The following is a 72,089-nucleotide window of genomic DNA, read 5'->3' as shown; positions in this document are numbered from 1 at the left end:
TGACTATTGCGCATGCTATCTTCACATGCACGAATAAAATGTGCGACCCTATAATCATCTTGTCCCGTGAAATTTCGAACATAGTCGCCGCGCTGCATGATATTAATAACATTATCAGCTTTAGGTGTGGTGGTAGTAGTACTGGTGTGAGGGTTAGAGGACGCCATTGTAGTGTTAGTATTAAGCAAGTTAGTATTCTTACTCCTAACAGAAGGCTGGGTTAATAAGGTTGTTACCGATTTAGCAACAGACACACTATCACCTGTAACAGGGGTAACTGCTTTAGTATACTTAGGTGAGGTACTATAGTGATTACCACACCGTAGGGTACGACGGTTTAAGTCGTCAAATGATTCGTCTATAACTTTCATACTATTTCCTACCGAATCATTTAACTGTGTTCCATACTCAAAATCTATGTCGGTCTGGGCTTGATCATCGATGAGTTGGTTATCAGCAAACAGTTGCGCTAGGCGTTCGATTTCATCTACATTAGACATGGGAAACTTAGAAATTATCTATTAGCCCCCTTGGGTCAATGAATACTTAACAGTAAGTAGATCACTTGCCTCTCAATTACAAGACAAATGAATATGAATTGTAGTTAATTAATAAACTATCAATAAGAAGACAGACACTTACAAACCACTGTAAATTATGGGATTTCAAATCATTAATCTTACATTCGACACTTTATCATTGAAATAATCCTATCCGACGAACCTATCGGTGTGAAGATATCTCTCGAACGTGTTCATGTGTGTAGAATTATGTAATTTAAATACCTATTTATACAGAGTAGTACGTCTGTATAGAAAATGTGATCTGTCAAGACGAGTCCTGAGTCGAGTGGGTGGAGTGTGGGCGGGGCCTCTTCCTAGGATGCGTGCGCTGCTGCTGGTTTCCTTGGCAAGGAAGACGCTTCTGCTTTGGTGAAAGACGAGTCCACTTGAACTAGGTGAGTTCCTCCTCCCGCGATCAGAAAACTGCTGATGATTGGTTATCACACTGGTCGTTGCTGGGTCGCTGGCGAAACTGCCGTGTGCCAAGTCTTCACAGTCCACGTATATATGGAGATCTGTATGATGACACCGGAACTTCGTAATTCGCGCTGATGACACAACAATACTGCTCAGCTGTTAGTGAAATACCAATTGTTAGGCCAGGCTATGAAACTTGTCTTCAACACTGCAACACTGTAATGTCTAGGGAATGCTGAGTGGAGTCTATCTCAACCGGCTCAATCTGGATATGTACCAACAGGCTGTAATATATGTATATTACGAATTCTGCACGTATTTGTATGTGACAGAGATAAGGAGCGCTCACTACATATCGTCTCAATACGGGATATAGTTTTAAACACTCGGATTATGTAACGCGTCACTGCTGTGTGGTTTCTTGTTTTTCACAAAACACAGACGGATGATACGACTACCAGTTTGAAGAATCCGTACACACCGCTTGCCACCTATATGAATCGGCTGCTTGTCCAATTAACCAGTCCGTTCACCCATATTTATATTTGGGTTTTAAGTAACGAAACCCAAACGGTAGTTCCTTTGTTTTATTATAAAAGGTTGTATATATAATTCCTGAGTGTATATCAACCGTAAGTCTCACTGTCTAGGAGTGAATGAGAAGGGGACGGCGTTTATGTATAATAAACGTTAGGTCACGTCCTTACGATATGAGTTGAGGTGAGCTACTGAAGCTTAAGGGCATCTCAGTGCGTGCTTACAGAAATGCTGAGCTATGGGTCTCGGCCTCTTGGGTGAGTTGCCCGCTAACGTGTCCGTCTCATGTCTTACTCATAGACAGTGGAAAGTTACAGGGTGGTGAATCTGAATATAATATCAGATGTATTGACCCATTTATATAATACGTTCTGTTGATGAGACAGGGGCCTATTACATCATCATCTTTTCCCGTAATATGAACTCCATTAATTTACAGATTACACTAGTTAGACTGACTGGCCTGTAGTTTCCTGGTTCACTTTTACTTCCCTTCTTATAGATAGCTGTGGTATATGCAATACGCCAGTCCTCGGGTATATTTCCTTCTTGAAAAGAGCTTTCAAACAAGATCCTCAGGTGCTGAAGTAGTTCCTCCATCATCTCCTTAATGACTCTTGGATGTAACCCATCTGGACCGGGAGACTTATGTCTTTTCAATTTTTGAATCACCTTTCTTATTTTGCCCTCGGTTATCTCCAGGTTTTCAAGAGCTGGCACGTCTTTCTTGTTGGCTGTTGGTATCCCCCTATCTGGTTCCTTGATAAAAACTCGTGAGAATTGCTCTGAGAGTACATCTGCCTTTTCTTGATCATTCACAGTCTTCTGTACTTTTTCCTCATCCTTGTAAAGATCTGCAATTCTAGCTTTTGTTCTTGTTTTTGTCTGTACATACTTCCAGAACACTTTTGGATTTGCCTTAACATTTTTCGTAATCTCTTGTTCTTTGCGTTTCAAGATGTTTCTAGTTTCCCATCTGACCTGGTTATTTAATCTCCTGTATTCCTTTTCAGTTTCCAGATGCATCTCCCTTGTGCATGCTCTTTCATTGAACTTCGTTTTCATTATTTTCAGTCTCTCCCACAGTCTCTGTTCTTTCTTCACTTTAGCCCAGAGCTTCCTGTTCATAGGTAATTTTTCATTTGTTCTTTTTCTGCTAACCCTCAGTCCTCTGATTATCTTCTTAGGGACACACTCGTCAATGACTGCCTGGAATTTTCCTTTGAACTTATTCCACTTACTTTCAATATCTGGTTCCAATGATAAGTATTGGATCCAGTCCATCGTAAGCCATTGCTTCATCAGTAGGTAATCTGCTTTTTCATACATGTACACTTGTTTTTTACTTTTGTCTTCCATCTCCTGTATGTCACAATGGAAATAAATACAGGCATGGTCACTCTTTCCCAACGGACTCTCCAGCTTGATATCTTCTACTATAGATTCTTCGTTACTGAACAACAGGTCAAGGGTATTGCCTGTGCTGTCTCCTCTTATCCTGGTGATTTCCTCAATATGTTGAGTGAGAAAGTAGTCCCGTACTTTCTCGATGAACATGGTGCCAACATCATTCAGTCCCATTACAGAAGTATAATTACTCCAATTTATTTGTGGAAGATTAAAATCACCTACAATTATTTTATAAAGCACATTTTTATCAATGACTTCCTGCATAAGTTGAAGCAAATTAATATTATTGCTTCCATCACTATTAGGGGTTCTGTAAATGGAGGTAAATAATAAATTACCACTACTACATGGCACTTCTATACAGCAATATTCACAAAACTTAGTATCAAGTTCAACACTGTAAAATTTGGTTCCTTTCCTAATATACAGTATATTAACATACCTCTCCCTTCCTTATTAAGGAGATTTTGCTCTATAATGTCATAACCTTCTAGGTTATATTCAGTTGTAATCCGTTCATATCTATAGTGTTTTGGCTTTACCTCCTGTAGGGCTATTACTTGCGGAGTCTTTTCCATCTCCTTCAACTGTGCATTTAACTCTATCAACTTGTCTGGACTCAACACATCCACATTACTAAACATAATAAGAAATTTACCTTCATTAACGTTGTCTTCTTGTTTTTTCCTATTTTTAATCAGTTTCCTTGCACTATTTACACTACTGGTATGTACATGTTTCTCCTCTTTGAGCCTCACTACTTCTCTTGGACCCCTATTTTGACGACTCTTCGCCTCCACGGAGGACCCACCACTCTGTCTCCCCTTCCCGGAGTCCATTAAGTTTTTTGCCTCCTGCCATAAAACAGCTTTATTTTCTCTCTCCCTTTTAGTTAAGTCATTGGCTATTCTTATGTTTTGGAATTTCATATTACCTTGCAGGTGCCTGATGTTTCTAAATAGTTTGGCCTTTATATCTGCAGTAGATAACTTGACTAGCATAGGTCTAGCTTTTCCCTGGATAAATTTACCCAGCCTAATCACTTTAAAAGACGAGCCTCAAAAATGGTTAGACGTGCGAATAAACTTGACTCAGGAATCCCGTGTGACATAACTTACTTTATCTAACAATAAACTAACCTCCGGGGCGGATTAAGTGTACTTGGGGTCTGATGCTAATTCTATTTGGAGGCCCTTTTGAATAAATATCATTGCATTTTTGTGAACACTATCCACATGCATGAGTATCATAATAGTGATCAAAGAAATTGGGTATAAAATGAAAATAAAACATAAAATAACTTTACCATTGTATTTTCCATTTGTTAAACTGAATAAAACCAATTTGACTACAGAGTTAAAGGTAAACCATTCCATACCTTAAATTAATCCAACCTAGTCTACTAATAAACTAACCTATTTTAATCTTGAGATAACGTTAGACCTAACCTAACCTAACCTAACCTAAACTAAACTAACTCCATCTCAACTAATCTAATAAATGAATAAAACCAAACGACTGTATCAACAACGTCTCTCCATCATTATTTAAAACGTCGTGGACAAGGGCCGAAATCCTAAACCATTCTAGTGATTAGTTTCGGTTTCTATCGCTAATTTGTTTACAGTGCGGCTCTCAATGGTAAGAAATATGATCGTCGTCCATCCGGCAACCTGACCTGTCCAGACGGAATCAGTGTCGCCAACTTCGCGGTATAATCGTCAAATCTAGCATTTTTCAGGATCCCCTTCAGTATCTTTGTTTGGGATTCATATTAGTGATTATAGTCATTGTTTAAGATGCCTTTGCCTCAGCGCGTCCTACTTTTGTTTGGAATTGGTTGTAATGTGACGATGATGCATTTATTTAACCTAAAATACGTGTAAGTTTAACTAAAGCTCCGAAGAAGACGAAAAACTGGATTTGTACAGTTACTGCAGGTTAGGTCACATTAAAATTGGTTAGGTTATGTTATGTAATGATGGTGGGCAGTCTCTATAACTTACTTGCTGACACTAGTATATCGTGCCACACACACACACACACCACTGTCTCTCCTTCATCTCTTCCAGACGTCAGGATCCGCTTAACCTAACACACTTCCTACCAATACCTTCTAAGGCTTCCTGGCTCTTGAATCCTTTAACACATAAGTCCTTCCCGGGTAACTGATGACAAGAAGACCTGATTTACTTTCCCAATAATTGGTGATGCACAAACACGTCAAGATAGAACAGCTATTGAACTAATGGCATCGAAAGTACACACAGACAATAACCTTCTACAGATTACTTGAAGATTAAACCCCCAACATAGCGGGACCGTCTTTCACAGAAAACCTGAGATGCATCATTCTTTTTCATCTTGTAAAACAAGTATTTAATTATTAGCTTTCAATTAAGTTCCCTATAAACATCTTGTATCCGATAAGAGTTCAATATTAATATGTGAGTTAAACTTTGGGGTGTTTGTGGTCGTTTTCATTGTGTTTTCATTTTTAAATTGGTTAACAGAGAAATATAGGGCAGTAGAGGGAATGTGGACGACCCCCAATCCTCTTCTTTGTGCACCGTTTTCTCTGGACGCTGTGAGACAATGGTGTCAATTTTTACACTTGAACGAACTTGAGGAACGAACAGAAGTGACTCACCTTCACTGATCCACAAAACGAAGCCAAATAAAAAAGATCCAGTTTCTGTGGCTGATGCCTTAAAGCGAATCGCAGTGTTGTGACCAACAACGCTGGAGCAGATTCAGATACATTAAGGCTCGTGGCTAATTGTACTGCACACTGCTTCTCGTCCCACTCGTTTTATTCAGCAAGTAATTCAAGTTGTGCTTGGTATGCTTCCTGGGAGACCTTACCATCGAATTCCTGTGGTTTCTTCTTCACTGGTACTCTTGGAAAGTTCACCACTTCACTGTTTTGACGTAACATAAGGTCTGAACTCAGGTGCTCTGTAATTCAGCTCAGCACTTCCCTTTTCCACACGCTCATCGTATTTTCCAGAATTTTCAACACAATGCATTCCACTCGGAGCGTGCACAAACGATGTTTCACTCACACCATCACAATTATAGGGGTCACTAGATCTTGTCTCATACCTGCTGTTAGACTATTCTCCAGCACGGGCATCTCAAAAATTGTGACCCAGTCCCAGGTTGCTGATCTGACTTTCTGCCTCATTTACACACAATTGCAGGGTCTTAATTGTTTCTCTTACTTTGACAACACAACATACATATATTGTTTCTCACTTTTGATCTTTTTTTTTGTATGTCTTTATTATTATTATTATTTTATTATGATTATTATTATTATTATTATTATTATTATTATTATTATTATTATTATTATTATTATTATTGTTATCATTATTATTATTATTATTATTATTATTATTATTATTATTATTATTATTATTATTATTATTATTATTATTATTATTTTATTTTTTTTATTTTTTTTATTTTTTTTATTATTTTTTTTATTAATATGAATTATTATTATTATTATTATTATTATTATTATTATTATAATAATATTTTCGCCCCCCAGGCCCTGATGTGGGTCAGTGACCTGTGCCCTGGTGGGCTATCCCCAGTAAAAAAAAAAAACCTTTCCATCCTGCTACTGACTTTCTTTAGCTGTTGTTGTTGCTTCTGTTCTTCTCTCTGTTCCTGTTCTTCTCGTTGTTCTTGCCGTAGTTGTTTCTGTTCTTCTCGTACATGTAGATGTTCTCGCAACATTGTTTGTTGCTCCTTCTGTTCTTGTTGTTGTGAGTGTAGCTGTTCTTGCAACCTTGATTGTTGCAGTGTTATAATGTTATAATGTTTAACCTACCTACCGTTGTCTGACCGCCCGTACCTTACTTGTTCTCCTTAAAAAGGCGCACGCACACACACACACACACACACACACACACACACACACACACACACACACACACACACACACACACACACACACAAAATCTCATCCGTTTTGTGTCCTGTTAGGTGGATGAGACCTTTATCCTTCAGATGGCTGCGAGGAGACAGAAATAAAGGTCATTCTCTCTGGGACAAACTTTAATTAAGAATTTAAGGATGTCATCAGTGGTGGGCGAGTCCCCTGACACCCTGTTGGTGCTGGGTAACACTGGTGCCTTTAATACGTCTAATTCTCAAGCTCATAGTCTATGAGCTTGAGAATTAGACGTATTAAAGGCTGTGAATGTGTCTATGACATAGACACATTCACAGCAACATCCTACCCTGGCCGGCAAGGCTGTTTGTAACATGAAACTAATATTCACTTAAAGGGAAATGGAGACTGTTTCTAAGGCAGTTTTATTTAACTATATAGCACTGACGAACGCTGTGGAATACAGTTTTAATTAACTTGTATAAAGTAGTTTGCAATATTTATTCAAAATTCTATAAAGCCTAAAACAATATCATAAGTATTATACTGTATAGAGTTCATGCAATCATAATAATAAGAAAGTTCCTCTTAATATTAAACAAAATGATGTGTTTGTTTACTTTCAGAAGGTTTGAAACTTTTCCCATCAGAAATATTAGCCGATCCTGTTTTAGCGGGAAGCGACGTCAACAACAACAAGGTAAAACAGTTTATTTCAAGATGACACAATAATGGCTGGAAAAAGATTCTATCTAAAAAATAAATTAATATTCAAATGTTTCTTGCATATTTTAATTTATAATTCATATACGGTTAATAATAAACACTGCACTTAACTGGCATCTCATTACTGTAATATGAAAATGTGTTTTAGTAGAGGATGGGAATAAATTCACGTTGTTTTTACATGTTGTATTATGATGCTGCATTTTAATTGTTATTATTATTATTATTATTATTATTATTATTATTATTATTATTATTATTATTAGTTTCAAATTTATGAAAATTAACATGTCAATACAAAAATTCATGAACGCACTAATGAGTTTTCTTCAGTGATGTAGATACACAAACAGGTGTTTATTGTGGTGGGGGTGTAAGTGGGTTTGTGTTGGGGGTGTGGGTAGAGGGTGCGTGTCCCGGTGTGTAGTGGGGTGTGTAATAATTATTTAATTAATTTTGCGTCTTGCAGCGGCTAGTTTATTGTGCACCCCACACTCATCTTGTGAGCGGAAGCGCAAAAGTATTACAGTGTAGAGTTCACAAAGAGTCTGTATAACTAACCCCAGTGGTCAGGATATTATATCATTGCTACATAGTACGTATCTCAAATACATTGTTTGTTTAGTTCTGTACGTAGAGGGTGACTTTTTCTCAATTGCGTGAGTACAGCAGTGTGAAGCAATATGATAATGATGATGATGGAAAGAAGAGAGCCGTTTTCTCTGAAGATGGAAGAAGGTGTAGGAGGAAGGTAAAGTTAGGAAGTGGGAAATATAGTGGGAGATTTGATAGCAGGTGGACAATCCACCTTGCAATAAGTCTAGCCGCACACTTTGTTGTTCACATTTGCGTGAGAGGTATTCAAGCACATTGTGTGTTTGTTTCTATACATGGGAAATGGTATAGCTACTGGGCACAAAAAGTGGATACAATCTTAATACGTAAGTTATCTTGCCATTAGAGATAAGTTGTTGAATCAATTCACACACAGTGTGCTTGGACCTGTCCCTAAAAGGTTCTATTTTCACAGTCAAGGACGTAGTGTTGGAGTGTGTGGCCATATGTCTGGCCACACACTTTACATTTAGTTTTGTTTACATCTGCTTGGGGGATATACTGCCAGAGGTACTGTACTTATATCCTAACCTTAGTCTAGCGGTTACCGGTTACATCTTGTAATCTGGTGATCGTTTTGCTTGCTCCATATACATGTTTCACTTGATACATCTCATCATGGTAAACAAAGGATTGACTATTGCTGTTTGCTCTTGTCTGCTTGCTTTAACTTCATCAACAGGTTGTTTCCTAATTACAGTTTTAAGGGTTCTTTTTGACAGACCCAGATTGTATTTAACAGTGACTTTGTTAGACGCGATTTTGGCGAGGGCATCAACTGTCATGTTCTCTGAGGCCTATGTGAGAGGGGATCCACAGCAGTTTGTTATCTTGACACCCCGGTCAACAAGGTACGCATATTTGTGTCTGGCTTCAGATACAAGAGCGTGACAACCTAAGTTGAGGGTGTCAAGGAATAATAGTGTGGATAGAAAATCAGTGATGAGGAGACTGTCAGTGACAGTGTTTCAATAAATTTAATAGCTTTCAGTATGGCAATTAATTCAGTCTGTAGAGTGGATGCCCAGTTGTTAATTCTAACTCCTTACTCTTCTGTTTTACCGTCAGGTTGAGTCACAACAATAGCACTTCCAGCCCTCCCACAGGCGGTGTTAAGAAATCCATCAGTGTAGATGGTCTGTGTGATGTCATCAGTCTGTAAGGGTGTGTATGTGTTCAAGGGCTCTCAATTGGTGTGTGTGTGTGTGTGTGTGTGAGAGAGTGTGATCGCCTCGCCCTACAATTTTGACCGTAGCTACACACTGCTGATAACACCAATTTAATAAAAAAAATAAATACAAATGTTTGACTAAATTATATAGTATTAATTCACAAAATTTATGATAGTAATTATGTACCGTAAACCATACACACGTCACGCCGTAGTTGTCAGGAATACCACGTCCGACTTTTAGATATTGCATCGCTTGTGCACCTGTTGAATTAATGTATCTTTTATCAGTCATTTCCTCAATGTTAATGAATCAACCGAGTGCATATTAAACACTATATTCACTAACGTTCAAGGAGAAACAATCAACATCAATGCGGTAGTAAGTTAGCTGTTGGTAACTCCGTCAGGTAACGGCTCCAATTTACCGTCCTGAGTTACCACGACGTCAATGTTACCATAACAACGTCTCTCTGCTAAATGTAGCGAAGGGAAATTCGATTGCGCTTAAGTTATACTTTCGTTTTTGTGCTTAAAAGTTAGAATTCTCGAGTCGAGAGCATCAACTATATTACTCTATATCTCTAAATAATCTCCCTGTACAACACAAGTTCACACTGATTCAGCATGTACACTGACAATGCAGGTATACAATGTTACATGTACTGTACTGTATACATAGACTCGTACTGCCTACGTATACAATGTATACGTAGGCAGTAAGAGCATATAAAGTGTACATTGATTGTTGTCATACAAAGAGTGTATACAGATAGTGCAGATACACAAAAATAAACATTAAGACGATTCAACCAAATATAACCTAACCCATCTTTTTTTATACCTTGAATAAGTTAGAGTAAGTTCAGTTTTGTTAGTTTTTACTGGACTTAAATACAAAAATAACCCAAAATATATTTGCTGCTGTGTTTTATTTTTTTATAAAGTTATATAATTTCAATTACAGCAAACAAGTTTTGGTAAATTAGATTAAGATGGATCAGTTTTGCTGAGTTAACGTGATGTCCAATTGAAAAATATTCTGGTTAAAGAAGAACAAATACAGCGACTCAAATGTACAGAAATCACAGCAGAAAAATGCTTGCTGTAGCCAGAGCCTACCATCGCAGGCTGTGTAGAGAGGTGACAAACGTGATATTATGTATGGCTGTATTGATCTTTGAATCTATTATAAAAAACTCAGTAACTGTTTGTGTGGTCATTTTCAATACACAGCTGCAGTTTTGAAGATAGAGAGCTGAAATTTGCCAGTGAGTTGTATACTAGGAAACCATAATCTCTAGCCCACCTGGGTCGGTAATGGAGGTTAGAACAGTGTCCTTTCTGGACGGGGGCCCACTCTAACTATCACGAGGCAACACACGCACGAACACACACAGTCATAACTATATGAAAAATCGTGTTTAATTTAACTACATATTTCAAAAACCTTAAATTACATGTGGATCAGTCACACTCCTCATTTGACACACTTATAGTGTAATACTTTGACCATCCCACCTGGGCACATGGAGGCCCACGGTAACTCTCACGGGGCAACATACGCACGAACACACAAGTTATGATATGAACCCTTCCAGGCTTCACTATCATTATCATGTTATGTTCATCGTGCTCTGTATCTTGGTTACTAGTCATAGTATCAATACTTGACAGTGTTATTAGTATGATATTTTAACTTTTGCCCTACAGTTATTGTTGTAAATCATGGACAGGAAGGATACATAAATTGTAATATCAAGTGTATGGTTCGCTCAGAGCCACCCCAAGTCAGACAACGTGTCACATAAAGTTACAGTGTGTGTGTGTGTGTGTGTGTGTGTGTGTGTGTTCCGTAACATTAAGCTTCATCCTTAGTAGGTATGATGTTTCATAAAGAGGTTTCTCCCATTCGTCATTGTGAGCATCGTCCCAGAGCACATTGTTTCCATCAAAACCATGGTTCATCCTTATTTCCCTTCTTCCGTGTAACTATATCCATATGGCTAAGATGCTTGCTTTTCATTTCTTTATTTACCATACATGCACTTAGAGCATCAAGATTGTTTTGTAGGCATGACTATTGGTTAATTGAAACCCAAAAAATATTTTTCACATTTATTATGCATGAACATTGTAAATATATCTATGTGATTATTGTAGTATATAACATATATTTAATGTCTGGACAGATTCCCAAGAGTTATGCATATTAATGCATAGATTTTGTAAGCATATTTATGCGAAGTGACGTAAAACCGCATAGTAAAATACCTGGACAAATTCCCGAGAGTTAGGAAACGAAGTCTATGTGGCCCCAACGAGGTTACACCAGAGAGCTAACTCCCCCGCCACCCCTACAAGGCACCGTCGTGGGCGGAGATTTAATTCTTGACCACAGGTTAATACCGTGTCCAACCTCCATCTGCTGCTATAACTTCATGCAATCTGGTGGGCATGGAATCTACCAGATTGCTGCAGATGTTCGGCCTCCTCCTTATTCCCTCCCACACATTATGTGCGTGTCTCCTCACTGCCTCACTCGTTTTCTCCTCAACATCCCATTCAACAACCATATGCGCCCATAGATTTTCTATTGGATTACAATCGGCTCCTTTAGGGGGCCAGTCCAATAGAATAATCTGCGGGTGCGCCTCAAACCAACGCTTGACTGCCTGACTTGTATGTATTGGACTGCGGTCTTGCACCATACATATAGGCTGTGGGTCTGGGATGGCATATGAGTTGCTGGGAGGATGGTTAGCAGTCCTGTTGAACTGGCAGGTAGACAAAATAGAAAACTCACAGCCAAACTGTAAGAAAACCCATGGACAATGAGACATTAGTAAAATATACTAGGTCATTTTAGCGCGTGCACACACATTATATCCAGACCTATTGGTCCTTGCGAGGCTGTTTGGTTATGCTATGCTAACTAGTTTGCTAGGGTGAGGGAAAGTATATATATATATATATATATATATATATATATATATATATATATATATATATATATATATATATATATATATATATATAACTCTTCTCAACAAATGCAAGGATGTTGCCCCATGAGAGTTACTGTGGGCCTCCATGTGCCCAGGTGGGATGGTCAAAGTATTACACTATAAGTGTGTCAAATGAGGAGTGACTGATCCGCATGTAATTTAAGGTTTTTGAATTATGTAGTTAAATTAAACACGATTTTTCATATAGTTACGCGAATGATGGGAAATAAAAGATATAGCTGGGGTGTGGTGGAATCATCGTGGTCTGGCCACAAGGGCTGTAAACGTTGTGTGGATTCACTGGGTGGTTTGGAAGTGTTTATTTCCATTCATACTTTCGTAACTACAACCTATGGAAATTTTTTCTTCGTATTCTTATATAATGAAGATAATGCAGAGTATAAAATTCCATATACAAAATTTATATATAATATCATCTATACAGCCGTACTATGACTGTGTTGTTCGTGCGTGTGTTGCCTCGTGATAGTTAGAGTGGGCCCCCGTCCAGAAAGGACACTGTACTAACCTCCAGCACCGACCCAGGTGGGCTAGAGAATATGGTTTCCGAGTGTACATTTATTTTAGAAGTGTCAAGAAGGTAGAATTTTTGGGGGCTGTCCCATTGGTCTACCCCCCCCCCCTTCTCCACCCAAAAATGGAACCCCGTCATTAACATCTATTTTTCTGCTTTTGTTATCCCCAGCCACGGTTTTCAAGATGTAGATAAGTGTAATAATAATAATAATTAATAATAATGATAATAATAATGGTACAATAAATATAAGGCAGACATGAGCTGGATATATACAGTGCACTGTAAGAGATAACTGTATCGTCATCTTTATATCTCTCTGGTCGGTAGCCAGATAGGGCAGGTGAAGCACGCCGCCACACGGAAGATGTACTGTACACCACTTTCTGCTGTCTATTGGGACGATGCTTTCATATCTCAGATTTTTATAATTGATGACTAGTGTAAATACCAACCTTCTATACGCGCTTAGAACCTACCTCGATTAGAATCTAGCTGGACTAGAACTTAACTCGATTAACCCTGTCGAGGGCAATGTACTGTAGCCCTTAGCTAATTTATTCTAGCTAACGCAAAGCTGTTTTATTCTAGCTAATGCCAGATGATTTTATTCAGCTGAGAGAAACCCCCGCTTTCTGAAGGGTTAAATGACTTAAGCTGCTGAATCAGTAGTGGTACATTTTAAAATCGACATCAACATTTACAAAGAGAAATTTATATCTAAAGAACAATTCCTTATTCTAACTTTTGATACATATAGAAGCAAAAATACTTGTATAATCATTATTTTCGGTGAGCGAGGAGGTATTCATTGGTCTAGTCCAAGCAAGCTTCATAGTGAGTGATGTTGTCATCTAGCAAACACCAAATTAGCTTCTGACTAAAACTACAAAAATCTCAACATCAACTGATTATAGAAATTAAGTTTTATAGTAATTAAAGATGGGAGCAGTTCTCTTTACATAATTCACGTTGAAGTATATACAGTAGATGGTGACGTTAGTTGCCTGTTATGGGAAGATAAGTTATAAGCTACAACAAAGACTAGATTTTGTAATTTGATAGACAATGGCCACAGCTGACTATCTCTTGTATGTTATTATTATTCTTAGTATTAGTATTAGTAGTAAAGTAACAATAGTAGTACAGTACAGTATGGCCAGACTCACCTACAAGACACGCTAGAAAGACACTGAGATTAGTATAATTCTCGCCCAGTGTTTGCAGTAAGTCCTCAGTATCCCACTTTGGTTCTTATCTCCTCACTTGTACCCCTCCAAGCACTCCATGACCCCGTAAACCATACTTGACGTAGTGCTGAGAGACGGAGACGTGTGTACTTTTTTCAACCATGTAATTTAGCGTATGATAAGTTAGCGGATAGCGAGTAGGATGGCAACACTCCAGGTCACTCACTCTCAGTTACCGGCTGACTGTGACGGGAGAGGGTGAATCGTGGAGCTGTGCCGCTGTTGCTGTGAGTGTCGCTATTATTGTGACTTACAGGTATTTTTTAATTATGGAGTTTTGTGATTGATAGTTGGTGTAAAGAGAATAGGTAGATAGATATGGTATATATTCACTGAAAGCGTCATATGATTTGGCATTGGTTCATCATGTAAGTGTACATATAGGCAATTCAGGTATACAAACAATGTACATAGCGCAGGTATACAAACAATGTACATAGCGCAGGTATACAAACAATGTACTTAGACAGTGCAGGTATACAAACAATGTACACTTTCCAAAAACTCCTGGGTTTATCAAGAGGCAGATGGGGCGACAGGACTGTTGTTAGTGAGTGTACATAAACAGTGTAGGTATACAGACAATGCACATACTGTAGACTGCATAATGTGTTGTCTAATGGTAGACCCTGCTGCCATATGGCATCACAAAATTGTGAAAAAGTTCCAGGCTGCTGATCTGACTTTCTGCCTCATTTACACACAATTGCAGGGTTTCGTTTGTTTCTCTGACTTTGACAACACAACATAATACTGAATATCGTTTCTCACTCTTGATTTTTTTTATTTTTATTTATGGTTGTTATTATTGTTATTTTTATTATTATTATATTTGTATTTATTATTATTTGTATTTATTTTTATTAAATTAATTATTATTATTATTATTATTATTATTATTATTATTATTATTATTGTTATTGTTATTATTATTATTATTATTATTATTATTATTATTATTATTATTATTATTATTATAATATTTTCGCCCCCCCAGACCCCGATGAGGGTCAGTGACCTATACCCGGACGGGTATAGTGCAGGTAAACAAGCTACGTTGACTGCAGGTTAGGTCAGGTCAGGTCAGGTTATAGTTGTTGGATTTTTATAATAAAATTTTTAAGTTTTTATTCCTTGTTATTCACATCAAGCGCCTCGTCCTAATTGCAGGGTTTCAATTGTTTCTCTTACTATTGACAACACAACACGCTGTATATAGTTTCTCACTCTTGATTTATTTTTTCGTCTGTGTATTTATTTGTTAATTATTATTATTATTTTTATTTTTTTGGTTATACTTTTTTCAATTTTCATTAATTATCATAAATATTATTATTATTATTATTATTATTATTATTATTATTATTATTATTATTATTATTTTTGCCCCCAGGCCCTGATGTGGGTCAGTGACCTGTGCTCGGGTGGGCTAATCCCCGTTAAAAAAAAATAAAAAAATAACGTTTAGATTTGACTTCATATGTGTCTTGTGGGTGTTGCCGCCATGTATTTGTGCTTCTTTTGAAATGAACTGCCTGTGGTGTCATTCTGAACCTCTAAATATTTGTCAACAGGCCAATAGTTGCCATCTGAATTACTGTGTGTGTGTGTGTGTGTGTGTGTGTGTGTGTGTGTGTGTGTGTGTGTGTGTGTGTGTGTGTGTGTGTGTGTGTGTGTGTGTGTGTGCTTGCTTGGTCTTGAATCTCCAGCTATTGTAGTTCATAATCTCAAACATGAAAAGCCAGTCACACACACACAAACCTGGCATAAATCATTTTCATAACCACTGACACTAAGAAGCGTTTCCCGTTTTCTGACACGGACCCATTTTCTTCAGTCACCGAGATAATCTGTTTGTTTTCTTTGAACGCCGCCGCCTGTGAATGATATGCTGGAGATAAAAATACTTAATGAGGAGACGTTATTCTGAGCCTTGTACTGTAGAAGTTTGTGTAGGTATTGTAAAGATGTAAATGAGTAATACTTTAGTTAGAAGTCGACTGGTTTGGTGATCAACCCCATAAGCTCTATCATATTTCATTTTGCTCACAGCTGCGTTTGCCTCACCTGCTTTCAGAATTGGCATTTCGATTTTTATCTTTTTTTTTATTCTTATCTCTACGTTATCCATATCTGCTTTTAATAGTCCCACCCCATCTATTTTATTTTTTTTTCTGGTTCATTTCCCTGTAATTATGTCTTCTGTCATCTTCAATCTTCATGCATCTTCTTTTTACATCATTGTTCTTGGCTTGTTTGCATTTCCTTTGGATTTCTTTGTTTAAATTTGTCATCCAATCACTTTTAGTCTCGCTCCTCCTATGTCCTATAAGTTTTTTCCCTGTCTCTAACATTACTTCTTTGTAATTATTAAATTATTGTCTTGTCCAGGTCCTTGTTCATCAAAGTCACCCGCTAGCAATACTGAAAATCTATTTTCGGTTTCAATTTCATATTTTATCCCAGCTCCTGTTTTGAGCTTACCTAAATCCCATTTCATTTTGTCCAAAGTTTTTCTTTGTAATTTTTCAAGCTTTAGCCTCGCTAAACTTATTACTGGGATGTGATCTGACCACAGTCTGCTCCTAGATAAATCCTGGTTCGGGTTATGTAATTTCTGAACTCTGACTCGACGTTTTCTTTATTACCACTGTTATTGTTAGAGTTATTTTGATTACAATGCAGGAAATATGTAACTTATCAGTTATTTAAAATGGTACTGTGCATAACTGAGCTATGGTACTGTTTATTGTGCGTACTGTAGGCTATGTTAGTCATTGGTAGTAATTCGTGTAATTCACATCTTCAGGTGTGTGTGTGTGTGTGTGTGAGGTGATGAAGGGAGTCATTAGTTCACTGGCAACATTATGGCATCAAATTCAAGTTGTCGCTATTCTGTATCCAGGGACTCTAGGTGTAGATAGAGGCGAGGCTCAAGTAATGAGGGAAAATATACCGTACGGGTTTTTGAGGAACCCAAATTATGGTATAACTTAATAATATTGCTCATCGTACTGACCAATCTACAGTAGTCTCGTTTGTCTCACGCTATGGCCGAGAATTTGCGCTTGTTAAATTCTCTCACTTGAGGTTAGCGTTAGGTTAAGTTAAGTTGTTTCTCGATTTTCATTCACTTCGTCATCTCAAGAAACAAATTGACGAGATTTTGTTTATACGAATAAACTCTGCCATAACATAACTGACCTCTTTAGATAGGTTCTTGTGTGTCTTGTTTATGGGAGAAGTTCACTTTACGCGAGCCTTTCAGAATCTAGGCGAAGGTCGTGTTGGGTGGAGGATGTGACACACTAAAACGTGACGTTAGCAGACCCAAACAAAAGAAACTTCTAACGGTGCTCGACAGTGATTTTTACACCCGCTTCCTTCTTCCCTTTCTCCCTCCCTCCTTCCGTATCTCCCATCCTTCTTCTCACACTTTCTTCCTCCTTCCTTCCTCCGTTTCTTCCCCCGTCCCTCTCTTCTCCTCCTTCACCCCGCTTCCCTCTTGCACTCCATCCCTACCCACCTCCTTCCCTCTCGATTCCTGAACGCCTCCTCTTGTTAACGCGGTGTTAATCTCTGGTGAAACTATACATGTATAATGATGAATATGAAGAATGAGGGTTTAAGTTAACGCTACTTCCAGAATCAGAATCTCTCTCTCTCTCTCTCTCTCTCTCTCTCTCTCTCTCTCTCTCTCTCAACCTACCTACCTTGTACTTGAGTTCTTGTCATAAAATTGTATAAAACTAAAAAATCCTGGCCTGAATACGTTTGGGTTTCAACACACAACACATCCTCCAGAGGTGCTATACTTGTGCAGGTGTGGGTCATGAAGGAACGGGCGGGTGCTTGACACATGGGCGTTATAACAGTAAATCTCGTGCTGTTCGCTTTTTGCACACCTCCTCCAACCCGTCTCCAGGTGCGTGTCTCGGGAATATGAGTTCATAGAGTGGCATGACATGGGGGCGGTGTATATAGACCATAACACTAACTCTTCAATTCTCTGTCATAACATATCTAGCACACAGACACAAGAACTAATGGTGTGCAGTATTATCAAGGTATACGGTCCCATTCTCATCCCCTTACAGTGACTCACACCTCGACTGTACAGTAATTCTGAACGTTAGTCACGACTCCCTCCATCAACTAGTGAAATGGGGACGCATGAGTGATGGATGGAAGAGGTAAGAGGATGGGAAAAGAGGGCAGGATAGCAGGAAAGAAGGGAGCTATAAGTAAATACATCTATAATCTCCTTTGGGTACGTAGGGCGCCACCCCCCACCATCATGGCACAAGAGTTGAAGACATCGTGTGACACTAATCCAGCCACTCAAGGTTCATCCCTGCCCTGTGGTGCTGTTTGAGCGTCAGCTGACGAACGCCCGGTATGGTGTGGGCGAGTGAGTGTTTGTGTTGAGCTCGGGGCTGTACTCTTCCCGTTTTATGCCTAAGTTTACTGTTGTTTGGGGGTGTAAGGGTATAAGATTTCTAAAGTTACTGCTGGAGGCTAACGTTAAATCCGTTTTCTCTCATCGTGCGCGTTTCTCTTCCTATTTTTTTTTATTTTTTTTTATTTACTTGTTTGTAGCAATTTTCCTTCTGTTAAGTCAGTCTAGCGTCTTGTCATATTCTCAACTTCAGTCGTATTAGGCCAGTATCTTTTTTTTGGGGGGGGGGGCGTTCTTCTAATTCATCATTTTATAACAACAATATTTACTTGACTGTGAACCTTGTCTGCTTGCACTGACTGCGTACATGCTGAATCAATGTTAATTTGCTTGACGATTCTACAGACAATATCTATATATCACTATCAGAGAAAGAAGGTCGTGTGAATAGACGTTGAAACGGTAAAGCAGCGGTACCTGAATATAAATACGCACCCACAGCAGCTCAGAGCAATTGGGTGATGGAATGTTACTTAGCAATCCTTAAAGGTAGAGTACACAGTATAAGTGCCGCGCAATTAGACCATGCAAATCCAGGCAAGCAGGCCACGATTTCTTATCTTACTTACGTGTGTCTCTCTCCTTCCACAGTGCGACGCGAGCCAGCATGCACGTCGGAGCACCAAGATGCTCGCAATCCTGAGGAAACGAAGAGGAATTCTGCTTTACCTAGCTAGCTCCTCCGCTCTGATGATCTTCTGCTTACTCCACTCGGCCTCCAAGAACACTCGCGTCAACCAATTAAAAAGAGTTTATCCTTGGCAAATGGTTGATTATGACGAATATAACTGCGGGTGTCCCAGATCTGGTCCACCAATCATAGCGTCAAGCTCACAATCCATATGCAGTGACTGGTCGACCAGCAGAGGTGCCGGGCAGAGGGTGGTGTCATACAGTATATATGGCGATATGAACCACAAAGGTGTTTATAGACAATATTATTCCGCAATAGAAGAAAGACTTAAAGACGTCCAAAAATATTATGAAGGTAAGCTTATAGATTTCTTATTGAGAGTTTTCATTGTCAATATAATTAATATGGAATTTTATCAGTTCTTTTACTTTAGTTTGATAACATTAGAATTACTGTAATGTATATAAAACAGGATTTTTTTTTAGTTTTGCGTATTGTAGAAACTGATGAACGGTACTTAATAACCCTGGCAGTATTATACACTTCCTCAGGGTGGGTAGTGCGTCTCTACCACAACAAATCACAGTCGGATGGTCAGGCTCAGAGCTTACTGTGTCGCCTCTATTGCCTCTACCCTCACTTCGACCCCTGCCACGTCCACCGCCTCTACCCGACAGAGGAGACACTGCCGACGAACCCCAGGCCCTCCTTATCTGTGAGTTCCGGTATTTCAGAAGCTATTAATAATTATTTTAAGGATGCTGGTAAGTATCCAAAGGACACAGTAGAAGGCGTATGGGAGGAAGGGGGTGATGCTGCAAACGCGACGGCAGAGAGGAGTACGACACGGGGTGGTGGAGTTAAGAGTAGCCCGGGAGGTGATGAAGAAGAAAATTTGGGACTTACTGGAGAGAAGGCGATAACTAATAGAGAAAATATGAGAAACAGAAGAGAATACGGGAGAATCTCGAGTAAGGATGTAGGGGGTGAGAAAGCGATGACCAGTACAAACCCAACAACAACCACACCTGAAAAAATACACCCTGGACTCACAGGTAGGTTGAGATTCTTTTACAATTCCATATTTTTTTTATAAGCTGTTCAATGTTAGTGTTTCCACAATGACTGACAAGTTCTACCAGTCCGCTCTATCTTGGTTCATTTGAGCCCGCCATCAACGCGCGTCAGCTACCCAGCGCTGATCCCAACACTGTGAAAATGAGTTCATAGTAACATTTGCCTTCTTTAATTTGAGATATTGTTTAACATCAAAACATCACCAAATTATTACGTAAATTAGTTAAGGTTTGGTTAGTATCATTTATAGCATTAAAATAGCATTTGCTATTAAACTAGCCTTTCATCCTTACGTGTCATTAGAATTTGCTATGAAACTATTTTTCATGTATACAGTTCACTGAAACTTGCTAATAATCCATTCTTTCACCCATATGTGTCAATTAATACACTAATACATTTTTCCGCTCACTAAATAAGGTGCAAGGAGTTACGAGCAGCTGTTGATAGGCAAGATGTGGAGGTTCCTCGTTATGGCTGACCCTCTGGTGGCCGAGTTTCTGGTGCGGGATGTGGACTCTGCCATTCTGCCGCGGGAGGTGGCGGCCGTCCGGTACTGGTTGTCCAACTCCACTGCCATCCTCCACCTCATGCGTGATCACCCCAGCCACAACGGCCTCATACTGGCAGGTCAGCAAGCTTCTTGGTCTTGGTATATTTTGGTGAGCCTAATATAGACTAACCTAACCTAACCTTGATAGCTTCCTTAAAACACACACACACACACATACACACATACCCTCCCTTTCTATAATATTACCGTCGCTCTCTCCAGGGATGTGGGGTGGGTCCCGTGTACGAGGAGGAGACAAATTTAGGAATATGATTAGAGAGATGCTACGCTGGCCCCCTAGGAACTTCTGGGACTACGACCAGATGATGCTCAAGAGGGTAGTCTGGCCGGAGGTTCTGGATAGCTTGGTAAGTGTTCCTCTCGTAAATTATTGGAGTTACCGCCAAGTTGGTTGTTGGAGAAACCGTGTTTTTTGTTGTTTTTCGTCTCTCAAAAAGTACTCGGATGTACAGTATACCTCTTGGATGTTTTTTGGGGGAGCCGAACAATTTATTTTGTTCAAAATCCCTTTATACTCGTATGTAGTCCTCGACATGCTGATTAAGGATCTGTGGTCAGAGTTTTGACATTTTTTTTTTTATCTAATTGTCGTAGTAGCCACTAGAGATTGAAATTTTGATAATTAATTGTCCTACTAACCCGGATAAAAACATTTTGACCTCAGATCCGTAATTTCCGCATGGAAGATTACCTATACAGTACAGTACTGAGATTGTGAACAAAATTTCGGGCCCAAAAAGAATGTAATTAATCAGGAAATTAATTATCAAAATTTCAAAATCCTCTATTACAACAATTAATTCTCAGAATATCAACATTTCAACCACAGGTCCTTAATCAGCACGTCGAGGACTACCTAAACTGAGATTTTGAGCAAAGTAATTTTTCGGCCTCCTCCAAAATTACTAGATGCACATTAGCTGTAGTGGTAATTTTAGTTATAGTATTAGTAGTTGTATTATTATTATTATTATTATTATTATTATTATTATTATTATTAGTAGTAGTAGTAGTAGTAGTAGTAGTAGTAGTAGTAGTATTGGTAGTATTTATATTAATAATAGTAGTTTAATTTTATTACCAGCTACCAGACATAAACGTTGCCAGTTACCAGTCATAGATATTACTTTACAAGTCATAAACATTACCAGTTAACAGTTAAAAACTTTACCAAACCCAAAACATTACCAGGTAGGCTACCAGATAAACATTACCAGTTACCCGTGATAAGTACTATTAATAAGTAATCAGGCATCCCCTACAGCTAGCACATGACAGTTACTTCTGTGGCAACCCCCACTTCCGGTCACATCATCGCTCAGCGCCGTTCCCGACTCGGCGTGACCGTCGGTACTTCGTCGGCTGGGGCCCGACCCGCGACCACGAGCTATCGGGTGTGACTGTGTGTCCAAAAGAGTGTAGACCACCCGACCACCAAGACTGGTCATACTGCTAGCTACACCCACGACCACCCGACCACCAGGAGTAGTTCTACTGCTCGCTACACCCTCCTACACCCACGACCACCAGGAGTGGTTTTATTGCTAGCTACACCCTGCAACACCCACGACCACCAGGAGTGGTTACACTGCTAGTTACACCCTCCTACACCCACGACCACCCGACTACTAGGACGGAATCTACTGCTACCTACTCCCACGACCTCCAATAATGGTTCTACTACTCGCTACACCCTGCTACACCCACGACCACTAGTAATGGTTCTACTACTCGCTACACCCTGCTACACCCACGACCACTAGTAATGGTTCTACTACTCGCTACACCCTGCTACACCCACGACCACCAGTAATGGTTCTACTGCTCGCTACACCCTGCTACACCCACGACCACCAGTAATGGTTCTACTGCTCACACCCTGCTACACCCACGACCACCAGTAATGGTTCTACTCGCTACCTGCTACACCCACGACCACCAGTAATGGTGCTCGCTACACCTGCTACACCCACGACCACCCATGGTTCTACACACCCTGCTACACCCACGACCACTCAGTGTTCTACTGCTGCTACACCCTGCTACACCCACGACCACCAGTAACACTACACCCTGCTACACCCACGACCACTAGTAATGGTTCTACTGCTCGCTACACCTGCACACCCACGACCACCAGTAATGGTTCTACTGCTCGCTACACCCTGCTACACCCACGACCACCAGTAATGGTTCTACTGCTCGCTACACCCTGCTACACCCACGACCACTAGTAATGGTTCTACTGCTCGCTACACCCTGCTACACCCACGACCACCAGTAATGGTTCTACTGCTCGCTACACCCTGCTACACCCACGACCACCAGTAATGGTTCTACTGCTCGCTACACCCTGCTACACCCACGACCACCAGTAATGGTTCTACTACTGCTACACCCTGCTACACCCACGACCACCAGTAATGGTTCTAGTAATGGTGCTCCACTGCTCGCTACACTACACCCACGACCACCAGTAATGGTTCTACTGCTCTCGCTACACCCTGCTACACCCCGACCACCAGTAATGGTTCTACTGCTTACCGACTACACCCACGACCACTAGTAATGGTTCTACTGCTCGCTACACCCTGCTACCCACGACCACCAGTAATGGTTCTACTGCTCGCTACACCCTGCTACACCCACGACCACCAGTAATGGTTCTACTGCTCGCTACACCCTGCTACACTAATGACAACCCGATCACCAGAACTTGGTTCTACTGCTAGCTACACTGCTACACCCACGGCCACCCGACTACAAGAAGTAGTTCTACTGCTAGCTACCCCCTGGCTACACCCACGACCACCAGGACTCATTCTACTGCTATCTACACCTACAACCACCAGACCACCAAGATTGATTCTACTGCTAGTTACACTCTGACTACACCCACAACCACCAAGAGTGGTTCTACTGCTCCCTACACCCACTACCACCGGGATTGGTTCTGCTGCTTCCTACACCCTCAATACACCCACGACCACTCGACCACGAGGAGGGTTTTACTGCTAGCTACACTCTGGCCACACCCACGACTATCAGTAGTGGTTTTACTGCTAGCTACACCCTGGCTACACCCACGACTATCAGTAGTGGTTTTACTGCTCGCTACACCCTGGCTACACCCACGACTATCAGTAATGGTTTTACTGCTAGCTACACCCTGGCTACACCCACGACTATCAGTAGTGGTTTTACTGCTAGCTACATCCTGGCTACACCCACGACTATCAGTAATGGTTTTACTGCTAGCTACACCCACGACTATCAGTAGTGGTTTTACTGCTCGCTACACCCTGGCTACACCCACGACTATCAGTAATGGTTTTACTGCTAGCTACACCCTGGCTACACCCACGACTATCAGTAGTGGTTTTACTGCTAGCTACATCCTGGCTACACCCACGACTATCAGTAATGGTTTTACTGCTAGCTACACCCACGACTATCAGTAGTGGTTTTACTGCTAGCTACACCCTGGCTACACCCACGACTATCAGTAATGGTTTTACTGCTAGCTACACCCTGGCTACACCCACGACTATCAGTAGTGGTTTTACTGCTAGCTACACCCTGGCTACACCCACGACTATCAGTAATGGTTTTACTGCTAGCTACACCCTGGCTACACCCACGACTATCAGTAATGGTTTTACTGCTAGCTACATCCTGCTATACCTACACAACGGACACACCTCTAGTCAGTCCATAGCATTATACTCAACTATAAGTGTGAATGATAAATAGATATGCGACCTGAATGTGTTGGTCGGTACAGCGACTGGGTGAGGCTCCCTCTTTCAGCCAAGCTGATATTGGGTACTTGACTAGATTGCTGATAGTGGCAGCCAGTGCCGGATTAACCATGAGGCACTTGAGGCACTGGCCTCAGGCCTCCCGACTCTAAGGGGCTCCCAAATCCAAACATTCTCGAAGTTGAAGCGTATAAAATATGAACTTCGTTCAACGATGTCCTAGCAACGTCTCAATTTTCTGTATCTTATGAACATTAAATGTGTTATTTTGCAGAAGCTTAATATTGATGAAATCATTGATAAATTTGGGTATATTTTGTTCTTGTTATTTACCTTGAGGGTAGGGGGCCCCAAGTTGATCTGTGCCTCAGGCCCCTATTAAGCTTACTCCGGCCCTGGTGACAGCATCATCAAGGAGTGTATAACTCTACATATGTATGAAATATATTTAAAAAGTACTTAACCTAGTCATTTGTTTGGTGTCAAGTACAAATAAAATTATTCTTTTGGTGTGGATTATGATATAAATGTACGATTGCATAGTTAAGAGTAAGAGAAAGCAGCTCCTCCCTGGCCATTCATGTTGCTGTGTTATGATTATACTGTATATGATACTGTACTTCAGTCTTGAAACCTAAAACCCACTACATTGTATTTAAAAAAAAAAGATAAATTAGTACTAATATGTCCATGAAACTGGCATTGTAACTTATTATTCTACTCAAATGGGGAAAAAGAGATGCAAAAGCCGGCATTATAAACTATTCCGAATGGTTATCTAATGTATAAGGCGATAGGCTATACAATGTAAGTTATAGTAACAAAAGATATAGAAATAAATAATTATAAAAGTAAACGTCTTGCAAATATTCTCAACTGATGAAAGTTCACAACTGATGGAATCATAATTTAGTATAAAATTTTCCACCTTACAAATATCTAGAGGGAATATAATTACTTCACCTGCATTACGTCACTTTCTCCAGGGCTGATGAGGGTATGAGTTGGGACCTCTACATATGGTGTCCGCTTACGATGGGTTTGCATTTATGACCCAATGAATAACAAATACATTGGGATTCACTTACATAAGTGTAATGAAAAATAAAAATATACCTAAGACGTTGCAAAATAATTATTTTAATTAACAATACTATCAACAATATATACCTAGATTTTGCCAAGGCTTTCGACAATGTACACCATGGAAGGCTGAGAATTAAGCTGGAAGGGTACGGGATTTGGGGAAGTGTCCTAGTGTGGATCGGAGACTTGCTGCATGATCGCAGACACACCGGTGTGTTGGTGATAAATGGTATGAAATCGTCATGTGTACCCGTGACAAACAGATTGCCACAGGGCAGTGTATTGGGTCCGTTGTTGTTTGTTTGTTCAGTTGACATACCGGAAGCTGTACTATACACCCCTCCATACAAATGTTTGCCGACAATGCCAATTTATTCAGGGAAATTAAAAACCAAACGGACTGTAAAGAACTGCAGAAAAATCTCTGTGAACTTCAAGGGTTGTCGAAGAAATGGCTGCTAAGATTCAATGTTACAAAGTGTAAGAGGATGCACCTGGGTCGTACCAAAGGTAAAGAGGCGTATCACAAATCCCAACGGGCCAAAGAAACTGCATTAATAGAGACCGAATGCGAAAAGGACGTGAGTGTGCTATATATGTTGACACCGAACTGAAGTTGTCGGGCCATTGTGAGAAGTCTTGATAAAAGGTCGTCCAGATATCTAGATGGTCTGCCTCTCTTAACGGTCTTCAAGAGTGAGGTGCTTGCCTGCCTGGAGTACTGACATCCCGTCTGGTCCCCGAGATTTGCTAGAGACTGCCAGTTGATTGAAAATGTCTGAAGGAGGGCCACCAGAATGGTGCCTGCATCTCAGTTATCCAGAGATTAGAGCACCTGCAACTGCCTATCTTATACTACAGACTAGATTGAGTGCCCATTCTTGGAGCTGGCGGACGCCCACCCCAAGAAGGATCACAGTTCGAGGTTGAAGAATCCACAAGTCCAGAAAACTGTGAGGGCAAACTTTTTCGTAGTGAGATTTGTGAACTCTTGGACAGTGGCTGTATGGTGGGGTTACCTTTTCTTTTCTTTTATCCTCTTCACCACTGATCAGCTCGTTAGCCGCTTGGGCGATCGGTCACGTCCCTGTCACGCACTGTTGGCAAGTACTAGTCATGTACTGGCTCTGTTATGCACTGTTGGCAAGTACTGGGCATGAACTGGCTCCTGAATGTATCAGAACCTGCTCCAGTGTTGGTCAAGTCTGGTCTTGAAAGAGCTCACTTTACTGTTGGACCACACAAAGGCTGAGTGGGAGTTATTCTGGGCCAACCATCAACTGGTGAGGAACCATGGGGTCTCTATGCCAGAACAACTGCAGGAGGTAATTGTCAGTGTACCCCACGAAAGGCTGAAAATCGGGCTGGAAGGGTGCGGAATTCGGGGAAGTGTCCTAGCTTGGATAGAAGACTTTCTGCATGACAGCAGGCAGTGTGTGTGGTGATTAATGGCACGAAATAATTATCTGTACCTGTCACAAGCGGGGTACCACAGGGCAGTGTATAGGGCCCGCTGTTGCTTGTTTGCCGATGACGTAAAGTTATTTCGGGAAATCAAAAACCATGCAGACTGTGAAGAGCTGCAGAAGGATCTCTGTGAGCTCCAAGAATGGTCGAAGAAATGGCTGCAGGGATTCAGTGTCACGAAGTGTAAGAGGATGCACCTGGGGCGTATCAACGGTAAGAAGACATATCATATGTCCCAACAGGTTGAAGAAACTGCACTATTTGAGACTGAATGTGAGAAGGACCTACGTGTGTATGTTGACAATGAGCTGAAGTTCTCGGGCCATTGTGAAAAGAAGGTAAATCAGGCAAATAAATTATTGGGTCTTATAAGAAGTTTGTTTAGATATCTAGACTGAGGGATTTTTTCCGGCTTTGAGAGATGATGTACTAATACACAATTTCTGGAACTTCCGAGAACATTTTTCCATTATCCGGAAAATTCTGAGAGGAGGGATTTTTTTTCCGGCTTGAGAGAGTAGTCTCGTTACCCGGAAATCTCTCATTCCCGGAAGTGCTCAGCACCGATAATTCTGGCTAATGGAGACATCACTTATCTACAATAAGTTAGTTATAAACTATAGTTGTTAGGCATTGCTAGAGTTGCTATACACTAGAGTATACTAGTGTATAGTATTTAGGTGATAATGGAAGGGAGGTACAGTAATGCAATTCATCATAGTCATTTAAAACAAAGGAAAAACAAACTGTACTACAGGTATAGTGAACGGTTTTATTCAAAAGTCTGCATAAATAGTACAGGTAACTTTTTGATAAAGAATCTCTAAAAAATAGTTATAAAGCATTAAAAAAAATCCCTTGCATATCTAAATAAGAAAATAGGTTGGTGAATAAAGGTAAAACGTAATCATATAATATGTGATGATAGTACTGATACATGATACAATCACTGCCAGATCTATTACATCAGTTCAAAAATATCATAATACCTCTTTACACTTCTTGAGGACAATGGGGGATGATTCTTTGCTCTCACATATTGTTTTATTAAGTAATTTTGGTTTCTGTTTCTTTCCTTGTTGTTGCATGCATAGATTGTCATTGAAACACACACACACACACTCACAGGATATTAATGAATGAACTTGATTCTCTTCGTATATTACAGTTTACCAGTAAGTGTATTATACATCGTAAACAAATGCAATACAGTACTGTAGATTTGATTGAAATCCAGTACTGTACACTCAAAGTAACTTACAAATCATAATTCTGAACACATGTACTTGGACAAGTAGCTACAGCATAATTTAGTTTACAGATGTCAAATTAATGGGATTTGAAAGTTTATAACAGGCCATTACAGAGAAATTCCTTTTTGGTAGTCAGTAACTTGAGTTGACAAACAGATCTGCTGGCACTACTAAATGTATACAGTACAGCACTGTATATACTGTACTATATTACTTTCTTTTACTGTACCTGTAGTAGAAGACTATGGATAAAAAGACAATAGGAATATAAGCAAAAATACCATAATTACTGTACCATAAAATGGCTGCTGTGGTACTTATACTGTACAGTACTGTACAGGTATATAGTGTTATGCTACTGAACTACAGTATTTCAAAACATCTTCAAATGCCAGAGAAGTTGAAACATGCGCAATGAAATTCTCTCTCACAGCTTGTAGATACCAAATTAATGCCATATTTGTGCCAATATTACAGTACAGGGTATGTGTTAAAATTTTAGGGTTATTTTAAAGAAATCCCATTTTATAAATGTGTCTAGACTGAGTACAGTATCACTATTTTGTCATTAAGTCTACAGATTGATAAATCCAGACTTGTGACTGGGATCTAAAAGGCTAATAAATTTAGAAAATTGATCATCCCTTCACCTTCATACTGTGATCCTGAAGGAGTCCATTTTTTAGCATAATAACAGCCATTCTAATTTGTTCATGTGTTTATTGACATTAATTATCAACTGCCTCAAAGCCAGCTCATCTCAGCACCCAAAGAGAGGAGGGATACCGTACATCTGGATCAAGCGACTCTAAATATTACAGTGAGCTGGAAAGGGATGTTGAGATACAAATAATTTCTTAAGTGATATTCTTAACTTGCATCCTCCAATGGAAGAAATCCTACTAAATTTATTTCTCTCTAGTTCTAGATTAAGACATAATAGAATAGACCTTTAAGCTCTCGATGGCCATACAGTCCTGATGTGACAACCGAGAAACTGCCATTAAGTAATTGCGACAGCGTTCTTCTCTGAAGGATGGACTAATTAAATCTGCCATCCAGAACATAATAATAAATTGTCACCAAGAAGCCATGGAAAACACATCCCCCCCCCCAGCCTCCACTAGATGAGCATAACAGTACCTGGATGACGGTGATATCCAGCATCGTGAACATCTCCATTCTAGTACAGTGTACAAACTCCCAGATAGAAAATCCCTAAAATAGACTGTAATTGATTCTCACTCAGAAGGCACTGTTTTATTCTTAGACAACGCATCCATCTTTTGACATTAGGATGAATGCCTTTCCTAAGATCTTCTAAAATAGATGAGGCCTGCTTTTTGATATGTAGGCAGCTATCAAACAGGGAGGTACTACTGCCTGGGAAGATATTGGAAGCATTTGTTGTCTTATGGTAGATCCTGCTGCCATATGGCATCACGAAAATTGTGACCAAGTCTCAGGTTGCTGATCTGACTGACATTCTGCTTCATTTACACACAGTTGCAGGGTCTCAATTGTTTCCCTTACTTTGACAACATATACAGCACTGTATATCATTTCTTACTCTTGATCTGTTTTATTTTTTCTATTTCTGTACAGTATTTATTTATAGTTCAATTTAATTTTTTGCCATTGGAAAATATACTTAGGAAAGAACCTAAATTTTTCCCGGATACACTAAAAAGCATACAGTACTTTTAAAGGGCTTCATTCATAAACAGTTTTTCCTGTCTATCCTCTTAATAAGTGGGTTCATGATAATCTTATAACACACACACACACACACACACACACACACTATACACAAAACTCCTTTCTGCCATAGAAAACTTAATACACTACATTCCTGAAATCTAATGAAGAATCACATACTATTTAACTCAAAGATAGGGTGATTTTCGACAGTTTGAGTTTTTTTTAAGCTGCAGTTTAAATCTGAAGGCTAAAAGAATATGTTAAGTAGGCAATTGGTGTGTGAACTAATGGGCTACTCATACGTGTCAACAGAAATTCAACAAACATCATATTTTTTCTGTGGAGAAGATTTGTAGGTGTTCAAAGTCACCCCAGACATTAGACAAGTCTCCAAAGTCACCCCAAGTTGAAGATAATTTTCATACATTCATTCAAGTGACATTTTCAGATACAGTATATTGGATATATCAAGCACCCCAGATTGTTTTTAAATTTTCAAGATAGACAATTTTCTAATATTTTTCGCTACTTATATTACTCTATGTACTCTGGTATGCTCTTACCAGAGAAAATTTTGCAAGATTTGAAATTTTTGTTAACAAATGAATTTTGATTATTGATCTCCATGTATTACTTACACTCTTGGCTAGCAAATGATACTCGCATATGAAAACTAATGTACATAGTTAAAGCAAAAACATTTTAACCAAGAAAACTTTACCTGCTGTTCTTTCAACTTTTTATCTGAATTTTGGCCAAAGTCACCTGTGTCCGAAGTCATACCATCTTACGGTACTGTATTTAATTTGGTAATGTACTTTATGTAGTTTGAACACAAGGGATTTAAAAAATGCCTTTGAACAGGAATATGCCAGCTGGCTTCCTTGTCAAGAGAAGTTGACCAAAAGTTCCACTGTAAACTCTTTCCCCAAACCCATATTAAATTGTTTAATTTCACTCCCTTTGGATCCAAACTCCTTTATGATATCCAAATTATTTGGAACACAGAAAAGCCTGGACCTAAAACAACTTGTGCCTATCAGCTGAATTATGTTTTAGTTGATATTTCAGCTACCTACTCCATTAGGATAACTGAATGCCACTGATTATGTGCCAGATTATTATAAGGTTTCTTCATCTTGTATTATAATCCTTAAAAGTAAACAATATACCAACCACTAACTAATTTCCCTTGGGGCACTAATCTTCCTTGACCTACACCAACTGAATGACTCATTTCTGATCAGCTGGCTTGCAAATCATCTTAAGGAATAGTACATAATGTTAAAAAGCAATATGAAGGAGCATGTAATAAGCCCTGTAAAATCAATTAACATACAGATCTGTTAGGTGAAATTCTTGGTAAAAACACCTGACGTGGAACTTTCCTGATTTTTGTTATCAAAACTCCCTCTCAGGCACAGATATCTTACTAAAGACTGGTTGATCTATTCACTGGACTGTAATGCTTCGTTGCAGGTTTTTGTTGGCCCCATAACTACCTCGCTATCTAAAAACCCATGTGTGTTGCTATGCAAGTAGACATGTTAACAACAGATTATTTGGTAACCTACCGTATGTCACTTTGATTTGCGTAGCCTCATTTCTCACCCTTATGTGTCAAAAACTCTAGAATATTTAGCTGCCAGCCAGATCAGAAAAAAAATGGTATACTGTATGCACTTGGCTTGAGATGTGACTGAAATCTGAAGATTAATGTCACATGCTCAACAGTGAAACTTTCAAGTCCTCTCCCTTTTCATGGTACTGCCAGATACGAAGGTGAATGATAATCTTATTTCCTAATCAATTGTATTTCTAGATCCCTGTTACAAGTTGGGATCCTGGAATCTGGGTCTTTCAGTCAATAGACGTACTGACAATATGGAGTTCTTGATCCAGGGATAAAGTTACAAGGTGGCATATGATAATGACAAGTAATCAAAAGTTAAAGCACAAGCAACAGTTCTTGGGCCTTCGATCTATTGACCAAAAATCTAGTAAGCTTCAGGATATCCCTAAAGGCAAAATTCAAGTAAAGTTTGGTGATGAATTATGCACAGATCAAAAAATATGTGGAAACTAAAAAGTAAACAAACACTACCATTACGCGCTCCACAAAATGGATGCATAAAATGTTCTCTTTGCTGGATAATCACGTCACTGAGGCAATAACAATATAGGTTTTCTATTTCCCTATCCACGCTGGTAAAATACATCCATCATACAAGTAGTTTTATAAATGATGACTAATCTTATATATTTGCAGAGAATATACTGTATAGAGAAACAATGCATCCAGTGTCAGTAAATAAGCAAGAAATAGGACTTGTAAGCTACCCATGAAATATTCTATGCAGCTGGTATACTATTAGATATATGATCTATAATACATTGACAATAACACTCTTTATGCCATTTCCGACAATTAGTGGGTGGCAGTCCCGAAGAGAGAAGGGTTAATGCATTTAAAGGGCACTAACATGGTTGATGGTTAGCTCTGTACAGACCACAACAGATAAATGCTCCATAAACCTTGTTTGTCTCATGGTTTTTAGGACTCCAGAGTATGTGTATACTATCATCTGAGCAATGTAAGCTTATATAATACACAGATTAGGATATCCCTATTTCTCGTGACATCGGCAATGATTCTGTTTAAATTCTTGTACGGGAGACTAAGAAATACTTATCCCATATGCCCATTAACAGTTGCAATATTTCTGCTTCAATTGTTCTATCTCATTTATGTAATATGTTTCTACAATTAATTTGAGTTACATGGGCAGGCTCATAAAACATAAAACTTTCTCTCACAAAATATGTACTGCTAATACATAAAACAATATATTTTATGAATTCTTCCAATGTGGGAACCAAAAAATATATCTACTTCATTTATTGGAAACCAAAAATTGTCTTGAAGTTAAGGGAAAGATAAACTCACTCCATAAATATTAAATTTAATGTATATGGCTCTTGAGATAGGGTCAAGGGAAATAGTAACTAAAGGAGGATATACAGTATGGTGCTTTGAGAAGTAATAAAAATATTGTAAATAATGAACATTGCATGCCTTACAAAATAAATGTGTTAGAGGTGAAGTTGGGCACCATTATAGGAGTAAAGATACAGAATGTGTGAACCTAAAGCAAATGTCGGTTCACCTGTGCTGCTACTGTGGGTTCACTAACTGAAGGAATATAAATAAATGGCATTATTCATCGTTACTCCAACTGCTTTAATTCACCGGCAGCTGCCTATGGTACAACGGGTTTAAGATTTATCACACTGAAATTATAGTTATCAAAATATCACCACATGAAAGGTGGTGGAATGAATGTATTGAATCATGTTCATCAATTTTTTGAAAATAACAAATATAATTTACTTTCAACTATAAAGCATTGATAGTGTGTCTCATCTCTCTTCATGGCTTTCATTCATATCAATGAGTAAATATAAGTTCAAATGCTAACCATTTCATACTAAGCATTTTCACGTTCAGCACTGTGAATGAGAAATAAAAATAAACTCGGTAATACAGTAGTCCTTCGCCAACCACAGGTTAGGTTCCTGAAAAACCCAGTGGTTGGTAAAACTAAAGGTTTACGGGAAATGGGGAGTCAGGTTCCATGACCATGGATAACACTCGTCAAAGCCTAACTAAGTTGCCTGTTCTTTCACAAAACAATACCTGTACAGTATTGTATATTTCATTAAATTCGAGTCAAATACATATAAAATAGCTAAATAGCTTAATATAAATTAAATAGTAATATAAATTTTATAGTACATCTCTGTGGCTATGGCATGTTGCTATAAAATAAGAAAAATGAGGAGCATGGGTGTGTATGTGTGAAGTGAACATGTGTGTGGGGCTTGGCAGGTCACCAAGTTAGACTGTCCCTGTATCTACATCCCCCACGCTCTCCCCCACCAGGCCAAGCTGTGTTATTGTTATTTTCAACTCGTATTTTCAGGTAGATATATGTACCTAACTTTATTTATTTAATTTTTACTGTTACGTGCACACACACAATCGTTTATGCAGAATACTGTATGTAAAAATAAATAATTACAAAAATGATTATCATAAGTTAAAAAACATAAAGAGAATAAACATTTCTAAAGTCCACGGGAGTTACCCGGAAGTGTCAGATCATGGAAAGGGAAGTGGAGAGTGGGAGGGGGGTGTAGTGATCTCAACCTCTCCATACCAGGCCAAGCTGTGAGCTGCATTATTTTATTATTATTATTTTTTTCAACTTGTAGTTTTGTGTAGATATACGTAATTTTATTCTTTTTTTACCGATACGTGCACACACACAATCGTTCATATTGAATGTGCAAAAAAAAAAAAAGAAAAGAAAAAAGAAATGATTATCATAAAGCCAAAAACATAGAGAATAAACATTTCTTACGTCCATGGGAGTTAGTCCAGGACCGTGGGAGGGAGAAGCGCTCCCGTCTCCTTAGTGAAATGATTGCCAAATAGCAATGCAGTATTTTTTTCTTTTCTTTTAACCATTAGTATTACAGTATTTTTATTTATTCCTCATATTTATGGAGGAATACATTAGACCGCTGAGGGATAAAGACACCCTTACTAATCTGCGCATAGTGTACTCAAAATCCAATGCCGTGGTTGGTAAATTGTATACAGAATAAAAACCGGGGACAACCAGAATCCGCGGACGGCGAGGGTCCACTGTACGTATACTTTATCAATTAAAAATATTAAAAGAAAGTATTGCAATGTACAATATTATATATTTAAGACTTTGGAATCAAGTTAACCATATCACAAAATAATAATAACCTTTATGCTCCTTGATATAAGTGCACATAAAAAGATCCCACCTGATATCATATAGACTCATGAAGATAAATATAGATCTCCAAGATATATCTATATTTCATTGTGACAGAAGACCGATTACATATATTAATTCTGGTACGTTGAACATTTCATAAAATATTAATTTAATTTATATTGCTGCTGACAGTACTGTATATCATCACTAAAGACAACAACTACAGCTCACAGTGAAGGATCCTCTAAAATGACCATGTGGCAAAATTTTAAGGAATAGTCCCTTTCACCCCACTAGTTTTTCCCTGTAATCATAAAATATTTTCATTGTAACTAATTATTAAAGTAAGATATTGTTATATATATTGTACTGTACTTCTCTTATCCAGAAAAAACTTCATTATCGGTACAACAGAAATTCTTTACACCATCTTTCACAGTACGTATTGTGAAATAACTCGGTAACTCGGGTGACAAGGGTTTGTTTGGGACTTTAACTTAACACAACAGATTAAATGTCTCTGTGCACATCACAGCAAATAATGCCCCTCCAACCCTCCCTGATCATGGGACTGGACATGCACCTTTTGGAGTGGTAGTCTTATGCTTTACTAACCAATGTACAGTATAGTAGCAGTACCCAATGTTAAGAAATTACTTACAACTATTGATGTACAGTACAGTACCTTGATTTATGCGAACCATTTTTTTTTTTAACATTAAAGAAATTGAATGATGCATAATTTTGTTCCAAGCAGTTTGACTGATAACAGTATGTCATAATAAAATAGTTTAGAAGCCAATGGAATCTTTGGAATCCAGCTTCATACTTTGACAGAACTCTCTATATATTTCTTGCATTTTCCAACCAATTTACCCTAATAAAAAATGGCAATAAAGCAACCAGCAAGTGATTTGAGCAGCAGCCATAGCCCTAATGGTAAGAGAACCCCCAAAGCCATCACTTTAGACATAAGTTGGAGGTAATAAGATGGATAGAGGTTGGCAAAAAAAGATGATGACCATTAGTAAACATTTAAGGCTACAGGTATCTCAGTTAACTGTCAATTATAAAATAAAAAAAAAGAAGAAGGTAAGGAAGATGTGTATGACAACTCAAGATACAACTAGAAAGAATGCTGAGTAAGTGGAATGGAGATCAGAATGAGCATATTATACAGCTCAACACAGTTACAGTTTAGTTTTTCATGAAATTGTAATCTATGCATAGTAGTGTATTTTCATCTTTAATACATGCAAATATTGAATAGGTGCTGCAAAGTGTCATTTTATTTCTGTTGGAGACAATTTTTTAGAGGAACATATCTCCCAACTTACACAGCAACCATATTGTAAACTGTAGCACATACTATAAGGTTTTTCCTAAGAATCCTTTCTTTTAACATGATGCCATATATTAACTATCCAGAAGTCCCTGGTGAAATGAACCTTAGTTAACCGAATATGATCAAATTGTGACAGGAAAGATCAAAATTATTACAGTATGTATAGTATAGTACAGTGACCCCTCGTTTAACGAACACCTCGGTTAACGTAATTTCGATTAACGAACTGCCTTCCATAAGGATCTTCAATTCGGTTAACGAAAAAAAATTTGGTTAACGAAGTTCTTACTAACCGACTTCAACATGTTTTCACTTGCACTGACCGGGCAACCAGCTTTAGTATCAGTCAGCCAATACATTAATCGGTTCTAGGGCTTAAATTCCTTACTATTTTAGTAAATATCAAGAAGTTTATAATATTCAATAATTTTAAAAGTTTAATATTCAATTTTTTAGTCATTTTAACAATTATTGAACATAATTGAAGGTAAAGTGACTAGTTTAGTGCGCGGCATCCAGCCTCTTAACACAGCAAACAGGAGTTAGTCTCTCTGTTTTCACTGGAGGTAACATCTTGCTTGAGACTCTCTTCAACTAAACGCTTTTTTCTGTGTTTCCAAGCAAATTATTGGTCATTTTGAAATATATTTTACATATTGACAATATATAATGCAGTGCAGTGTTGATTTAAAGAAAATAATCTTGAATTACACCAAGAGAGCTAAAATTTTATGGGTGAAATGGCGCCATGGGGTGACTTCTCTTCCACCCCAATGCCTTCTCTTCTTCCTTCTCCTCCACCCCCATTCTAAATCCCATCATCATCATCCAGGAGCCTTCTACATACACACCTCAAAGTAAGTGAACTTTTCTACCATTTTTGTTGAATTTAGGAAATTTTCGGTGAGCTGGAACCAATTACCCAAAAACCCATTGAAACAATGGTTTCGGTTAACGAACTTTTCGGTTAACGAACGACCTTCTGGAACGGATTGAGTTCGTTAACGGAGGGGTCACTGTATTTATGAAGAAGAAAATACTCTCGTAAATTACTAAGTAAAAATAAACCTAAGATGAGTTGTTGTGTTACATTTTATTGATATAAAACCTGCTTGGTAATTTAAAGCTTTACAAAGTTCAGTACAGTACTGTTTAGAAGATACATAACTTTAGTAATGAGCAACTCCTGTGGCACAGTACAGTACGTACTTAATTTCTAACAATGATAAAGAGTTAATCCAGCAAGTTACACTGTTATAAATAAATAGATTCTAATGACAGCTTGACAGACCTCTAGTATCATCCACAACAATAAGACACATGCAGAAGGTTGAGTAATAGCACTTCTTTTCCTAAAAAAAAAATCTTTCTTAAAAATAAAAAAATTAGTACATAATCTATAGTTTCCCCATCTCTATTAAATCTCCAAATGACTATGCTGATTATAGATAATCCCTTGATATTTTTTGTGAAAGAAACTAAGTGAACCTTGAAAACTTTTCATTGTCAAATTTAATATTTTTCTATAAACTATATCTATCTATAAACACAAACTGCCATAATTTAACTAACATGATGGCAGGCACTGTCCGGATGCAAGAATTTATTAGCACGATTTACTTTAGTCTGTGGAAGTATGGTATCTGGCGTACCACATACAGTCCACAATATGAACAGTTAAAGCAAGTTACAATTTAGACTTCTATAATATTATCAATAACTGTTGGTACAGCTTTGACTAATGACCTGGAAAAAATTCAGTTCAAAGCATAAGCATAAATACACTACACTCATAACATTTGCCATGAAGCTTTTCATAAGCCAGTCACCTTGTGGCTAACACTTCCGAGCCCACAAAATAGGTAAAATTCAGTCCTTAGGATTAAATGGACAAATATTCAAGTCACAAATGCGTCATATTAAATTGCTAATCCAAACACTGAAACAATGCAATACATTGTTTTATTTTCCCAGCGAACTGTACAAGAACCGTCAGTTGTGTTGTCCCAGTAGCAAGAGCTAGCTGTGTGAAGGCCTGCTCCATTCTTCTGCATTATTACACATGTTACTGAGAGAGAGAAAAAATAATAATTAATAAAAGTTAGATCATCTCTCATTAATAAATTAAATTTATAACCTATTTTCAGATAATACATACAGTATAGAACCCTGTACTGTACACATATCTGCAGGAGTGGGGCAGTTGAATGGATAGAGTGCTTGCCTCCTGTTCCAGAGGTTGGTGGTTCAATCCCTGGGCCCTCCCAGTTCACCCAACTGTAAATGGGTACCTAAGTTTACAACTTGGGGAAGTGAATGTGGTCATGTGCAGTACCGGCCATGCCGCCTCCTTTTGTACAGTATGCTGTATCCACACTGTCCCTAATGGGCAGTCATGTGTATGGGACCCACTTTCACTTTTCCTTATGTATTTGTAATACAGTATTAAATTCTAGCACATACTTCCAAACAATTTAAAGAGAACAATAAGCAAGACTTTGATCTGAAGCAATATTTTTTTTAAATTTTAAAACTTTCAGTGAACGAGGGAATTCTGTAATGATATGTTGCGAAACTAAATCCAGTCAGGGAACTTAGCCTTCCCTAACCAGGCCAAGCTGTGAGCTGTATCATTGCTATTTTTCAACTCGCAATTTCAGGTAGATACTGTACTGTATATGTAATTTTCTGCATTTTTTTTTTACTGTTACATGCTCAAACAATCATTCTTAAGGAATGCGAAGAAAAAATTATTATCATAAGATCAGAAACATAAAGGGAATAAACATTTCTTACGTGTACAAGAGTTGACGAGCGGATCATGGGAGGAGAAGAATGGAACAGCATTGGGAATCTCAGTTGTTCCAGTCTTCCGCATGTAGTGAAACTACCTGTATTGCCAACTGGCAATGTGGTATTTTTATTGAATTTTATTTACAATATTACTGTACTGTATTATTATTTTTATTTGTTCACATTTACTGGTGAAAGTTGTCGGCTAAGAATGCATCCCCCTAATTACATTGATTATTATGGGGAAAATTGCCACAATATTTGCAAATTCGTTATTCACAATGATTTTAGGAAAGCATCCTTTGTGATACTGGTAACTTGAGTATTCCTGTAAATGACAGGTTTGATGCCACTTGGGATTGCTTTTTTGTACTGACTGAATTTCTCAACCACGTTCCTGAAAACCCACTGCTATACACTTATCCCTTGTTTAACGAACATTCACTAAATGAGATTTCGGTTTAGCAATACTGTAAAATTTTTAACACCCTTTCTTGTTTAATGACGGTAAACTCTTTGGTTCAGCTATGTTCAACTCACTGGGAAAAATTTGAGAGGGAAGTTGAAAAAATTGGGATTCTGTGCTCCAAGTGCACATCATAACAAGAAAAAATGTGGTCCAGAAATAAAGAAAGTATAATATAAAATATAAAATAAGAAAAATGGAGAACATAGGTTTGTATGTGCGGGAAATGAACATATGTCCAAAAAATGAGAACGTCCGAAAAAAACGAATATATGAGAGGGGGGGGGATAACACTGCTAATATGAACTAAATCAGCTGATGTTATGTTATTACTGCACTTCAACAACTCAATGGATTCTTAAGTTTAGACCAACATTGGGCATATGCACAGGTAGGACACAGAAGTCCTGCTTCTTTGAGAGGTGTTCCTCAGATGTTATTGCATTACACTATTACCCAGGTTGCAAGCCACAACAATTGTCTTACAACCAAGTTCCTACTCACTGCTGGGTGAACAGAGGCAACGGATGTAAAGAGACCTGCCTAGTTTCTTGCCCTGCCCAGAGATTGAACCCTGAGATCATTCAGTTGTGAGCCAACTGTGCTATGGTCTTTAAGTGTATAACAAGGTTATTAAAAGAATATTACATCAACAATAAAAAACAAATATATATATGAAACAGAACTCTCTGGGTTGAAAATCAGACCAATAAGTCTGGTTGTCAACAACTGTTTTCACCGGGATGATGGTTACTTACTGTAAAGTGTTATTATGTAAGTAACCACAGAATTTGTCTTATGAATACAGCATTGACAGTTCCCGAATTTTTAATTCGCAGACTTGGAATATTCGCGGATGACACCCTGGATGTGCCCAAGACTGTCTAAGGGTAGTTTTAAGTTGCTGGCAATTTTGCAGTTGGGATAGAACCCATTCATTCTAGAGACAGTAATTTCTTTTACCTGTATTGTGTATGTGTGTGTGTGTAGACACACACACAAAACACATAAAAAAAAAAAAAATAATAATGGGAAAAGCCTCTCACAAATAATCAGAAACAAGACAACAAAATGTATTAAAAATGTGAGTCTACCCTCAAGTCAACTCTGTGCTTTGTTATTAACACAATGAGCACACACAATATTAGCAACACACAATGAACACCATACAATATTAGCAACACACAAAGAGCACCACATAATATGAGCAACACACTATAAGAACCACACAATATTAGCATCACACAATATTAGCAACACAATGAGCACAACACAATATTAGCATCACACAATATTAGTACACTACCGCACAATAAATGTATTAGCACCATACAATGAGCATATCACAATATTAGCACCACACAACATTTTGCATGACACTGGGTTTGATCCCCCAGTTGGATGCGAGAAGGGAGTTATCTAGTAAGACCCTTCCAAACATAGCAGGTTTTCTCCTTGTTCTAACACTGGACAACAAAGGTCATAAAAAACAACCATCCAACTGGATAGTAAGCCAACAAGTGGTGAAAGTTATAAATCTAAAAGTCTAGAAAAAAGAAAAAGAAATATTCTTTCATGAGTGTTTATATCCAAGACTTACCTATGTATTTAAAAGACTTGTTGAGTTTGGACAGATTTCCTAGTACATTTTCTACCACTTGTGACGTCCAATTGTTAACCTTGGCACTTGTGTAGGCATTACCACCAATCACAGTCTCTATACTTTCTTTGATGATAGTGCTCACCTCATCCACCACAAACTGGTGCTGCAAAAATAAAAATTATTTCAGACAGATTAAATTTTATGTTTTACTCCTCCTTGTCATAATACAGGCCTAGGCATTCACATTATACAAGTACTGTACTGTACTCTAAACCAGTTATGCCAAACTTCTCAATGTTAAGTAACTATAGTATTATTTAAGGGCATTCTGTAGTTATACTTAATTAATTTTACTAAATATCCTTTTTTTTTTTAATATTCTATACACTATAGTATTACTGTACTTCTTTTGAGATATATTTGCCACCCTAGACTGTCTCTACCATCCTCAACACAGGTAAATACAGTCTCAAATTATGCTTTACATTGCTTGTTTAAGAATTATTATGTTTGCTTTATATATCTGCTTGTGAGAAAATCCTCACACAAATAATCACTGCATCACCGCAAAGAAAGACAAAGTAGTGCACACCTCGTCACCTAATTAACTTTGGTACCATATGAAGCAGTTTCCATAAAAATTATTTTATATGAGAACTCACTGATAAAAATGTAATAAGAATATGGCAGTGGACATTTTGCCATGACCGGCTAAGTTCCTACTAATGCTATTTTACCATGAGTGTGCTTTGATTGGCTAATCGTCCATTACCGGTGAACGTGAGAATATGTGACCATGACTAGCGGCATTTGGTATTTATTTCGCCGTGAGTCAATCGTTGAGTGGCTATAAACATACTTAACCAGGAATTGTTCGATTGTGTTCATTTTTTCCACAGATGTTCTTATCATTATATAAGAGGCGATTTTTACTAGAACCTAATAGAACCTGACCTATCCAACCAAAGAAACCTACCTAACCTTACCTAACTTCCTAGCCGGAGGGTGGACCCCCCATTGTATTAAACAGAAAGTACTTAGCCAATCAGAGTGCACTCACGGTAAAATAGCGTTAGTGGTAACTAAGTCAGTCAAGGCAAAATATCCACTACATAAGAATATAGACATCAAAACAAATAACACTTCAGCTGCGAAGTCCTCCAGTTTAGCCAAATCCGCTGACAAGTACTAAATATTTTCAAGATTGCAGGTAAAATAAATGTGCCATATAACACATACAATGATAGTGTCAACTTGCCACCATCACCTCTCCAGCCAACATTGTCTATTCTAATAATATTAAACATTTCAGTATCATCAAAGACTTGCAATTTACTAACCTCCTCACTCTGTGCATTCTCATCCATCTTCTCGTTTAGTAGGAGCAAAATTGTTAAGGTATAGAGTGGTCAAGCCTTTCAGCTGACACAACAATCCTTCCTCGTCCGAATCCTCGACTGGTTCACTGTGTCTGTATCCTTCCTTCACCGCCCCTCCCTTAAACCTCTTTCTCTATCTACAATACTTTGATTATTCATGTATTAAAAATAAACCATTATATCATTATATTATTGTTTAGTGATTATTACTCGAAAGAAAAGCCTTTTATATGATAATTGATGGTGGTGAGGTGTACATATTTAGACCTCGTAACCTAAACTATCATCTTTATGTGTCATTTTCCAGAACAATAGACATATATGAATCTATTACCATTTAATATACATATTTTATACATGATAGTTATGGTTTTATACTAATTCTCTCTTAAAGTCTGTTTGTTTACACCGGGTTAAAAGGATCATCACCAGACGGAATGTTTTATTATCAAAATTATTAGATACATATTACATACATTAAGCGAGCTGAGGTAATTATGAAAGTAACTGTTCGATTACTTGGATAATACTGTAACTACTATCCGGATATATTTATTTCTGCATTGTTCTTGACTGAATCATAGTCATTGTATCTCCAGCCCGAGTGTCCTGATGTGTTCCCATGCCTAGTTGATGTGTTCCCCTGCCTAGTTGATGTGTTACCCTGCCTAGTTGATGTGTTACCCTGCCTAGTTGATGTGTTACCCTGCCTAGTTGATGTGTTACCCTGCCTAGTTGATGTGTTCCCCTGCCTAGTTGATGTGTTACCCTGCCTAGTTGATCTGTCCTCCTGCCTAGTTGATGTGTGATGTGTCCCCCTGCCTGTCCTATCTAGTTGATCTGTCCTCCTGCCTGATGTGTCCCCCTATCTAGTCGATGTGTCCCCCCCGATGTGTCCCCTGCCTAGTCGATGTGTCAGTGTGTCCCCTGCCATTGATGTGTCCTGCCTGGTTGATCTGTCCTGCCTGATCTGTCACCTGCCTGTCCCTCTACTCAGTGTCCCTCTGCCAAGTCATAGTGTCCTCCTGTCTACTCAAAGTGTCCCTCTGCCAAGTCATAGTGTCCTCCTGTCTACTCAAAGTGTCCCTCTGCCAAGTCATAGTGTCCCTCTGACTATAGTGTGTTTTTTATCAGCTGTGAAGAGATGCCCCGCCCCCACCTCAAGAGTTACAGCTGATTGGCTGTTGCACACCTGTCCGATTTCGTCCTGAAGTAATGATGTGTTTCTAAATGAGTATATTCATAATCTTTGGGATGACCGTTTCTGATGAGAAAGATATTTAGCTAATTTATATTAAGATACATGCATTCAATATTTCAAACATACTGCAAGCATGTAGGAAGTTTATCAGAAGTATTATACATAAATTAACTGTTAAACTCTGTTAGCAAATTCACACATTTGGAGGATGCACTTAATATATACTTATTTTTACCCACAATAAGGCATACTAAGATAAATTATGGATCAGTAATACTACATTATGCAAAAACTAACATTTAAAAGATCAGAATCACATTGAAATATTACTGAATCATGCACAGTAGCTCATTTATTATTACAATTTTCAGAATGCAAGTTATGCTTCGGTGGTGTCGAGCAGCAGGAAGAGCAAAGCATGTGTGTCAGTACAGTAGGTGTACCCCAGGGGGAGCATTCGATGTGGTGGTGGTGGGCGGTGGCCATGCTGGTACAGAGGCCTGCGCTGCTGCTGCTAGGATGGGTGCCACAACATTGCTTGTCACACATAAGAAGTCCACCATAGGTTATATTTTAGTGCTTTATGAGAAAATACTGTAGTTGAGAGTTTCAAGAAAATTCAATGATGTACTGTACTGTACTGTATCTGTCCAATTACTTTCCAACTTACATACCGTGAACCCTCGAAGATCCGGACGTAATATTTGTTAAGAGTGTTTCCAGACTCCTAGTCCTCAATATGAGGTGCTGGTAACTGTATCTCTTATGCTTGATAATAATTCACTATATATTACATGTGTGTCATAAGTTTAGAGTCACAAAGTAAAAGATTTCTTCTTTAATAGGTGAGATGTCATGCAATCCCTCTTTCGGTGGTATTGGAAAAGGACACCTGATGAGAGAAGTGGATGCTCTGGATGGACTTTGTGGTCGGGTCTGTGATATTTCTGGCATACATTACAAGGTAACGTATGGAATACAGAATAACTTGCATTACTACACACTATGCTGGTCAAACTCATTGGCCTATAATTGTTTGTGTAGTGGCGATCACCCTGTTTGAATATAGGACTTACATATACTGAACCATTTTCCAGTCACTGGGGACCTTTAATGTAAGGGGATTGGTCAAATATATGATTAATTATAAGATGCACACCTCTTGGGTGGGAAGTCATGGAGCTGGGGGATGACGTGCTGTTTCCCTTTGTCCATTCTTCTGGTTCTGCACTGATGCATTTACCACCATTTCTCCCTCCTTATATGTAACTTACCAGAATCTATCCCTGTTTGTTCCTATGGATTATGTATCTTTCCACAAAGCAATATTAACTTCCTGGCTTGGACTCTCCCAACTTCCTTTCATGGTAAGGGAGTTCATGATGTGATGAAGGAGAAAGGAAATCCAGTATGGTATATTGTATTATAATTGCTCAATAGTTGTGGTTCTCTGATGAGATAATTATGCACATCTTGGATTATTTAACTCAATCTCCCCATATTCCCTACTCTTGACTCTGCAGCATTCACTTGCAGGGTGATTCAGTCCATTTAACTGAGGTTTGCTTTATGGTTAACTATGTGAATTGGCCTCTTGAAACACAAAAGTGGATTTTAGTCATAACTTGTTTTTGCAATGAATGATAAAGATTGTTTCGGTACTCTCTTACCCTGTATGTTTGATTGATTTCCAGGTGCTGAACCGTAGCAAGGGTCCAGCTGTATGGGGTCCTCGAGCACAGATAGACAGAGCACTGTACAAAAAAAATCTCCAGGAAGAGTTGTTTCAGTTACCTAACCTGACTATAATAGAGGCAGCAGTGGAAGATCTGATTTTAAGGGAACCATGTGCTTCTAGTGAGTTTGGTGGTTGGTTAAGAATTTGTTTATACTTTATTTTACTTTACTGTTTATGAAATATAGAACTACTTTTAATGCATATCTGTGTTAATGTATTTTTTTATTGTACTGTATTATGTACAATGTTTATTGTTTACTGTATTAAAGCAGTTTTGGAACTGTTTATAGGTATTTTTTGGCTTCTGGAATCAAACTAATTATTTTCATTTAAATCAATTAAACTATAATTCCCAATTTAATAATTCATGATGCCTTCTGGTACCTAACCCACGAATTATCGAAACTCCACTGGATCTACAGTACTTTCTGAAAGCCTTTCGGTCCCAAGCATTTCAGATTCCCGATACTCGAGTGTGCTGTAATGTATGTACGGTAATTGAAAATCAAGATGGGGAGCTATGATTAGGGATTCAAAGCCAAAACACTCACTGGTAGCTACAGCTAAAAGTTCTTAACTTGGTGAGGATTTAACCAGTTTGCCACTTACAGTACCACAGTATAGAAATATATTCCCTCATTAGTTTAATGCAAAATAAACACCATGATACCCATGGCCATGATACAGGAGGGGTTTACTGTATATTTCAGTGGACAGGATGAAGCTTAGAGTAAATTATATCAAGAGAAAATCATTAAGGATCAACATTCATTTTGCTTTAAAGGCAACATCTATATTTACTTAATGGCCACCCATTAGAGGTGGTCATGCTGAGGGAATGAGTCCAGTGGCCTGTGTAGGATCCCTCCATTGTTCTCTCAGAAATGTAACGGCCATAAATGTGCTGCAAAGGTAACTATGTTTCATAATTTAGCCTCAGTTGTGGACATCCTAACCAAAATAATGCACACATCATCATCATTATCAATATTTTATGGGCATTTTTCATGCTTGCATGGGTTAGCCACATTCACCTAATGGCTGCTCTTCATGTTGTGTGGTCTCTTGCAGCCTCTTTTGTCAGGTTCTTATCTCTTATACAGAGTACCATTTTTTGCAGGACCATTTGCTTGAGCCGTAGATAATAGAATAGGAATTTATACTTCAGTCCTTCATTTATCAGTCAGCTTGTATCTACATATTTATATTGAATTCTTCTCTCTTACATATTCAGTAAGAAAAGTGTTAACTGGTCTGTTGGATAAAACAAGCTGAGTGACCTCAAAGCACAAGATTTATACAGATTATGAAATGTTTATAGTATTATATAGAAAGGTTCATTATATTGGAAAATGTTTCACTGAGACTGCTTTATATAAAAGTATATCTTTACTTCTTTGCTTACAAGAATAAGAAGTATATATTCTATATTTTGTATAGATGACTTGTTATGTGAAAGAGAAGAAAAAGTTTGGGTGGAAAAGGGTTAATTTTTCATGTACAGGGTAAGTGATGGAAATAAGAACATACCATATAATGCTGAATAATCGTCCCGTGTGTGTGTGTGTGTGTAGCAGATGTACCTCAACAAGCTGAATGCCAAGGAGTGTTACTAGATGATGGGCGAGAGATTACATCTCACAGTGTTGTCATCACCACGGGGACCTTCTTACGAGGAGTAATCAGCATAGGATTAGATGTGAGGCCTGCTGGCAGACTTGGAGATGCACCAGCTATTGGGCTGGCCAACACTTTTGAAAAGTTGCAGTTTAGACTTGGAAGACTTAAGACAGGTATGTGTCATATTTTCTCCAAAGAACTTTGGATATCTCGTATAATTCAGGGCATAAATTAATTAGTCTTTTTCAAGTCTTTTCCTGCTATAAAACAGGTGACAGATGTGAGGAAACAGATTTTCCCATCATTTATTCTTATTGCAGTAATAGATATGTTTTTTGGGGTAAAACCCTTCTATAATATGTCCATATTTATATGGGGTCCTCATTATACATTGGAGATGTGTTCCAGAGAAAAGTGACTTATATTAATAGTAATAATAATAATAATAATAATAACAACAACAATAATACTGTAAAAACAATATTTATTCAGTAAATTGTTATACAGGTTTACAATTGGACAAGCATGTTTATAAATTATGCAGTTATACAGTTCAGCATGAATAAACACAATGTGGGTATATGGTGCATGTAGGCAGTGGGAGGATACAGTGTCCTGTCTCTTTTTCACTTTTTCATACTTTAGGAACACCCCCAAGGATAGCCCAAAACACCATTGACTACACGCAGTGTACACAACAAGAGCCAGACAACCCACCAGTGCCATTCTCATTCTTAAATCAACAAGTCTGGATTAAGGTCAGTACCCACTTAATTTTTTTCATAATTATATTTCTTGAGTTCTTTTCATGGATAGGTATGCAATGTTGACTGTCACTATGGGTAGACTTTTAGTAAACTATTGTCTTTTTCCCAACTATTAGCAAAGGGCAAGTCATATTTTTGTTGATGTAACAGATTCTCATATTTACAGTATTTGTTATGCCTTAAAGCCTTTGTAAAATAGATATTAGCACACAAAGAGGTGCAATATGTTTATACACCAGCTACCAGCCAGTTCCTCTAGACAGCCAACTACCCAGCCAAAGTTTCAGCTCAGTCAGGTGGCACTCCACTCACTCTCCCTCATGCATAGTCGGCAATATCCACTCCACCAAACATTTCTTCATTTCCAAATTCCACATTTTCTCCTACAACTCTGCACCTGTATTGTAAATAACTAGCATAAAAAATTTAAGAATACAAAATAATTTTCTTTTACCAGGGTATTTGATTTTCTACTTATTACATGAGAGTAAACGAGGGAAAGGTAGAAAATGAAACAACTGGGTCAGTGCCTGTGAGTGGTGGTGTGAGTGATGTGCCATTTGTCTTCATGTCAGAATGATAACACATTCAAAGCTTATTTTAAACTCAGTAACATTATTAGTGTTAGAGAATAATGAAATTTGTCAATGAAATAAGTAAGCATACTGGCAGTATAAAAAAAACAAACATTATTTTAGCATATTTTCATTAATACTTTTTTCTCATAAATTCAGTTACACTCATAAATAAAAGCATGAAACAAAATTAAATTTAATTTTGCAAACAAACTGTCATAAATTTGGGTCTGCCTGTACATTGGTTTATTATTTTGAAGGTGAACCAGGTGCTGTTCCTGAGCCTGATCTTGAACTGTTGCTATTCTACTTTAACCTGTCCCTATGTACTGTACATGTGCCCATCTTGTTTCAGTCATGTCTCCAAGAATTTCAGCCACATTCTCTTTTATCAACTTATTTCTTTTTATCAATTACAGTGACCCTCGGTTAAGAACTCAATCCGTTCCAGAAGGTCGTTCGTTAACCGAAAAGTTCGTTAACCGAAACCATTGTTTCAATGGGTTTTTGGGTAATTGGTTCCAGCTCACCGAAAATTTCCTAAATTCAACAAAAATGGTAGAAAATTTCACTTACTTTGAGGTGTGTATGTAGAAGGCTCCTGGATGATGATGATGATGATGGGAATTACAATGGGGGTGGAGGAGAAGGAAGAAGAGAAGGCATTGGGGTGGAAGAGAAGTCACCCCATGGCACCATTTCACCCATAAAATTTTAGTTCTCTTGGTGTATTTCAAGATTATTTTCTTTAAATCAACACTGTACTGCATTATATATTGTCAATATGTAAAATATATTTCAAAATGACCAATAATTTGCTTGGAAACACAGAAAAAAAGCGTTTAGTTGAAGAGAGTCTCAAGCAAGATATTACCTCCAGTGAAAACAGAGAGACTAACGCCTGTTTGCTGTGTTAAGAGGCTGGATGCTGCGCATTAAACTAGTCACTTTACCTTCAATTATGTTCAATAATTGTTAAAATGACTAAAAAATTTAATATTAAACTTTTAAAATTATTGAATAGTATAAACTTCTTGATATTTACTAAAATAGTTAGGAATTTAAGCCCTAGAACCGATTAATGTATTGGTGGACTGATACTAAAGCTGGTTGCCCGGCCAGTGCAAGCGAAAACATGTTGAGGTCGGTTCGTAAGAAATTCGTTAACCGAATTTTTGTTCGTTAACCGAATTGAAGATCCTTATGGAAGGCAGTTCGTTAACCGAAATTTCGTTAACCGAGGCGTTCGTTAAACGAGGGGTCACTGTATTCTCAATATTTTACCTCTATTAAGCTGAACCTTCCATTCTGTTTATCTTGCTTCTATAGTACTACACAGTGGTCAGACAATTCGTATAAGTGCCCATCATAATACTGTACATTAACATTAGTTAGCTTATATTTCATTCTTCTAACCACCAGCTGATAGACTAACAATAATGTATACTCTAATGTACGTAATTCTTTTTCTTTCAGCCTGAGGAACAACTGTTTTGTCATCTCACTCACACAACTCCAGAGGTGGAAAAAATTGTCAAAGATACTCTGCATAAAAATCGACATGTTCATGAGGAGACTAATGGACCTCGCTACTGTCCATCCATAGAATCAAAAGTTTTAAGGTTAGACAGATCCAATGTTTACAAAGAACTACAGAAAGCACTGTCAAGTGTGAAGCCAGAGTGTAAGATGTAACTTAATGATGAGAAGGTGGAAAAAGCACAGGAGAATATTTTTATTGAGGATGGATGTATGAATGCTGAAAGACTGTACCTCAGTTGTTAATAAAATGAAAGCAAGTTGTTTACATTGTAAAGAATAAAAGCGCAGCCTATGGGAGGTTGGTACACTTATAAGTCCTGGAACCATAAATGCTAGAATTATAACCTTACATCTTGAAATTAGCAGTTCTGTTGAGCCAGCAATTCTATTGGTAAAAAACCCATGACTGAGGGACTATCTTTATCATCTTTGCCACTGATCAGCCTTTTATACTTACACAAGTCTCCTGGATAATCACTTGATAAGAATTTACCCTAAAGGGAGAAGGCTTGAGTTGTGCTGCTAAAATCATAAACACTGACACTTCAAACCCTTCATATACTGACTTTGGCTATGGAATGCTGAATCCATGAACTATTTTCCAGATCTTAGTCACCTGTCACACAGTGTGGACACATTATCCTCATTTAGTGACTCTATGAACATGGGGTGAATGCCTCATAGTTTCAAAGTCATAACACCTAATAAATTTGGGGGACATAGGGAAAAATACAAACAGAAACATAAAATATCATAGTATTTACTAATTTCACTTTCCAAAATAAATCTCCCACCAATCACATTTCAGGATGGAATAATTTTGCTAAATTTTAAAACAGATATGCTTGGCCTCACTATTTCCTCTAATATGTCATGGAAGCCACACATCCACAACATTGCTAAAGCTGCCTCTCGAAAGCTGGGAATGTTGTACAGATGCTGTAGCTACTTCACTTCTGAACAGTTGCTTCAAGTATATAAGGGATTCATTCGTCCTAACATGACACATTGCAGCCGAGCTGTCCCAATATTTGATTATTACCTGATTTATGCCGAATTGATAGTCATCTCGTCATTTTTTGCTGTATGTGTAGTTAAATTAATAACAACAGTAATGATTTTTTTTACAACTATTATGCCTTTTCCCGTATGAGTGAGGTGGGAAAAGGTTCAAGAGACTGAACCAGGGTTTAGCTCAAGTCATTTAATGGACAGGTGGCCGGTCTGTCACACCCGATGATGATGATTTTTGATAAAGGCAATCCGGTCGCTTCTGAAGACTCGAACCTGTGAGAGATGTCTGTTTCGGTTTAATGTTGAATTCCATTGGTTAAAATTAATGTTTTTACAGGTTTGTGGTAAATGCTGTTGGAAGTTTATGGTGAAGGGCGTTAAAAACAAGTGTTAATATTATTTAATTTTTGTTGCCTTTGAAAATATTTGCAATTCATAAAGCACAACAATTTAATTTTACGTGGTAAGAAACTGACTCAACAGTTCATACAAGATGTTCATTACCTTTCAAAATAAATAAAATGTAATAATACTGGTTACCTATATTCTGAGTCCAAACAATTAACGAATCTATGCATTATATGTAGGGAACTGTATTTAATAATAATCACTATTAAAAATGGTTGTCACAGCACTCATAGGACAGATATGTGATGGCCCTAAAGCCCAAAATGTTTTCCCTGCCCTTCTCTAAGCATGTGCCAAATTTCATGCTTCTATCATTAAACCTACAATTCCTTGATATATTTCCCCAATCTGCCTGACTATATGGATCTTGCTCATTTATCTTATCCCTTCAACGTGGCATATTAATTAAGAATACTAGTCCAAGTAATCATTAAACCAAAAAGATTATTTTCATCTACTTAGTCTCATTAGTTAATTCAAGTTTTGAAGAGCAAAACTTTTCTTTAATATGTGTTATTCTTCAACTATTTGCATTCTCAGATTTTCAGGTCGTAACCACCAAGTGTGGCTTGAACCAGAAGGTTTAGACTCTGGTCTAGTGTATCCTCAGGGCCTGTCCTGTACAATGCCCCCAGAGCACCAACAGGCCTTACTCCGCTTCATTCCAAGCCTCCAGCACTGTGAAATGATCACTCCAGGTATGACCAGTTTTATCACATCCTTACTGATAATCTATCTGTGGAAAGTGCCTTATGGTTCTCTGTAAATGCTGACTTTGCATAATTTCAAAGAGAAATGAAGAGAAAAGACAAACATTATATTTTTACTGTATTTATTTAAAAATTAAGAGTTTATTAATTGTTTGTCATTGCATATTCCACTTGCAACTGAACCATTCATTGCACTGAAATTTAATTTGGAACAGTACGCAGTGTGTCTGGACAGTGGACAAATTTCCCAGAGGTGTAGGGTGGGCATGAACTCCGCATATTTCCTTCTTGGGCTCTGTAAATGCTTTGGCACTTCGCAGAGAAAATCTGGGAAGGGGATTTGGGGGTGGTGTGTTTTAGGTGGTGAGATGTTTTTGCCCATCACATTGTTCATGACATACACAAGCTTGAGGCATATGCTCTGTCTGCAGAGATGACTGAGGTGCTGACCATGTTGTGCTGTTTTTTAACGAACATCAGACAAGGATCATGAAGCACATATTAATGTAATGTCAAAGACTCCCAACCTTAGAGGGTAATATCAGTGTTCACCAATGATGGTCTGAAACTTCGATTTTCAGACTGTAAAAATGAGTCTGACCATTCTTTGCAGTAAGTTAGAAATATTTTCTTTGAACACCCCAATTATATGATTTCTTTTATTCAGTTAGTGTGACTGCTGTAGTTATAATACAGTACTTAGTTAGCTCTTGTTAGCCTCTTAAAACATTTTTATGCATCAACCTTTAGTGAATTTATTTCCTTTAATGAGAACTGACATTTATTGGAAATATAATACTGTACTGATTTATTTTAAGATTTAAGACAATTAGTAAATGGTAATTTGATTTTTTAATATTATGTATAAGCATAGATCTTCGCTACCTTTCTGTGCTAATTTGTCATTTCTAACACAGGTTATGGTGTAGAATATGACTACGTGGACCCGCGTGAACTGACCCCACAGTTAGAGACTTGTCGTGTCGCTCGCCTTTTCCTAGCAGGGCAAATCAATGGAACAACTGGCTATGAGGAAGCTGCTGCACAAGGCATTGTGGCTGGGATAAATGCTACTGCAAAGGTATTGTTGTTGGCTTGTGCTTGGCTGTACACTATTTTACCTTACTGTGTACATCAGTTCCATCATTTGAAGCAGGTATCCCTCATTTAACGATAGGGATGCATTCCCGAAAAACCTAACATTAAGCAAAATGTGTGTGGTTTCTCTGGCTTGGACAGCTTTGGTGTGACAGAAATTCATTATATGTACAGTATTATGTGTTTTTCAATAGCCTGTAAAGTAATTTTGAATGTGATTTGTTGTCTGGATTTTGCATTTTTAAAATTAAAAAGAGTACAGGGGTAGTTATCTTTCTCTATATTCTGTGTTTAATATAAAAGTATAGGAATTCTCATATGAAAGGTACTGTATATGAGTGCATATACAGTGATATCCCCATTAGCTGGAACAATTGGTGCAGAGCACTTCTGGGGATGAGAGATTTCGGGGTAACCAGACGACTTTCTCAAACCCGGAAAAATTCCTTATCTCTGGAATCTTTGCGGTTACTGGGAAAAGTTTCCAAGTTCCTAAACTAGACATCTTGCACAAATGGACTAGCCCACTTCCCCAGAAAATTTTTCTTCTAATAAATATTGCTTTACTCACCATAAGCTGGCTCCATCTACCTGAACTGTGGGCCACATTAAATAGAATTTCTCAATCACTCCATTGGCCGCACAAAGGCATGGTTGAGGTCACATGCTGCCCATGCCTGATGTACAGCACTGCACAACACAATTGTAGACAAAAAGCAGCAGCTAGTGAGGGAACAATCTTCTACAATGGCAGCAGGATATGAACCAAACGATCCAAGCAGCTTGGCCACCCACGTGCCTGGCATGTGGGAATGGGTTGGAGCATGATGCAATCTTTCGGAGTGTCCTGAAAATTTATTCCCAAACCCAGAAATAAAAGTGTGTTGGTATTTTTCTTAATTTTTCTTGGAATAATCAGAAAATGCACCTGATTTTCAACCTCAGAATTTGTTCCCAAACAGGAATTGAGAGAATTTTCTGGAAAAATTCCAAGCAAATTACCGGCTATTGGAAAGTTCAGGGTTTGAGGGATTCCAGTTAACAGAGGTAATACAGTCAACCCTCGCTTTACGCGGTCCCACATTCCGCGTTTCCACGTTTACACGGTACCCTGCCGAAACCGGAATGCTCACATTCCGCGGTGCGTGTACCCCTTTACGCGGAGAGCGGCTGGCGAGCCGCGCCATTTTTGGATCCAAACCTCCCGCCATCTCTCCCGCCATCCGCCATGTTGTGTAAGCGGCGGTAGCAGGGTGCGCACAAGGTCGCCCAGTCATCAAAGCATTACCGAGTTCTTCACCCGCCAGCCACCACAGCCGGCCCAAGTCAGTGATAGTGATAATTATAGTGAGGATATGGACTTATATGGACTTTGAGGGGTTTGACAAAGAGGCCCTGCAAGCCTCTGTGGTGGATAGTGATACAATTGATACAGGTGAGGGCCAATAATCTGCCCTCTGCCTCGGAACCAACCCCCCCATCTCCGTGTGCCCAGCCATCTTTTCTACTAATGTAAGTGTTAAAAAACCTGATATTATTGATATTTCTCTTAATTATTAATTGTGTGTGCATACCATCATAAAATTAAGAAGTTATTTTTACTACAACGTAGGTATTGTGTCTGAAAAAGTGGAGTTTGGGGATCGGCCCGGTCTCTATTTCAATTAATCCCATATGTTATGTTGTTCACTTTATGCGTTTCTCACTTTCCGTGGTACCCTTGTGGGTTGAATTAACCGTGTAAAGTGAGGGTTCACTGTACTGTTTTAATTTACTGTATACTCTTGGTGCATAACTAATTTGAACACGTGTTGACTTTTATCAGGCATTTAATAAAGAAGGTCTCACTGTGGACCGGACAGAGGGCTACATTGGTGTCTTAATTGATGACCTCACCACCCAGGGCACCTCTGAGCCTTACCGAATGTTTACTTCTCGCTCAGAATTTAGATTCCAGCTGAGGCCTGACAATGCCGATCTTCGACTTACTGAAAAGGGTTTGTATCTTCATAAAATATTTTGTTAGTTACTGCTTTACACTAGTAGTGAGCTCAAAACTTGCACTAGATATTCTCTGTCACTTTGTATGTACAGTACAGTACAGTTCATCTCATAGGGAGACCCCAATTTATGAAGCTTTGATATATGAAAATTTGAAATTACAGGAAAAATTTCTCCTTTACTTTGAGTTATGAAGTAAAACCCCAAAGTTATGATTTTTTTCATTATTTTTTCTTAAGTACCTGTAGTATGGGAAAGAAAATATGTTTTGATAATGGATTTTTTTACTACAAGTATGATTGCTTATTTCACTAATTTATTTCATTATTCTCTAACAATCACAATGTTATTGAGTGTACAAATAAGCATTCAATGTCATTATTCTTCTACAATCACCATATAACTTACTTTTCAAACTCACTGAAGACAAGTAGACTCACAGACTCACATTCACCACACACACACACACACACACACACACACACACACACACACACACACACACACACACACACACACACACACACACACACACACACACACAGTCACTCAGCCAGCCAGTTGTCTGATTGTCAAACAATATAGGTTTAGAGTTGTAAGAGTGTGGAATTTGAAAGTGGAAAAATATTTGGAGGTGTGGAGAATGCCAGCAATGCTTGAGGGAGGGTGAACGAGTGTCAGATATCCTGTACTGCCTGCATTTCACTTATGTTTAAGATTGGCTTACAATCATTGTGTACACCAAATCTTGCCATTTAAAACATGTTTTGTAGCATTTTAAGGTGTTCTTTTTTTGTAGGAACATATCTCAAGTTTTATAATGGGAGTCAATAGGAAAATGTGCTTCGATTTACAAACAATTAATTTATGAAGAGTTTTTTGGAAATAATTTAAAATCTATATATTTTAGGTTATTCCATTGGCTGTGTATCTGAAGAGCGACATAATCAATTGATACAAACAAAAAGTCAGCTCGAGGAGGGATTGCAACTGCTTCGGGGAGATGTTCGTAGCTTCAAGACCTGGGCAAAACTTCTAGATAGACCACAAACTAGAGCAACAACATATAAGAGGTAGGTTTTTATTTGTTCTCAATTTCATCTAATATAGGTTAGATTCAACAGAGCCCATGGATTGTAAATATTGGGACATGAATTGTAAAAAAAATTGGTGGAATTTTAGAAATGTCTTCAGCAACTTAGGCTATAATGTTCCCACAGCTTTCCAATTTTATACCAAAATTAACTTTAATGATACATTAAGTCAAAAGTCAAAGTCACAGTTTGATGTGAAGAATTGACCCCTCTGTAGAGTATAGTTTTCTTGGCTTTTTTTTTATTGTAATATTACTCTAGTAAAAAGGTTTAGATTTAAACTTTCCTACATGTTTAATCATCTAAAAAAATTACAAATAACTATTTAATACAAATCTTTCAGTGCCCTACAGTTTCTTGGTATGTATTCCTGGAATGTAACAGTTGAACAACTAGCAAAGGTTGACTCAAGATATGAAAAATTCACTTACAATCCAGTGCTGACAGAAAGGCTAAAAGTTGAAGCCCTTTATGCTGACCTGGTAGCTGCCCAGAGTGAGGATGTGGATGCTGTACGCAGGGATTATGCACTTGTAATTCCACACAATATTGACTACTATAGGTGGGTCTGGTAACATATGATAGGTTCATGTCAGGAGTAGCTATGTGAAGGATGTAATAAAGGAGTTAACTTTTGTTGTTATTTAATATTTATTATAACTAATTTATTGTTTATACAGTTTATGTGTATTCAGATTACATTATACACTACAGTATTTTTAATTGTCTGTTTTCCTCATATGTTTCAGTCCCTCCATGAGTTTGTCAAATGAGATGCGCAGCAAACTTTCTCAAGCAAGACCCACTACGGTGAGAAGTTTGGAATTTTGATTAGCAATAATTAACAGAAAATATATTATATAGTACAGTACATCTATCCTCTGTTTTATATGTTAATTCATCTTAATGATTTTTCTGAGGTGTCTCAATGCATAAGAGAGACTTAATGTATTGCATCAATATTTAGGGTTTCATTCGTTTTCCTCTACCTTTTATATTACACTACTGTCTTTGCTTCTTTTACATTAATACATCTTCTAGGACCTCCATTCTGTTTTGCATGCTAAATAACCTTTAGTCCACCTCTTCAAATGATTTTTCCCTTTGTTCTTATTATTTGGCAGTCATAGTTTATTGTTTATCTTACACACATTCAGATATATGTTCTGTGACTGAAGATATCAGATACAAAGAGGACTGACATTAGCACGTATATTTTAGTCATTATGAATATTATTACTGTACAGCAAAGAAAAAACATTCAATGCCTTCCAGTTTCATATCTTAATTTAACTAAACCCATTTATAAAACATATCATACTCAAAATACAGCTGTTCTCAGCTTGCATGGACAGTCTATGAGGTGCCACAGGGGAGACTTAGGTATTGTATATTAATATCTGCAATTGAAAAACAAAGCAAATGACTTATTGATATATTCACTTACCTTCTTAATGAAACCCGACCGCGAACCAACCATGGCTGGAGCTCCGTCTGTACAAACCCCAACCAGCGAGTCCCACGAAAGTCGATTTTCCTCAAGGAAGTTTGATACCAGTTGGAATAAATCTGTTGATGTATTAGAAGTTTCCAGGAAATGACAGAGGCCCATAAGAGGAAAATTAGTGGTAGTGCTCGTGGTTGTTAGAGGGGAAAAAAGAAAAAAGCGCATACTGTACTGTGTAAACTTTGGAAGAAAAAGTCAAGCTATTAGATTTAACTAATGAGTGGCATATTGAACTCTGAAGTTATCTTAGTACAGGGTGATCCAGTTAAAGTGAACCAGTTTCAGGTTGGCAACACTTGGTAGGGGTTTAAGTGGGAGGAGGAAGCGGGGTGGCAATTGGTGGTGCTTGGCCTTGGGTTCTGAAAGAGAAAGTGTAGTCTCATCGATTCCACGATATTGATGACCTGAAGGCCAGAATTCGCCAGGAGTTTTGTTGCCATCTCTCCAGATGTGCTTCGTAGAGTCATGCACAACTTTCGCCAACGACTGCAGCAGTTTATTGTGAAGAGGAGTGCACATTTGGATGACATAACTTTCAAACTTTAATAACTATTGTTTCCAAAGGTTTTCAGAAACTTGCAAACTGCTAAAATATAGATTTTGCCAATTTCATGAATTTTTATTTAATTTTCAACATGGTTCACTTTAATTGGACCACCCTGTATAAAAAAGGAGTTATACGTACAGTATATTTAAAGAGGAGACCCTCACATACTCTGAGACCTGACGAGTTCATTTGACAAATATTTGAAATTCTTTATATCTTGCATGTTATTTTCCAGATTGCAGCAGTAACTAGGATTGAAGGCATAACACCAGCAGCGATGATAAGCTTGTTACGTTATGTGAAGCAGAGGCAACAGCAGTATTCAGAACTTTTATAGCAATGTGTAGGTCAGACTGATGTTTTTTGATAAATTTTAGTAAATAAATACTTAACATAGCAATACAGTATTGTTAACTGTCCTTTGCAGAACTAAAAGATATGTCTGTTTATTAATGTTAATTATATAATTTAAGAGACTGTAGATCAAAATCTCTGAGGGTAGTACACATAAGTGAAAAGTCTGGACTAGGGATTCATTCCCTTAAATCAAGGTATTTTGCATAACTACAGAAATGACCTTAAATTGTAAATGAAGTGCTCATCAGATATGTTGTATGCATGAGGTTCTCTTAGGGGGCAGGGGCAGTTGCCCTCCCTGGATCAAGATTGTGTCAAGGGATAAACACATTCATTTTTCTAAGGTCAGATAAGCAAGTGTGGGATGTGAGGTCTGGGTAGGGTATGTCAGTTACCTCAGGTTACTGATTTTAAGGCTCTCCTGACCCTAGGCTCCATGTTAGAATTTTTACTTTAAAACTCACTGTATTAACCAGGCAGGCAAGGAAAGTATTACTGTATTATAGGCTGTAGGATCACATTTCTATTTTAAAGATAGGATTACCCTGTAAACTTTTATTACTGGTAACAAGCTTGTCAGAACCTTAAACAGAAAAAGTTTTTTATTTCTAGGTGTCATTGCCAAAGGAATAAGGTTATTTTCTATCATATGTCATTCCAATGATTATTGTGATGGCTTTCAAAGCAAATGTTTAGATGATGAATTACAGAACTAGTCTATACAGTATCAATGACAGTTGAGATATATGTGCTGCATTTTACTGCTGCAACAACTGGATGACCTCAGAAAATGTAATTTTTTCATCAGTGTCAACTAACAGTGTTGGTAGTTAGAGTTGTTAACAGAAGTGGCCAGGTCACCAAGCAAAACTCATTGTAAGATGTTATTCTTTTTTCAGAATTTCTAATAAAATTTTATCAGAGAATAAAAAAAGGTTAAAGTTAGCAACAAATACAGTACTTTGGAAGCAAATTAGAAATACAACCTGTACTCTGTACTTGCAAAAAGTAATACCGTACCCAGGGCCGGTGCAAGATGATTTGGCGCCCTAGGCAAGCCTTTAGATGTGCGCCCCCTTGAAAGTTTTGATAAGCTAATGTAGGTACAGTAACCCATTACTACATTGTTTTCATCTTGTGGCTTTATTACTTCACCCATGCAAATAACCAATTATTGTTATTACATTAAGTCAATAAATCCTTGACGTAAACTTCAGAGGTCAGGTAACCTTGCCTCATCCCGACAAAGACAGGGAAGGGGCGGCTCAGCCGCCCTGGCAGTAAGTGGCAGTAAGGGAGGGGAGGGGATGGTGGGGTTGGGAGAAGGGTTCCTCAGATGTCAGCCTTCAGGTCACTGCTCGACAGTTCTCCAGGCCGCCAAAGATAAGGACCCGGGTTAGTCCCTCCGGGGGGTTAACGAATAATATTAAAAAAGAAAACACAGTCGGCTACCGTCTACCTACCCTCGCCTCCCTCCGACCCCCCACCCTTCTAACATCCTGCTCCGACCCTCCACGGCTCCACCACAGTGTCCACCACAGTTTTCCCTTCATTTTTAATTTTATCCAAGTTTGCCCTGAATTTGTGGCGCCCCCAGATGTTGGCGCCCTAGGCGATCGCCTAGTTCGCCTAGTGGGTAGCGCCGGCCCTGACCGTACCTGTATTTTCGTTTGCCGGAATACCTTTTAGTCGGAACTCCAATAGCCGAAATTGAAATTTGCTTGGAATTTGTCTGGAAAATTCCCAGTTTGGGGATGGTTTTCTGAGGTTGAAAATCAGGCGCATTTTTCTGGAAATTCCAAGAAACTTTTCCTGATACTCAAAAAATTCTGGGGTTGGGGGATTTTTTCCAGTTGGAGAGTTGAAAAATGTGTCATTCTGGAAAATTCCGAGAGTCGCCTTGTTACCCGGAAATCTTTTTTTCCAGGAAGTGCTCTGCACCAATTGTTCTGGCTAAAGGAAATATCACTAGTCCTATACCTTTGTATTTCTTGTTTAAAGTAAAACCTCGATAAATCGGTGGTCCTAACCCCCCCACCAGCTGCTCCCAGATATACACTCGTCTTCCACATACAATATGCTCCTACACTTATTTGCTCTTTTTTATCTTTATAGTACTGTACAGTATACAGTTTCCTCTTTATTCATAAGACAAATTCTGTGGTTGCTTACATATAACACTTTACAGTAAATAACTATCATCCCGGTGAAAACAGTCGTTGACAACCAGACTTAAGTCTGATTTTCAACCCAGAGAGTTCTGTTTCATATTTTTTAAAATTCTTTTAATAACCTTGTTATACACTTAAAGACCTTAGTTGTTGAAGTGCAGTAATAACATAACAATAACTGATTTTCTTTAAACAGTTCAGATAAGCAGTGTTATCTCCACCTTGAGGAACTGAATCCGTTTTTCTAAATGGAAAAATTGTTGAGAAAGTGTCAATGTATAAATATTTATGAATGTACATTGGCTTTACTTGTGAAAGTAAAGAGGCAGAAATACATCATGTCCTCACTCAATGTGGAGCAAGATTACAGCCCTTGAAGGCTCTAGCATGTTGTGGTAAAGGTGCTGGGGTACCCATACTGAGAATGATGTATATTTCTACCATCAGATCACTTATAGACTATGCAGCACCTGTCCTCTCTTGTACTGGTGAAGGAAGGCTACGGAAGCTTGAGATCATGCAAAATGAAGCAATGAGAATAATTTTAGGGTGTCAAAAGAATGCAATGATTGAGATAATGAAAATGGAACTAGGGTTACAGAGCATTTCACAGAGGGTCAATGAAATTAATACAGTTGCAGCAGTTCGATTAATGAGAGGGAACAGTGGGGGTAAATTTGTACAAGATATAAATGATGGTTTAAAAGATAAAAGGACCTTCTGCAGACAAGGCAAGAGAGGATACAATGGATTAGTAAATATTATTAAAAAACGTAATCTGGCAGACTGGTGTACAGCTTTTCAGAAGAGTTGTAAGAATCCACCCTGGGAAGAACAAGAAGTAGAGTTAGACATAGTGCCTCTCACAATGAAGAAATCATTACATGAACCAGGACAGTTAAGGGCTTTATATGGGAATAAGATTAGTAATTTGCCTAAAATAAACACATTGCATGTATATTGTGATGGTTCAATTATGTCAAATGGCAGGGCAGGGTGTGGGATCCTTATAAGACAGTACACAGAACAAGGAAATGATGACATCAAAATTGGACTTCGGTTGAGCAGTTTTATATCATCAACACAAGCTGAGTTATATGCAATCTTAGTAGGATTGAAAAATGTTGTAAATATGTATAAAGATGCATATTTTTGTTGTTGATAGTAGGGCAACTTTGGATTCTTTGAACAGTGGGAGTCCAGTCTTTGAACACATTATTGGTTCATGTAGAAAATTAGTAAATACAATAAGGAAAAATGGCCATAATGTTCAATTTGTATGGGTCCCTTCACATGTAGGCATTGGTCTTAATGAAGCAGTAGATATAATAGCAAAAAGAGCCACGGAAAAGGACGAGATCGACATAATATGTACTAAAACCTTGAAACAATTAAGGAGCAAATTATGGAAAATACAATCAATAGAAGATATTTTCAAAAGGAATGAAATATACAAGAAAAGTGAAACAATGAAACATTACCATCATGTTCTCATGAACACAAAATTTACATATGGGAAAGATGGGAGTAGGTGGAAAGATTCAGTGTATATGAGGTTAAGATTAGGATATAAATATTATTGGGAACTTGGAGCTGAGAGAAGTGAACAGGATAAAGAATGTAGAGTTTGTAGAACATCCAGATCCCATACCCTGCCACATTATATACTGGAATGCTCATTGCTTAATGTATATAGAAATGCCCATTATAAATAATGTCCCCAAGCAAATAGAGTGGATGTTTAAAAGTAGGAAAATAGATGAAATATTAAAGAAATATAGAAATTTTGCATCTAGAATATAACTATGTACTATAACTGATTATATGAAATATTAGGGATTTATGTGAGTCCTGTGAGGGACATTCCTGGACTGGGGTGGGGATGACTTATGTCACTTCATCCCTTTGAGATGTATTAATGTTTTTTGTATCTCAATAAACGTATCAATCAATCAAATCTCACTCTGGTACACTTCACATGTCTCTCACTCTGGTACACTTCACATGTCTCTCACTTTGGTACACCTCACATGTTTTTAAAGGAAATGAAGAGGCATTTTTTTTTTTGTTAATTTATTACATTTACGTCTATTACTGCATGTTATAGTTTAAGTTTATAAGGCATTAGCCATAACACTGCCTAACAAAGTAAACTGTGGATGGTACAACTGTAATTTTCACATTAGAATTACATATTAATTCATTCCATTTTGTCTTTATATACGAGAAGATCAGGTTATCATAGACAGTAATGGTATATTTATTTTGAAGTTATTGGAGTCTTTTTGGATACGGATACTGTAATGTGACTTTAGAGTAGTGTAACAAGCAAGGCAGCCGGATGGCTGTTGTTGGATACCAGGTGTCCACGTCCTACCGCCTTCATTCCTTTCTCACATTAGTTCCCTCCCTCTTTTGCTCTGATTTAATTCATATATATACACAGTATATATATATATATATATATATATATATATATATATATATATATATATATATATATATATATATATATATATATATATATATATATATATATATATATATATGATGTCATTGCACGTAGGTTAGGTAAGGTTAAGTTTTTTCCGTGCCTTTTTTTCTGACTTTTTTCTTGACTTTTTTTTTCCAGGATTCAATGATTTTTCCTTCCCTCTCTAGACGAGAGGAATTTTCTCTTCCCTCCCGGCTTCATAATTTACTACAAATGACAATCGCAAGGTAAACTACTGTGGGGTACAAGCCGGGCCGGGTTAAGACTTTCGTAGGCCTTAGGCACCTCCAAGATATGGGGCCCCATTTGACAGCATATTCACTAATAACACAAGCTAGTACCTAATTATAAAATGTGATGTCGAACGAATAAGATTCAGTGATGTTTGCCATGAATTGAGTAAAAGAAAATGGGTGACATCAGCTGTTCTTGTACAGTACAGAAATAGTTTTGTTTACAAGAAGCACAGCTAGCTGGTGGACACTAATAGGAATAAGTAATAAATAAATGGAAAAAAAGTACCTCAGTATCAATTTAATAATAACCTGTAGAAAAAGGGGAAGACAAGTTCTCGTTTTATTTTTCGTAGGCCCCCCAATATCTCGTAGGCCCTAGGCACTGTGCCTACTGTGCCTAATGAATAATCCGGTACTGGGTACAGGGATGTTTGTGTTCACACTCAGGATGGGATGGAGAAAGGAAACTCACAATGTGCTCTCTGTATACATATTGTATTGGATGTACAATGCAGCTTGTTGCTGGGAAGGCAGCATGGTTACAAGCGTTGAGTAGAGAGAGCTGGTTGGTGAGGGTGCTCAGAGGAGGACAGCTTGTGGGTCGCCATGCTCGCCGGCGGGAGCGAGGACCGCCAGGCAGGAGGAGGAGAAGGAGGTGTTGCTGGCTGGTTGGTGGAGATAGAAAGAGAGCGATCAGTTCAAGTTTAGACGCTCCAAAAGTTGTTGGTAGCGAAAGTCACAGCGGGGAAGATGACAGAGGAAGGAGCAGGAGATTAGGAAGGGATTTGTAGTGGGAGAGATAGTGCCGTGGCTTTACACGACTGCGTTTATTTGGTTAGCGCATAGCGCACGTATTTGGTTTTGTCTGTGTTGGGTCACCACGAGGTCAGGTCATAAATAGCGGGGGTTGGCGTGGCTTAGTAGTTGACCCCCGCTCCGTGGGCGGCGCTGGTTGACCTAGACCACGAGGCACACACTGTGGAATTCGCGGGGTCGGCTATGCAGCGACAAACAGCGTTTGTAGGGGAGAAATCCACTACACTACTACTGCAAACGACCTAACAGTAGTTAATAGTTTGACTTATTTCACAGGTAAACTAAGAAACGCCTATCATCTTGTCTTTGAACATCTTCAGGAATTAAGTTTAAGGTGATTGACTTTCTTTGGTTTGTCTATAATCTGTGTAAATATTAAGCCACAATAAACCAAACTTACTTGGAGACTGTTGGCAGCTTTGCTTTAGTCGTGGTGTGGCCGTGTGGGTTGTTCGTCCCGAGACAAAACACGTGTCTTCCAAAGCGTTGACTTTTGGAATAAGAAAATAATTTAAAATGTGTTATATCGTAATTTGATCTATTTAATACAGATTTATATAATTTCAGTTTCTTTCATGTTTGTTTGTTTGTTTTAATAAGCAAATAAAGCGAGATAAACATTATAAACAACTCTGGATACTTCTTGTCACCAGTTGATTGACACCACTTGAGACATCATGACGTAAATGTTTTGAGGCTCAATCATCCAAAATTGAGCTATTATACGAACTAAAATATTGGCATATAATTTTGTGTAATACACTGCCTTATACTTCATAGCTAGAACAGATAAAGACAAAGATCTGCAAAACTACATGTTTGGAGAAACGAATGATAAAACACGAGCAAACTCAGTTTGTTATAGCACTGGGACGAGGTTTGTCTGGTTCGCTCAAGTTTTGAATCTATCACGTTTTGCGGTTTCGGATTTATGAAAATGTTAACAGAGGCCTCTAGCAAGACGATACATTGACAGTGTTGTTTCTGCCTTAGTGCTGGTGAGGACGTATACGAAGGCTTATGGACATAGAAATAGCCGGTGAGGCGAAGAGGCTGAAATTGACTAGAACTGCAAAGTATCTTGAGGTGTTTGTCAATGTAGGAAAGTGACGTGGAGTGTTTGAAAGTATCACAACATGTTTAAAAGTGTCGTAAAGTAGTATAAGTGTCTCAAAGTGGTCTTAAATAAAAAAAAATATAAGTGCCATAAATTGTCATAAGTATTGTGTAGTGATCACATGTAATATAACTTGTTCGTAAGTAAAGTAAAGTGTTTATAAGCTTTGTAAAGTGTTTGTGTTATGAAGTCAAAGTGATGTGAAGTATTTGTGTTAGGAAGACTCATAAGTGTCACAAAATAATTGTGGGTGCCCAAAACACCCACATTTGTCATAAGAGTGGTATAAAGTGTCATTAAGTGGCATAAGGTGTTAGAGTGCCATAAAGGGGGGACCGGTGGTAGAAGCGGTAACGTTCTTGCCTCGCAAGCGAGATGTTACGGGTTCGATTCCCGGGTCGGTGGAAGTTGTTTGGACTTACTTCCTAGCCCCCATTCGTCCCTGTTCACCTAGCAGTAAAGTAGGTACCTGTTGTAAGTCGAAAGTTGCGAATTCGTATTCAGGGACAAGTTGTTGGAGCTTCCAATAATTTGATGACATAAACCACTGACTCTTCAGGCTTCTACGCCCTTGACTCATGAGACATAAAGGCAAGCATGAACTTAGCATGCTTCCCTGTTGGGCGCTGTAAACGCTTCTGCTCTTCACCTTACACAAGGATGTAGGGGAGTGCCCAATAAAAAAAGAAAAAAAAAGTGCCATAAAGTGACACGTTATGTCACAATGATTTACGTAATATCCAAAAGTTTTATAAAGTACTTTTAAGTGGCAGTAAGTCTGATAAAGTGCCATAAAGTTGAATGTTTCGTATAATGTCGTAAGATGTGATGCACAATGAAAAAATGTTATAAGTATCAGAGGAGTCATGAAGTGTCCTAAGCAGCAAGGTGTCAAGTGCAAGTGTCACGAGGTGTCATAAAAGTGTCAAGACCACCAGCACAAGGTAACTACACTACTAATAATACTACTGTTGTATTATTGACACAATGAATAAATCTCTTGGTCATTCATTTGGCTTAAGATCATTGGTTCTGTCTTAATTGTTCCTGTAAATTGTGAGACTAATCATATAAGTGTGTGTGTGGGGGGGTAGACGGCAGGTCATCTCAACTTTTTTTCTTCTTTTCTTTATCCAGGTGAGTGTGAGTTACAACAGCTCTTCGTGGGACATTAACACACCACATCTCAGGTACGTTCAAGTTATCATGTTCAATGATTATCGTTTTATTCGTCAGCTAAGTCTGGAGTCGTTCTCATCCCACAACAGTTTTAAAGGAACGTTACTCTTTTCTCCTCCCATCTTTGAGGACGTCGGTGTCCCCCCCAGTGTCTTTGTGGTCGCCTGTGATCCCGTCGCTGTCTATAGTAAAGTCTCCCCCTCCCTCACGCCGTCTATGATTCTTAAGTTAAGGTGGGGAAAGGATGGAAGGCATGCTGGGGCTCAAGGCACAGCCAGACATGAGGGATGGAGAAGTCACGACAGATAGTTGTGGGGGGAAAGGTTGGAAAGGAAGTTTAATGAGTTAAACAGAGGGGGACGACACCCCTTGTTTTAAATATTACAGAGTTTGTTGGCTAACTAAGCTAACCTAGGATTTAGGATGAAGTTTTACAATGTCTTATTACTGTATTGCGTTATGGACTCACTAGATTATGACTTGTTAAATGTGATCTTATATCATCTAAGTTTTAATCTAAGGTGGATCGTTGTGGTGGATATACATGCAGATGGGTCGCGGGTTGGGTTGTTGTAGTGCGGGCAGACTCCGGGGCCACCAGGCGTGGGGTCGCCCTCCGTTGATGTCTTCCCCGCGTAGGTGGTCTGGGCTGTGAGGGTCGTTCAGGGGCTTATTCCAAACCTTCTTCCCAAGGCGATGGAACCTAACGTTGAGGGCCTCCGTTTTATTTCTCAGGTGGATGGTTTCCACTGTGTCCTGGTAGGGTGGCGCTTGGCCACTGGCTGACCTCAGACACTTGTTTTGGAAGCTCTGTAGTTGTTGTAGTGTGGTCTTCCCGAGCGTGACGAGTGGTATATGTGGGTACTCCAACACAGGCCTCACCAGCGCCTTGTACAGGTGGACTTGTATCTTCTCAGGCATCAGTTTAAAACGTTTTAATTTGGCTGCGGCGATTTTGGCATTCTTTAGAATGATGCCAGTCCGAGAGATGATGAGGCCGAGCAACCTGCCTTGTTTAGAGTACTCAATCTCTTCGTTTGTTTTTATCCGTTGGTTTTCACTTTGTCCGTGGCACTAGACTTAAGTAGTTTATCAGCATCTTCATCTGTCTCTGTGGGGATGATATAACCTTCTCTCAGATCCACGAGTCCTCCACCTCCCACCTTCTTCCCGTCAGAGCCTCACCTTTTCCAGTCAAGTGGGTACAGTGATCACACTCAGCTGTTTAAGAGGCATCCGTATCTCTCCTAGAAATTTCCTTCTACACTGAGATGAAATTACCCTCACCATGCTGTCATGGTTTCATTGTCCTGCTTTACGGGCTGTTACCTAATCTGCTTCGTGTTTTGGAGGCATCAGATCCCCCGCTATCAGCTGATGTTTCGTCAAACAGGTCTCAGCCCTAATTGGTAACAACCTAACCTAACCATTGGGGATGAAGATCACTAATATTGAATTCCAACCCATTTTAAGGGGCTCTAACCGTAGTAATGCTCAGGACCGTAATGCCTCATGGGCAATTAAGATTAAGGTCTTTTTGGCAGAGAACCATTTCATCTTGAAATTTTCAGTGTTGACCGTCGCAGCTCGTCATCAGAGATCAGAGTCTTCGGCAAGTTGGGTCTCTCCTCCCGTTTTAGATGTGTGGGAGCGTCCTCACACTCATGCCTCAGGAACGTCCTCACACCTCAAGAGCATACCACCTCGTCGTGTTTCAAGAACATGAAAGTAGTTTTCGATGTAATTCTTAGGGATGCCACGTTATTCTAAGTATTATGAAGATAGAAAGTTCCTAGATGACCGGCGTTTAATTTCTTTCTCTCCGTATTCCTCCCGGACAGAAAATTTGGGGATATACTGTACAGTACGGGTTTAATATAGCAGTGATGGTGTCCGACCGTCCGCCAAGCCATCCGTCTTCCTGTCTGTCATTCCGTCCGCCCGTCCGTCCGCCCGCCCGCCCGCCCGTCCGTTATAGACTTCACATTCCAGACCATCACCTCGCGTGGCAAATTGTAAAAAAAAAAGTACTGTGAAAATCTACGGATTTTACTACCAGAATTTTGATAATCTATCAAGACGACCGAGTTAGGTATTTCACAGACCCTCATTAGCTGGTAGATCACTTCAACGGCACAGCGTTCAGTGTTTAGTAATATACTGTAGAACTCGCTCTCTTCTCTAGCTGTAGCTTCATATCTTACGTATTTTTTAGTTTGAGCTTTGAATTATTTGATCCATTGCTGGTTTTGATGTGGTCAGGTAACTTGTTTAGTCTGTTATAGCTGTAAATTAGAAAGTGTTTTTCACTTGACCGCAGACACCAGCAGTGCCGTAGTAAGACAAAGTGTTGCTCGGGGCATGAAGGGGATATTGGAGAGAGAGGGGGTGTTAGACACCTTCCCCAGTAATTTGGCTTGTGGGTTCTGGGTACAGTACTGTACTAAAATTTATTTATTCAATAGCAATTTTAATAAATTGGATGGCCACTGGACCAGAAATGTCGCAAAGCAAAAAATCTGGCATGGATAAAATACAGGACATGAGCTGCCTTAATTACAAATGACATTAAGTATTTGTTTTATCTCAGCCTTTACAATTTAATTTCCTACATCTTTATCAACACGAAACGTAGTTTGTTAACGAAAAAGGGGCGACAAAATCCATTAAAAACAGATAACATCGAGAACAAATTATATCAAGCATTTTGAATCGCTGTCCTACACTTTTGATCTTGTTTTCCAAAAGTATTAACTCTTTCTGAGAACTTATTGTTACAAATAATTTATTCAAAATTTTTTCATTAACCACCAGTGAGGAAAACTCGTTTACCATAACATCAAATTCTAATGATTTGGCAATATACCGCTCAGTGGGAAAAATGGCAAGATATTTGATCATTAGTGTTTTCTTTGCTACCACCTAACCATTTCTCCAAATGAACTCTACTCATTGAGTGTAGCCTGACTCATTATGGACCTGAGGTAATTTTTAATTAATTTCAATTTGAGAAGCTTCTCCTAGCATTCTTTTCTTCCTCCATGTCCTCCTGTCTGTGGACACTCTCATTTACTAGCAAAAGTCGATGGCCTTGGTATGTGCTTCCTTTACAGAGTAATGCCATCTTAAGAGCCGAGACACCTTAGCTAACTAGATAATGTTTTGGGTGTCATCAGTCTCTGTTAGCACTGGCTACTAAAGGAATAATTATGCCGAGAAACTGAAGGCCATTATATTGTTTAGCATATATACAGTAATAGTAGTTGTATTTATTCGTGTGCCCTGTGTCTCGGTGTTATACTATCACAAGATGTTCCAGAGTTTCAAATATTTCATATTGATGAAGCCAAGCCGCATCAACAGCATCACACTTGGAGCTCCATCTTGTCTCACAAACTCCTTTAACCGTCTTCCCTTGGACAAATTGCTGGAAGACGTCCCACCTTGAGTTGAAACAGAGCAAAACTCGTACCGTTTCTCGATTGTCCCGAAGCAACAGCATGAATCCCCTAGCATTAAGGTCTCATAATGAAGCTTGCAAATGGCTTCTTCTGTTAAAGAAACAGTTGTTTTGCTTTTCGAATCCATAAAATCAAGAAACGATTCCAATACGTTCACTTACCCTTGGGAAATGTGGATATATCTTAGAATTCGCGTCATTGAACAAAGTAATATCTTTGTGTTTAGCGCAATATTTAATATTTTTATTGCGAAAAATAGAAGTGATATGAATGGATATGATTTTTTTATAAATAAATGGTTTATTCAGACATACAGACAGGTCAAAATTATTAATTTAAAAGTCCTATGTACACCACAGAGGTTGAACCGGGTCCAGCCGATTATTGCTTTTTAGATCAATCATCCATTTAAATATGATCTTTAACAAGATTAAATAATAAGGAAATATAAAGTACTGTAGGAAGAGGAGACTTACATAATGGTGATTGCTGGCGTGAGTGTATCTGCAGTCGCCTTGTAGTACAGACCTAATAACTGATATGTTTATTATCCTTCTGAGTGCAGAGTGCATGTGTATACATATGACAGTGTATGTGTATATATGCATGTATTAGTTTACAGCAGCAAGGAAGAAACAGGGAAGGCAACTTTTACTGAAAAAGCCACTTCAGGGAATGCTACGGTCTAAGGAACGGGCAAATCCGAGGAGCTCTTCGGAGTCCTCGCATATCCAAGGCTTGACGTGGTGGCATGCTACGTCGTGCCATACAATTCCATCGTTGTAGAAGTTGTTCAGGATGGCAATGCAGGCCTCATCAGTTCCGTTTTCCCCAAACTCACGGTTATCTGGCTGAGGCTGGTTACCACCTCCAGTGCGAGACCAGTCGCCATTCCAGCCGAAGGTGGAGTTGGTGGGGGGGATGCGGCCATTGGAGCCGGACCAGAACCAGCCGTTGATGATTGTAGGCTTGAGGTCTGGTCTGTCGCACCCGTCAAAGTTGCATTTACGACCAGAGGTCCAGATGTACTTGACGTTTCCTTCTCCAAGTGCATTTTTCACGAAGGTGTTTTCTTCCTGGGTCTCTATGCTTACCAAATCCTGACAATGTTTCCTGGTGGAGACAATTTAAACCATATTATTATCATCTAAGATTACGTAACCTTTCTAATAATATATTACTGGATAAGAAGAGTTAAGGCACTACACTCTACATGCTAGATTCCACTGTGAATATAATATTTTTACTTTAAAATTCACTGTATTAGCCAAGCAGACTAGGAAAGTATTACTGCATTATACAGTAAGCTGTAGGATCACATCTCTATTTTAAAGATAACATTACTCAGAACCTTAAGCAGAGAAGAATGTTGTATTTCCAGGTGTCATTGCCAAAGGATTTGGATTATTTTCTATTGTATGTTATTCCAATGATTATTGCGAGGACTTTCATAGCAAACAAATCACTAATTGTAGTCCATATCAATGGCGGTTTAGGGAAATGTATTGCATTTAATTGCTATAACGACCGATGACTCCAGGAAATGTAATTTCTTCAAAGATCTTCGTTGTTGAAGCGCAGTAATGAAATTACAACTACAAGGTTTGTGTTTATTCCTTTTGTCGTTTGTGTTAGCAGGATAAAACAATCTTGTTACATCATTGAAGTCGTTATACTTAGGTAATAATGCAACACATTCATTATCTGAGTATGTCATTCATTGTACTAAATTTTAATCTATTTTACTCTGTGATATAAGTTATCGTATCATTTATTGACATCATTTTATGTTCTGCAATCGCCCTTTCATAAGATTTTTTGGTTAAAGAGTTGGGTGATGACCGTTGCCAAGGTGAGTTGTTGACATACCTGCAGATGTTCC

At 38.4% G+C, this 72,089-nt stretch overlaps 4 protein-coding genes across 6 annotated transcripts in view; 2 read left to right on the top strand and 2 right to left on the bottom strand.

Moving 5' to 3' along the window:
- Window positions 1–7,459: 7,459 nt before the first annotated feature.
- On the top strand, window positions 7,460–22,767 carry LOC121874893. The gene is made up of 6 exons (XM_042379218.1): window positions 7,460–7,534; window positions 19,190–19,586; window positions 19,784–20,287; window positions 20,730–20,939; window positions 21,085–21,230; window positions 22,148–22,767. Exons 2-6 carry the CDS (start codon window positions 19,226–19,228, stop codon window positions 22,337–22,339), a joined length of 1,413 nt encoding a protein of 470 aa, XP_042235152.1. The 5' UTR covers window positions 7,460–7,534; window positions 19,190–19,225; the 3' UTR covers window positions 22,340–22,767.
- A 14,620-nt stretch (window positions 22,768–37,387) lies between these two features.
- Window positions 37,388–42,825, bottom strand: LOC121874892 (dynein light chain Tctex-type 1-like). The gene is made up of 3 exons (XM_042379217.1): window positions 42,516–42,825; window positions 41,173–41,338; window positions 37,388–38,381 (listed from the first exon to the last, which is right to left on the bottom strand). Exons 1-3 carry the CDS (start codon window positions 42,540–42,542, stop codon window positions 38,233–38,235), a joined length of 342 nt encoding a protein of 113 aa, XP_042235151.1. The 5' UTR covers window positions 42,543–42,825; the 3' UTR covers window positions 37,388–38,232.
- Window positions 42,826–42,948: 123 nt separating this feature from the next.
- LOC121874891 (protein MTO1 homolog, mitochondrial-like) lies at window positions 42,949–58,776 on the top strand. 3 transcript variants are annotated; one of them, XM_042379215.1, is made up of 14 exons: window positions 42,949–43,045; window positions 44,127–44,320; window positions 44,601–44,719; window positions 45,450–45,612; window positions 47,068–47,286; window positions 47,759–47,871; window positions 49,932–50,077; window positions 51,960–52,117; window positions 53,047–53,210; window positions 55,053–55,224; window positions 56,139–56,301; window positions 56,666–56,884; window positions 57,072–57,132; window positions 58,612–58,776. In XM_042379215.1, exons 2-14 carry the CDS (start codon window positions 44,128–44,130, stop codon window positions 58,711–58,713), a joined length of 1,992 nt encoding a protein of 663 aa, XP_042235149.1. In that variant the 5' UTR covers window positions 42,949–43,045; window position 44,127; the 3' UTR covers window positions 58,714–58,776. The 3 variants fall into 3 exon arrangements, with proteins under 3 accessions (XP_042235149.1, XP_042235150.1, XP_042235148.1); XM_042379216.1 differs by having other exon boundaries at window positions 42,993–43,045; window positions 47,071–47,286; XM_042379214.1 differs by lacking the exon at window positions 42,949–43,045 and adding an exon at window positions 43,549–43,766.
- An 11,711-nt stretch (window positions 58,777–70,487) lies between these two features.
- The window catches only part of LOC121874890, an 8,547-nt gene continuing 6,945 nt past the window's right edge, over window positions 70,488–72,089 (bottom strand). Inside the window, exons 2-3 of the mRNA XM_042379212.1 lie at window positions 72,077–72,089; window positions 70,488–71,320 (exon numbers count right to left, since the gene is read on the bottom strand). The exon at window positions 72,077–72,089 is cut by the window's right edge and continues 197 nt beyond it. Coding sequence (XP_042235146.1) covers window positions 70,876–71,320; window positions 72,077–72,089 — 458 coding nt within the window. The 3' untranslated portion in view covers window positions 70,488–70,875. The remainder of the gene's footprint in view (window positions 71,321–72,076) is intronic.

The sequence above is a fragment of the Homarus americanus genome, unplaced genomic scaffold, assembly GCF_018991925.1.
Source record: "Homarus americanus isolate GMGI-L3 unplaced genomic scaffold, GMGI_Hamer_2.0 scaffold56009, whole genome shotgun sequence".
Classification (NCBI taxonomy): Eukaryota; Metazoa; Arthropoda; class Malacostraca; order Decapoda; family Nephropidae; genus Homarus; species Homarus americanus.
Note: the sequence above shows the minus strand (reverse complement) of the source record. Positions and strands in the feature narration are given on the sequence as shown.

Bases quoted from the DNA above. Each gene is read 5' to 3' on its own strand.
- LOC121874891 (XM_042379215.1), top strand. From the start codon at position 44,128: ATGCAAGTTATGCTTCGGTGGTGTCGAGCAGCAGGAAGAGCAAAGCAT. The intron at 44,720-45,449 runs GTAACGTATGGA...ATTGATTTCCAG, and splicing joins TTTCTGGCATACATTACAAG to GTGCTGAACCGTAGCAAGGG. The intron at 47,872-49,931 runs GTCAGTACCCAC...TTTTTCTTTCAG, and splicing joins ATCAACAAGTCTGGATTAAG to CCTGAGGAACAACTGTTTTG.
- LOC121874893 (XM_042379218.1), top strand. From the start codon at position 19,226: ATGCTCGCAATCCTGAGGAAACGAAGAGGAATTCTGCTTTACCTAGCT. The intron at 20,288-20,729 runs GTAGGTTGAGAT...TCACTAAATAAG, and splicing joins AATACACCCTGGACTCACAG to GTGCAAGGAGTTACGAGCAG. The intron at 21,231-22,147 runs GTAAGTGTTCCT...CATCCCCTACAG, and splicing joins CGGAGGTTCTGGATAGCTTG to CTAGCACATGACAGTTACTT.
- LOC121874892 (XM_042379217.1), bottom strand. From the start codon at position 42,542: ATGGATGAGAATGCACAGAGTGAGGAG. The intron at 41,339-42,515 runs GTTAGTAAATTG...TTATTTTTGCAG, and splicing joins AGAATGCACAGAGTGAGGAG to CACCAGTTTGTGGTGGATGA. The intron at 38,382-41,172 runs GTAAGTCTTGGA...TCTCTCTCTCAG, and splicing joins CAAGTCTTTTAAATACATAG to TAACATGTGTAATAATGCAG.